The sequence below is a fragment of the Myodes glareolus genome, chromosome 2 (assembly GCF_982192425.1).
Source record: "Myodes glareolus chromosome 2, mMyoGla1.1, whole genome shotgun sequence".
Classification (NCBI taxonomy): Eukaryota; Metazoa; Chordata; class Mammalia; order Rodentia; family Cricetidae; genus Myodes; species Myodes glareolus.
In genome coordinates, this window is record NC_142027.1 from 90,964,577 (window position 1) to 91,015,321 (window position 50,745).

Below are 50,745 nucleotides of genomic sequence, written 5' to 3' on the forward strand. Positions count from 1 at the left end.
ATTTTCTGCTTATCAAGTGGACCATATTGAGGTACTCAGGCATGGAGTAATATGAGGTCAAGCTCTGACCTCAAGATATGTCATGGCAACAACTTGCATTAGAATACATTTTCAACAGAACTTATAACCTGGTTCAAGTACTCTAGATTTTGTGGTCATTTTCTTGGGTCCTAGACTCATTTCTCACAATGTAAAATAATATTTGGAATGTTCCATAATTCTAGCGTTGAGTGCCTTTTTAGTGATAACATTTTTGACAACTCTATTTTTTAAAAAATACTACAAAGAAAGTGGGAAAAAAGAACACATATGGTATGGTCATTGTAAAATAAGACATCCCAGGTACTGTGGATGCTATAAGGATAGTCATGAATGAAAATTTACCATAGACATATCAGCTGAATCAATCCTAGATAAGCATGCTTATCAAAGTGAGTTCACTATACTGAATCACATATATGTGTGCATGAGTTTGTGTGTAATTGTTATCAATGCACTTTATATAATAGATGATTCAGGGAATGAGCTTAGATAACCACCAATGTATAAAAAAGATAATATGCATAAATAATGCAAGAGAATGCATCAATGAATAAAATCATAGAAAAATTAGATGATTTTCAAGAAAATTGTTGCAACTATGTATCATTAAGTCAAAGAAATAGACACCTATCCAAAATACAAATAACAGACATCTTCTCTCATAAATGGAACCTCAAAAAATATGAAAGAAGGATGAAAAATTTTCCAGTACTTTGAGGGCAAATGTTTTAGATGGGGGGAGTAAAACAACAAAACAAGGAGTGTATATGAACATATTACATATTTTATATAAGTAAAATGTACAAAATAATAAGATTAATTTTGTACTTACACTATCCTACCTCCAATTCTACTATATATCACAATCTCTGTTCTCTTTCAAGCATATGTCCTTTATTCATGCATTGCTAATTTTATACGTAAATTTGTATACACATTTATTCTAAGTACAAAGAGATCAGTCAATGGAATGCTACTATTCTATATGTTTTCAGGGATGTCCATTAGTTACTGGACAATCAATTTATGTTTCTCTCTGGAGTAAGTCACCTCTCCTCTCCCACTCCCTGATTTCCTAAATGACTAGAATTCTTTGCTTTATGTTTTTGCCTTGTAGATTTCCTTGTCCAGTTTTTCATGCCCATTGATAGCTTCCATCTACCTCACATTTATTTGAACCACAATTATACAAAGCTTAAAGTAATCTATGTAGTGTGCCATCTCTGTTCTACCAGCTCATCCATGGAAGTGTTCACAATTATGATACTCTACTATTAGAAAAGAGATTATCAGAAAAAAGGCAATAAAAATTGGACAAAATGTTTAACTGTTGTGTTGCAAGGACACAAATTAAAAGACTTGAATTTTAAAACAAACTAATATTTATTTAAGAATCACAAAAAATCACATAAAAATAATGTTTATGTAGCGTATAATCTCATTATATAAGCAACCATGTGCCAAGAAATTAAATGTGCAAAAAATCTGAACTAGTTTGACATTGGCTGTTTTTGTCACACATTATCTTAACATATAGTCAAGAAATGTTATTGCTCAATTTACTCCTACTAGAAATATTTACCTATTCATAGCAATTAATTCTTGAATTGCATGTTTACAATGATGTATAAATTCTGTTTACAACAAATGTTTGATGACAATAAAGTTCAAATCTGAATACGATGTTTCTAAATTCATAAGAACTGTATAGCTGTCTAAGTATTGACTAAGATTTAAAAGTTAGTTGAAGGATGTGAGTGTGAAATAAGTTGGCTAATGCATGAAGAGCCATACAATGAATTAATGTGAGGTATACTAAGAAATTTCATGAAATGTACCCATTACATGCATTTTGCTGTGGTTTCTAAGACTTAAATTTGTTTTAAAGGACTTGCCACATTCTTTACATTTGGAAGGCTTGTCACCAGTATGGAGTCTGTGATGAGTTTGAAGAGTTGAGACCTGGGTAAAGGACTTTCCACATTCTTGACATCTATAAGGTTTTTCACCAGTATGGGTTCTGTGATGAGTCTGAAGATTTGAGGCCCAGGTAAAGGACTTGCCACATTCTTGACATCTGTAGGGTTTCTCGCCAGTATGGAGTCTGTGATGAGTGTGAAGAGCTGAAGCCTGGGTAAAGGATTTGCCACATTCTTGACACCTGTAAGGTTTCTCACCAGTATGGATTCTGTGATGAATATGAAGAATTGAGACCTGAGTAAAAGATTTGCCACATTCTCGACACCTGTAAGGTTTCTCACCAGTGTGAATTCTGTGATGAATATGAAGATTTGAGGCACAGGTAAAGGACTTTCCACATTCTTGACATCTGTAAGGTTTCTCACCAGTATGGAGTCTGTGATGAGTCTGAAGAGCTGAGGCCTGGGTAAAGGACTTGCCACATTCTTGACACCTGTAAGGTTTCTCACCAGTATGGATTCTGTGATGTCTATGAAGAATTGAGACCTGGGTAAAGGATTTGCCACATTCTTGACACCTGTAAGGTTTCTCACCATTGTGAATTCTGTGATGATTATGAAGATGTGAGACCTGGGTAAAGGACTTTCCACATTCTTGACATCTGTAAGGTTTCTCACCAGTATGGGTTCTGTGATGAGTCTGAAGAGGTGAGGCCTGGGTAAAGGACTTACCACATTCTTGACACCTGTAAGGTTTCTCACCAGTATGGATTCTGTGATGTCTATGAAGAACTGAGACCTGGGTAAAGGATTTGCCACATTCTTGACACCTGTAAGGTTTCTCACCAGTATGGATTCTCTGGTGAGATTTAAAATTTGCATGACAGATAAATGGCTTGCCACAATCTTTACATTTGCATGTCTTCTCTTTGGAATTAATTCTCTTATGCATAGTGGGGCAGGTATATCTGTTGAAGCACTTTTCACATTCCATATAATTGTTTTGTTTCTCTTCATTTTGATTGTTTATATAATGCTTCCCTTGTTTCTGGTCATGCTGAAACAAAAAGAAGGTGTGTTGCAATCAAAATCATCCTTGCAATTATCATGTATGTATTTGCTCTTAGGAAAATCGGACTTCTTCTATGAACTTATATAATGAGAAAAGACATACTGTGATTTTATCTTTTGGGAATTTGTCCCTTTAAGAAGAGGATTCTGGAAACTATTCTTCTTAGAGTTCCTAGGAAACGCTTTAATAACATCATTGAATATGTAAAGTTTCTCATGACTCAAAATTCTATGGTATATTTTCAGTCTCATTTTATTGAGAAAAACTTCTCATGTTTATCTCATGAATAGCTTGTAACAAAGTGTAATTTTTGTTGAGAAAATTCTAGTGAATATTTAATAGAATACATGTCATTAAATTTTCAGGTTTTTCAATATTATTTGTAGAAAAAAATATTTTTTAAAACTTATTTTTTTTTACTGAAGATACTGCTTCTGAAAATCTGATGAATAGCGATTATTTCAATCATGACATAATCCATTCTCTTTTCTTTCTTCACCAAATATTGAAATCATTTTTAAATGGAAGGTTTTAAAATCACTACTTACAGCTATTCCTGATACCAACTTCTGAATACAATCTTGTCTATTCTCCTTTGAAAATAAGTCTTGTGTTTGATGATAATATAAAACTGGATGAAAGAAAAATATATAATTATCTGAATTAGTATACTTAGGTGAAACTTTTCAGATATATAAGTGACACAATTATATATATGTAGACATTTATGCAAGATGGCATATAATATAAAATAAACATCAAATCATTTATTCTAATGAAACAATCTTTTTAATGTAAATGGACAGAATATCTTTTATAACATACATTAAATACATTTTTAAAAATGAAAGGATTGAGTTTATGTTTTCTTAGAGGTTTCAATCATAGTTTTGAGAATAATAAATGAGATTATTGTGGTTTGAGTGAAATTACCACATATAATCAGATATCTGGATACACAGTCTAATGTTGGTAGATATTTATGAGTAAGATAAAGAGGTATCGATAGACGCCCAGGTCGCCCTGCAGTGCTGGCTACCCCCTCCTGCCTGCCTTCCCAGCTCCCATCCAGGTACGAATTCCTATATTTCTCCCTTCCCCCTGGGACCATAAAATTTCCCAAGCTCAGCTGCCTTGCAAGCTGGGCCTGCATTGTAAGCACATCCCGGAAAGAGGGAGTGCCTGTGCTTCAATAGCCTGCCTGAGGAAAGGTGGGCATTCTGTCAGTGAAGTCCCTGCCCAAGAAGGGAACCTGACCCGGTAACAGAAGTTCCAATAGAGAACATTTGAAGTAAGAGATGGGCAGACGCCAAGGCAGGACCTCATCCAACAATCTGAAAAACAACATGAAAACACCAGATCCCAAGGACCCTACAGTAGAAGGACTTGAACACCTTAACCCAGAAGAAGTGGAAAAAAGTGCCATTATGAAAGCAATAGAGTCCCTTAAACAGGATATGAATAACTCCCTTAAAGAACTGGATGAGAAATATAACAAAAAGTTTGAAGAAATGAGTATAGAATTAGATGAGAAATATAACAAAAAGTTTGAAGAAATAAGTAAATCCATGAATGAGACCCTGAGAAACCAAGAAAAAACAATCAAACAAGTAAAGGAAACAGTCGAAGAATTGAAAACTGAAATGGAGGCAATGAAGAAAACACAAACCAAGAACCGGCTGGATATGGAAAACCTAGGTAAACGAACGGAGACTACAGAATCAAGCATAACCAATAGAATACAAGAGATAGAAGAACGAATCTCAGATTCTGAAGATACCATAGAGAAAATAAATGTTCTGGTCAAAGAAAACGGCAAATCCAACAAATTCTCTACACAAATCATTCAGGAAATCAGGGACACAATAAAAAAAAAACCAAATCTAAGAATAATAGGGATTGAAGAAGGAGAAGAACTGCAGATCAAAGGCCCAGAAAATACATTCAACAAAATTATAGAAGAAAACTTTCCCAACCTAAAGAACGATATTCCTATGAAGGTTCAAGAAGCATACAGAACACCGAATAGACTGGATCAGAAAAAAACATCCCCTCGCCATATAATAATCAAAACACAAAACATACATATTAAAGAAAAAATTTGAAGAGCTGCAAAGGAAAAAGGTCAAGTAACTTATAAAGGTAAACCTATCAGGCTTACACCGGATTTCTCTATGGAAACCATGAAAGCCAGAAGATCCTGGATAGAGGTACTGCAGAAACTAAGAGACCATGGATGCAAACCCAGACTACTATACCCAGCCAAGCTATTGTTCACTATCAACGGAGAAAACAAAATATTCCAGGATAAAAACAAATTTAAGCAATACGTAATTACTAATCCAGCCTTACAGAGAATATTAGAAGGAAAATCACTACCAAAGGAATCCAAAATTCCCAACACGGCCTACAATAACTCGAACATCCAGCGACCATTCACAAGCACAAATCAAAGAAGAAAAACACATACACTCTACTACCTAAAAAAAAAAAATGACCGGAGTCAACAACCACTGGTCATTAATATCACTTAATATCAATGGACTCAATTCACCAATAAAGAGGCACAGACTTAGAGATTGGATACGAAAACAGGATCCAACATTCTGCTGTTTACAAGAAACACACCTCAACCACAAAGACGGACACCTACTCAGAGTAAAGGGTTGGGAAAAGGTTTTCCAAGCAAATGGACCTAAGAAACAAGCAGGTGTGGCCATTCTAATATCCAACAAAATCGACTTCAAACTAAAATCAATCAGAAGAAATGGAGATGGACATTTCATACTCATAACTGGAACAATTCATCATGAGAAAGTCTCAATCCTGAATATCTATGCTCCTAATATAAAGGCACCCACATATGTAAAAGAAACTCTTCTAGAACTCAAGGCAGTCATCAAACCACACACACTAATAGTAGGAGACTTCAACATTCCTCTCTCACCAATGGACAGGTCAATCAGACAGAAACCAAACAGAGAATTGAGAGATTTATTGGAGGTATTGAATCAAATGGACTTAACAGACATCTATAGAACACTCCACCCAAATAGGAAAGAATATACATTTTTCTCTGCAGCTCATGGAACCTTCTCAAAAGTTGACCACATACTCGGTAACAAAGAAAACTTCCACAGATACAAAAAAATATTAGTAACTACCTGTGTCTTGTCAGATCACCATGGACTAAAATTAGAATTCAACAACAATGCTTCCCCCAGGAAGCCAACAAACTCATGGAAGTTGAACAGTCAACTACTGAATCACCCCTGGGTCAAGGAAGAAATGAAAAAAGAAATTAAACTCTTCCTTGAATTTAATGAAAACAAAGACACAACATACTCAAACCTATGGGAAACTATGAAAGCAGTGCTAAGAGGAAAGTTCATAGCACTAAGTGCCCAATTAAAGAAAGCGGAGAAAGCACACATTGGAGACTTAACAGCACACTTGAAAGATCTAGAAAAAAAAGGAAGCTGATTCACCCAGGAGGTCTAGAAGACTGGAAATAATCAAACTGAGGGCTGAAATCAACAAAATAGAAACACAGAAAACAATCAAAAGAATCAATGAATCAAAAAGCTGGTTCTTGGAGAAAATCAACAAGATTGATAAACCCCTATCCAAATTAATCAAACGGCAGAGAAAGAACATGCAAATTAATAAGATCAGAAATGAAAAGGGGGACATAAACACAGACACAGAGGAAATTCAGAGAATCATTAGATCTTACTACAAAAGTTTATATGCCACAAAGTTGGAAAATGTAAAAGAAATGGACATTTTTTTAGGTAAGTACCATAAACCAAAGTTGAACCAAGAACAGGTGAACAATCTAAATAGACCTATTAGTCGCGAAGAATTAGAAGCTGTTATCAAAAATCTCCCTACCAAAAAAAGCCCAGGACCAGATGGTTTCAATGCAGAATTCTACCAGAACTTCCAGGAAGAGCTAATACCTATACTCCTTAACGTATTCCACAATATAGAAACAGAAGAGTCATTGCCTAACTCCTTTTATGAAGCTACAGTTACCCTAATACCAGAACCACACAAAGACAGAACCAAGAAAGAGAATTACAGGCCAATCTCACTCATGAACATCGACACAAAAATTCTCAATAAAACACTGGCAAACCGAATCCAAGAACACATTAGAAAAATTATCCATTATAATCAAGTCTGCTTCATTCCAGAGATGCAAGGCTGGTTCAACATATGCAAATCTATCAATGTAATCCATCATATAAATAAACTGAAAGAAGAAAACCATATGATCATCTCACTAGAGGCTGAAAAAGCATTTGACAAAATTCAACACCCATTTATGATAAAGGTGTTGGAGAGACTGGGGATACAAGGATCATACCTAAATATAATAAAAGCAATATACAGCAAGCCGACAGCTAACATCAAACTGAATGGAGAGAAACTCAAAGCCTTTCCACTAAAATCAGGAACGCGACAAGGCTGTCCACTCTCTCCATACCTCTTCAATATACTGCTTGAAGTTCTAGCAATAGCAATAAGACAACATAAGGAGATCAAGGGGATTCGTATTGGAAAGGATGAAGTTAAACTTTCGTTATTTGCTGACGATATGATAGTTTACATAAGTGACCCCAAAAACTCTACCAAAGAACTCCTACAGCTGATAAACACCTTTAGTAACGTGGCAGGATACAAGATCAACTCCAAAAAATCAGTGGCCCTCCTATACACAAAGGATAAAGAAGCAGAGAGGAAAATCAGAGAAACATCACCTTTCATGATAGCCACAAATAGCACAAAATATTTTGGGGTTACTCTAACCAAGGAAGTGAAAGACCTATTTGACAAAAACTTTAAGTCTTTGAAGAAAGAAGTTGAGGAGGATACCAGAAAATGAAAAGATCTTCCTTGCTCTTGGATTGGGAGAATCAACATAGTAAAAATGGCAATTCTACCAAAAGCAATCTATAGATTCAATGCAATCCCCATCAAAATCCCATCAAACTTCTTCACAGACCTTGAGAGAACAATAATCAAGTTAATATGGAAAAACAAAAAACCCAGGATAGCCAAAACAATCTTATACAATAAAAGAACTTCTGGAGGCATTACCATCCCTGACTTCAAACTCTATTATAGAGCTACAGTATTGAAAACAGCTTGGTATTGGCATAAGAACAGAGAAGTCGACCTATGGAATCGAATAGAAGACCCAGATATTAACCCACAAACTTATGAACACCTAATTTTCGACAAGGCAGCTAAAGGTATACAATGGAAGAAGGAAAGCATCTTTAACAAATGGTGCTGGCATAACTGGATGTCAACCTGTAGAAGAATGAAAGTAGATCCATATCTATCACCATGCACAAAAATCAAGTCCAAATGGATTAAAGACATCAACATTAATCCGTCCACTTTGAACTTGATAGAATAGAAAGTGGGAATTAGTCTACAAGATATAGGCACAGGAGGCCTCTTCCTAAGTAGGACCCCAGTAGCACAGACAATAAGAGAAACAATGAAAAAATGGGATCTACTGAAACTGAGAAGCTTCTGTAAAGCAAAGGACACTGTCAGTAGGACAAAAAGGCTGCCTTCTGACTGGGAGAAGATCTTCACCAACCCCTCATCAGACAATGGTCTGATCTCCAAAATATACAAAGAACTCAAGAAACTAGACACTAAAACTCTAATTAACCCAATTAAAAAATGGGGTACTGAACTTAACAGAGAATTCACAACAGATGAACTTCGAATGGCCAGAAGACACTTAAGGTCATGCTCAACCTCCTTAGCGATCAGGGAAATGCAAATCAAAACCATTTTGAGATACCATCTTACACCTGTCAGAATAGCTAAAGTCAAAAACACCAACGATAGCCTATGCTGGAGAGGATGTGGGGTGAGGGGAACACTCATCCATTGTTGGTGGGAATGCAAACTCGTGCAGCCACTGTGGAAATCAGTGTGGCGGTTTCTCAGGAAACTGGGAGTCAACCTCCCTCAGGACCCAGCAATTCCACTCTTGGGAATATACCCTAGAGATTGCCTAACATACTACAAAAGCATTTGTTCTACTATGTTCATAGCAGCACTATTTGTAATAGCCAGAACCTGGAAACAGCCTAGGTGCCCCTCAGTAGAAGAATGGTTAAAAAAGGTGTGGAACATATATACAGTAGAGTTTTACTCAGCGGTAAAAAACAATGACATCTTGAATTTTGCATGCAAATGGATGGAAATAGAAAACGCTTTACTGAGTGAGGTAATCCAGACCCAAAAAGAGGAACACGGTATGTATTCACTCATAAGTGGATTCTAACCATAATTAAAGGTCTTTGAGCCTATTATTCGTGATCCTAGAGAAGCTAAATAAGAAGGTGAACCTGATGAAGATTAGTTAGCTATCCGCCAGGAGGTAGGAAATAGACAAGAGTCCCAGGTAACCTCGGGTGCATGGGGGGGTGGGAGGGTTGTTGGAAGGGGAGAGGGTTAGAGAGAAGGGAGTTGGGGAGGAATGGGGAAAGCTCGGTGGCCTGGGATGGCGGGGGGAGGGAGGAAGGATGAATATGGGATCAGGGAAGAATATATTTCAACTAAGGGAGTCATTTTAGGGTTTACAGTAGTCTTGATTATTTATGGGATCCCAGGTCCAAAGAGAGATCCCCCAGATTGTTCTCTGGACAGAGGAGAGTGTGCCTGAACCGGCCGTGGCCCGTAACCATACTGATGTATATTTTGCTTATCACCATAGATCCTTCATCTGGCGAAGGTCGGCGATACAGACGGAGACCCACATTGGAGCACCGGACTGAGCCTCCCAAGGTCCAAATGCGGAGCAGAAGGAGGAAGAACATGAAAAAGGAAATCAGGACTGCGAGGGATGCTATCACCCACTGATACAAGGCGACTGATCTAATGAGAGTTTACCAAGGCCAGTTGGACTGGGACTGAACGAGGACGTGATCTAACCAGAATCTTGGAATTTGGCCGGATTCTCTGAATGTGGCTGGCCCGAAGTCTTTCTGAAAAGCCATTGACTATGATACTGGGACTTGTTTCCTCTGCATATACTGGATTTTGGGGATCCAGTCTGTTTGGATACTCACCTTCCTGGACCTGGAGGGAGGGGGAAAGAACTTGAACTTCCCACAGGGCAGGAAACCTTGACTGCCCTAAGGGACGAAGAGGGAGGAGGAGAGGGAGTGGGGGGAGTGGGAGGGTGTTGGGAAGAGGGGCGGAAATGGAAACTTTTATAATTTAATAAAATTTACTTTAAAAAAATAAAAAAAATAAAATAAAATTATGTGGGGAAACTGTCATTTCGGTAAAGTTTCTTAAAACTTACGTGATGAACACCAAGACTAGAGAGATGGCTAGGCAGTTGGAAGTACTAACCCAATTCAGTTCTCAGCACCGTGAAAGGTAGCTTACACCTGCTCATAACTCCAGTTCCAGGGAGATTCAGTACTTCTAGCCTCCTGGGGCAGCCACACAGACAGAATGCATAACACATAATTTTTTAAAAATGTAACTGAAAGAGTAATGCATACCTTTATTATCCAGGAAGATATTTATCAAATATCTAGGCTAGTTTTTTGGACTACTTTGAAAAAGTATAAAAACAGCTTGGTTTATTTCTTTAATTAAAGAGTATAAACTTAGCAATAAAGTTCAAAATCACACAAAAATGTGTGCATTTTCTCTAGCATCGCAGTTTTACCTTGAGAAAATTGTCCTAGGTGACACAGTGTGTTCGTGGACATCCTCGTAGCAATAACATACCCAAAGTTTTTAATAGTTGAAGATTTAGTCATATCCATAGGAAAGAGGTCTATAAAAATCATTTTATTTATTCCCAAATTTTATTAAACTAATAGTTGTATGTGTTGTTCCCAGTAAAAGAAGAGAGTGCACACGAAGGGGTTTAGGACAGCCTGATCATAACACGACCAACAGCAGCACGTTAGTCAAGTGTGGTGCAGGTGCTTGGAAACTCTGTACAGCCTTAAACATACATTTTAAAAGAGCATTTGGTGATTCAGATGGAAGTGGTTCAGTCAGCAAAGACGCAAGTTCAGACCCCCAGAACCCATGTAAAATTTAAGAGACTATCCGTGGAAGGGGATGACTGGAATCCCAGCGCCACCAAGAGTGGTAACCGGAGCCCGGCTGAATCACGAAATTTCAGGTTTGATAAGAGGCCATGTCTCAAAAGAATAAGGGCAGGAAGCGTGTGAGGGGAAAACACCCAACCCTGACCTACACACACACACACACACACACACACACACACACACATGCATGCCTGCACACATGCCCATACCCATTCTAACAAATACTACACCACAATATATTTGTTTTAAAACATATTAAAATTATATATATTGGTTGATTCCAAATTTTAACTGGAGAAATAATACATGATATTTTTAAATGAAGTGTATGTGTATGTATGTTTATGGGAAAAAGACTTGACTATAAGCCAGATCTTTACAGTGTTGTTATTGTTTTCTGTTCGTTTGGTAATCATCTTTCTGTATCGTTTATTTTTCTACACAGAAAATAAAGTATTACTTTGTGATCAGGAAAAAAAAAGATAAAGAGGTATCAACTTACTGGAATACCTATATCCCTGAACACTGGTTTTGAGAATTTTAAAGTCTACTAATGTCGATAGTGAGCTATCTATGTTCTCGTGTGGTTCTACTTGAGACATGTCACTTCTGCTCTAGCCCCTTGCCAACTGCTTTCTCTGATTCATCATCAAGGATCTTTCTTCTATATGTTGCCTTTATCTTGGAGTTTGGTCACAACAATAGATAAGCAGTTAATACAAAGACTATAACCCAAGTACAATAAAATTGTACTTATAAAATTGTATTATCTTAGTGGATATCACTCATCTCCATAATCCCTTGAAATGAACAAATTGAGTAATATTAAGAAAAAGACACAATATTAATTAAGAAAGAAGAAAAGGCAAAACCAGAAAGATTTATTACTAACTGGTCCACAGATAATCATGTATATCATATGGAAGGAATTCATAAAATTTCAGACATCAAGGAAATTCACTAGGATTGATATTATTATCAGAGATACATATTCTCTTATTCTTATACAGAAAATAGATGCCTTCATAAAATATATTCTGACTATGACTTTTTATCCCTCAAATGCCCTGAGTTTATCCCCATCTTTACTCATATCTGAATTTATCCACTTTCTGTCACTTCTTAGAAAACAAATAGTCATCTAAAGAATTACAATAAAATAATCAGAATAAAAGAAACCAGATAGGGTAAGAGAAGAAAAGTAGAGAAAGAAGAAGCATAGTAAGCATATGTAGAGAGAAAGACACACTTTTGTACCCACAAAATTGTGTAAAACAAAGCATAGCAAAACTCTAGAAGGTAGAATGTACATAAAGATACCATAAGGTAATTAATAAAAATAAATTCCCAAATTAAATATTGTGGAGGAAAAAGAGTGTAAAAATTCTATTGAGTTGTATTTTTGATATCCTTCAAGTACTGGTTATGGGGAATTCCTGTAAGTGTGACTTTTTTTGGCTAACATTTTTTAATTATTATTTTATTACTTTAAACAATACGAATTCAAATTACCACACTCTCTCTTCCTTCCACTCCCTCTCCACACCATCTTACCCCTCCCTCTTCCAATCCTAAGACAGGACAAGGCACCTTGACTTGAGGCAAGTCCAAGCCCTCCCTACTACATCTAGGTTGAACAAGGTATACATCCAAAGAGAATAAGATCCCCAAAAGCCAGTACATGCAGTAGAGACAAATTCCAGTGCCACTGTCAATGCCCGCTCAGTCTGTCCCAACTGTCAACCATATTCAGAGGGTTTGATCCCATGCTGTTCACTCCCAGGCCAGTTGGAGTTGGTGAGCTCCCATTAGCTCAGGCAAACTGTCTCAGTGGGTGAACCACTCATGATCTTGACCTCCTTGTTCATATTCTCACTGCTTCCACTATTCACCTGGACCTGGGAGCTCAGTCCAGTGTTTAGACGTGGTTTTCTGCCTCTGTTTCCATCTTTTGTTGGACAAAGGTTATATGGTGATATTTAAGAAAATCATCAGTCTGACTACACTGAAAGGCTAGTTCAAACATTCTCTCCTCTATTGCTTAGGGTCTTAGCTGGGGCCATCCTTGTAGATTCCTGGGCATTTTTCTAGACCCAGGTTTCTTGCAAACCACATAAAAGCTCCCTCAATCAAGATGTCTCTTTTCTTTTCTTTTTTTTGGTTTTCTTTTTTATTAATTTATAAAAGTTTCCACTTCCGCCCTCCTCCCAATACCCTCCCACTCCCCCCACTCCCTCTCCTCCTCCCTCTCCAGTCCTAAGAGCAGTCAGGGTTTCCTGCCCTGTGGAAAGTTCAAGTTCCTCCCCCCTCCCTCCAGGTCTAGGAAGGTGAGTATCCAAACAGACTAGGATCCCAAAAAGCCAGTACATGCAGAGGAAACAAGTCCCAGTGCCATTATCAATGGCTTCTCAGACAGTCCCCATGCCAGCCACATTAAGAAAAACCGGCCACATTCAGAGAATCCGGTTTGATCACGTGCTAGTTCAGTCCCAGTCCAGCTGGCCTTGGTGAACTCTCATTAGATCAGTCCCCTTGTATCATTGGGTGAACGCACTCCTCATGGTCCTGCCTTCCTTGTTCATGTTCTCCATCCATTTGCATGCAAAATTCAAGATGTCATTTTTTTTCCTGCTGTGTAGTACTCTAATATGTAAATGTACTACATTTTTTTCCTTTCTTTAGTTGAGGGGTATCTAGTTTGTTTCCAGGTTTTGGCTATTCCAAATAATGCTGTTATGAACATGGTTGAACAAACACTTTTGTAGTATGATTGAGCATCTTTTGGGTATATTCCCAAGAGTGGTATTGCTGGATTCTGTGGTAGGTTGATTCCCAGTTTTCTGAGAAACGGCCATACTGATTTCCATAGTGGTTTGCACAAGTTTGCATTCTCACCAGCAATGGAGGAGTGTTCTCCCTACTCCACATCCTCTCCAGCATAAGCTATCAGGTGTGTTTTTGATCTTAGTCATTCGGACAGGTGAAAGATGGTATCTCAGAGTTGTTTTGATTTGCATTTCCCTGATAGCTAAGGAAGTTAACCTTTCCTTAAAGTATCTTTTGGCCATTTGAAAAATATTGCATAGAACAAAACAAAAAGCTTAACTCTAGAAGGCATAATGTACATATATATACCATAAGATCACATATAAAAATAAATAAATTCCAAAGCTAAACGTTATGGAGAAAAAGAATATACAAAAATTCCATTGAGTTGTGTTGGTGATATTCTTCAAGATCTGGTTATGGGGAATTCCTGTGTGACTTTTATCCCTACTGAGACTCTCTTGAAGAAGACGTTTTTCATTGGGGACTTGTAGTCTGTTGGACATAGTTTAGGTCAAAGGTTTTTTGGCATCTAATAAGATGAACTTCTGGAATTTGACGTTAGTTTGTACAAATGGTAGATTACACTTATTGGTTTTGAATGGTTAATCTATCCCTAAATGTCTTGACATGAAGCCTATGGTAGTCTATCTTTTTGATATGTTCTTAAATACAGGTTGCAAATATTTTATTGATGACCTTTGTATATATGTTCTTAATGAAATTGGCATATATTTCACTTACATATTGGGTGTATATGTGGTTTAGGTATCAAGGTAACTGTCCACATGAAAAGAATTCACAGTGTTCTGCTGTTTTATTTTGTAGAATAATCTGAGGAGCATTCATGTTAATTCAAATACATTCTTAAAAGATAGAAAGTACCACCTACTACAGTTATTCTGCTTGGATATAGTACTAAAATTATTTTTGATATCCTATTGATTTATTCACAGACTGTTGCGTCTCTAAGCCTTCATTCTAAAATTGTCTGTCTAATTTGACAACTAAAAGGTGACTCACAGCTGGACATGGTACAAACAACAAGAAAATATTCAGTTTTTACTAGTATGTTTATATCAAACGTATTTCATGAACTGTTCAGTGGTCATTCACGACAGAGTGATAAAACACAATAAGGCAGGAAGTCATGAATGACTATAAGAAAATAGTGCTTTCTGTGAACAACATGACAGTTGCCCTTATAAAGTCAAGAAATTAGGACAGAATGTATCAGACCTGAGCAATCCCAAGCCAGATGAAAATCCTTGGGAGACAGTAAGAAAGGACCTGAAGAACCATGCCTTCCTGAGAAGCTACTATTATCTTAAAGATACTTGGATAAAGGGAATAATGTTGATTTTAAGAATGTGCAGCTCCTCATTATTCAACCATATTGTAGACCATGCTCAACACCCAGAATTTTATGGGAGTTTCAGATTGAACTCTGTGAATGTAAAAACAGAAGAGGAAAAAAAAAACAAAGATGTCTGGAGGAAGTGGAACTTTGGAAGAGTAAAGAGTTGAAGTTGCTCAAATGATACTGCAAGGTATTCTTAAATCACTAATAAAAGTATTAAAAGTAAAATATTGTGGATATTTCTCCAAACATATTCCATTACTAATATAAAACACAAAGGAAAACAAGTGCATATACAACATTTATGTGGAAATTAACATAAGTTTTGATAGTCAAAGATTAGTAGGTGATATTAAATTAGACCAATAACATTTATGACTCTAAACAAGTCTTAATTACTAAGAATATTTTGCAGAAATAGAAAAAGTTACCTTTTAATTTCTGTAGTATCTCACATAAAGAATGAACTCTACAATCCTCCAAAATGAATACAGCTATAAGATTTATATTTCCTGATTTTATGTGAGACTACACAACAGTGAAAGCCATGTAATTCTGTCATGAGAGCAGAGAAACTGACATGAAAAGGTACAGAGCAATACTCCTTCAAACACTGTGAAACTTTTTAATGCTAATTTTCATTTTAATATTGTTCATTTCAAAACCTGATAGAGTTCAAAGATATGTCAACAAATCATTTTACTTCTGCTTTATATCATAATTTAAGTTAATAATTCAAAGTGACATTTTAGGTCATTTTACTTATAAAGTAATTTGGAATAATCATTCAATGTGAATTTTTACATAATTTTATGTAGAAATATTTGTGCATCTGTTACAGGGAGAGGGAGCCTTTTGTTCTGGCCATCTGCTAGCTTACACCCAAAATAATTACACAGAAACTGTATTAATTAAAACACGGCTTGGCCATTAGCTCTAGCCCCCTATTGGCTAACTCTCACATTTTGATTTAACCCATTTTTAATTAATCTGTGTTCACTATGAGGTCATCGTGGCTTACAGGGAAAGATTTAGCATGTGTGACCTGGTGTCTCCATGGTGGCTCTCTCATTCTGACTCTGCTTTTCTCCTCCCAGAATTCAGTTCTGTCTTCTCTGCCTACCTAAGTTATGACCTATCAGGCCAAGCAGTTTCTTTATTGATTAACCAATGAAAACAATACATAAACAAAAGGCCCTCCTACACCATGCATCCCACTCCAGGTCAGAATTTCTCCATGCCCGAGGTTCCCCACGTGTGCCAATGCTTCATTCTGGCTTACCTTGTTCATTGCCTTCTGTCTCTCCTATGTTCATATTCCAGGGCTCTTTGTTTTGTTCAAGAAAGCTGATCAGATCTGGTTTTGACACCGAAAGACCTGCATGTTGGAAGAGGCTTATGACCACAACTTGGGATAACAGTAATAAAACACATGGATTTCTCATAAACCACCATACTGATTATATAAGATGGCCTATAATTTAAAATTCCAAATATGATTTTCTTATTGCTATCTCCAAATATTTTAACACACTGAAAAACATTTTTGTTAATATTTTATACCTTGAATTTCTTTGTAAATTACTACTGGATCAAATGCAAACACATTATGAATCATTAAGATGCAAATCAATATATAATCTGTGATGTGTCTAAAGAATAAAATGTATTATGAAAGTTTGAATGATGAATGTCTTCTCCAGGAGTCAGGAATATATTGACAAGATAAAGTTACACAGAATATTGTGTTCCACATGAACTGCAAGATTTTTATTAAATTGGAAAATGAAAATGAGGCAGACAATTCAGGCATAGATGTAAAGCATTCTTGTAGGAAACAGTTATGATGAAGGAATCAGAAAAAAATAAGTCTCACCCACAGAGACCATGTTACTGTAGTTCTCCAACATGACTTCCCTGTACAAAGCCCTCTGTGAAAAGTCGAGGCAGTCCCACTCATCTGGAGAGAAATCAATTGCCACATCCTGGAATGTCAAGATTCCCTGTCATGAAAGAAAAGAGGTTATCAAGTGCTCATGTATATATTTCTTTACTTAGACTAAGGATACAAGAGTTCACCACAAAACTTGATGTGTTCTTGCTTAGCATTATTCAAAAAGACATACTCCAAAATACAGTCCATACTAAAAATCCATGTGCTGGAAATATTAAACCAAGTAGGACAAGTTAAGCTGCAGATTTATGGGCTAAAATAGGGTATATGAATGGGAGCCCGATTATCTTCATGTGAAGTTCGAGACTTCACTCATGCCCTTAACTATCTATCCTCATGGCAAATTTTTCTTTAGAAATCACAGGCTGAAGAAACATGAGCTGTAAAGTTGCAGCCATGTGGCCATACACTGCTGTCAAATAAAAATATGTCAAACATAAGATGTGTAGCAAAGGCAGGATTTCCATATCCAAGAAAGAAGCAGAAATTCTTACTGGATATGATTCTAATGACATCAGTGGGAAGATCATGGAAGGGCTGACACCTGTAGGTGGTGACCTAAAAAGAGACGAATTTCTGAGTCCTGAATCAGTGCTGGGAACACCGAGGGAAGATTTATAAAGGACAAGTGAAGGATGTAGATTGTGGAGCTGATGCATGGCTTGGATCAGCTGACATCCAAAACTGACTCTCCACTACAGGGTCCCATCACTGCTTCAAGAACATAAGATGAGTATGAACTAAGTACCATAAGGTACTCTGCAAAATTTCCAAAGAATCAATAAAAACACCAACAAAAATGTGACTAAGCCTTTATCATAAATGGGTGTTGAATTTTGTCAAATGTTTTTTCAGCATCCAATGAAATGATCATATGGTTTTTTTTCTTTCAGTTTATTTATATGATGGATTACATTGATAGATTTGCGTATGTTGAACCAGTCCTGCATCTCTGGGATGAAGCCTACTTGATCATAATGGATAATTTTTCTAATGTGTTCTTGGATTCGGTTTGCCAGTATTTTATTGAGAATTTTTGCGTCGATGTTCATGAGTGAGATTGGCCTGTAATTCTCTTTCTTGGTTCTGTCTTTGTGTGGTTTTGGTATCAGGGTAATGTAGCTTCATAAAAGGAGTTTGGCAATGACTCTTCTGTTTCTATATTGTGGAATACATTAAGGAGTATAGGTATTAGCTCTTCCTGGAAGTTCTGGTAGAATTCTGCATTGAAACCATCTGGTCCTGGGCTTTTTTTGGTAGGGAATTTTTGATAACAGCTTCTAATTCTTCACGACTAACAGGTCTATTTAGATTGTTCACCTGTTCTTGGTTCAACTTTGGTATATGGTACTTATCTAAATAAAATGTCCATTTCTTTTACATTTTCCAACTTTGTGGCATATAAACTTTTGTAGTAAGATCTCATGATTCTCTGAATTTCCTCTGTGTCTGTGGTTATGTCCCCCTTTTCGTGTCTGATACTTTCACAATAGCCACAAATAGCATAAAATATCTTGGGGTTACTCTAACCAAGGAAGTGAAAAACCTATTTGACAAGAACGTTAAGTCTTTGAAGAAAGAAATTGAGGAGGATACCAGAAAATGGAAAGATCTTCCTTGCTCTTGGATTGGGAGAATCAACATAGTAAAAATGGCAATTCTACCAAAAGCAATCTATAGATTCAATGCAATCCCCATCAAAATCCCATCAAACTTCTTCACAGACCTTGAGAGAACAATAATCAAGTTTATATGGCAAAAAATAAAACACAGGATAGCCAAAACAATCTTATACAATAAAGGAACTTCTGGAGGCATTACCATCCCTGACTTCAAACTCTTTTACAGAGCTACAGTATTGAAAACAGCTTGGTATTGGCATAAGAACAGAGAAGTCGACCTATGGAATCGAATAGAAGACCCAGATATTAACCCACAAACCTATGAACACCTAATTTTCAACAAGGGAGCTAAAGGTATACAAGGGAAGAAGGAAAGCATCTTTAATAAATGGTGCTGGCATAACTGGATGTCAACCTGTAGAAGAATGAAAGTAGATCCATATATATCACCATGCACAAAACTCAAGTCCAAATGGATTAAAGACATCAACATTAATCTGACTACTTTGAACCTGATAGAAGAGAAAGTGGGAAGTAGTCTACAAGATATAGGCACAGAGACTACTTCCTAAGTAGGACGCCAGTAGCACAGACAATAAGAGAAACAATGAATAAATGGGACCTCCTGAAACTGAGAAGTTTCTGTAAAGTAAAGGACACTGTCAGTAAGACAAAAAGGCTTCCTTCTGACTGGGAGAAGATCTTCACCAACCCCTCATCAGAAAAAGGTCTGATCTCCAAAATATACAAAGAACTCAAGAAACTAGACACTAAAACTCTAAATAAACCAATTAAAAAATGGGGTACTGAACTAAACAGAGAATTCACAACAGATGAACTTCGAATGGCCAGAGACACTTAAGGTCATGCTCAACATCCTTAGCGCTCAGGGAAATGCAAATCAAAACTACTTTGAGATGCCATCTTACACCTGTCAGAATAGCTAAACTCAAAAACACCAATGATAGCCTATGCTGGAGAGGATGTGGAGTGAGGGGAACACTCATCCATTGTTGGTGGGAATGCAAACTTGTGAAGCCACTTTGGAAATCAGTGTGGTGGTTTCACAGGAAACTGGGAGTCAACCTCCCTCAGGACCCAGCAATTCCACTCTTGGGAATATACCCAAGAGATGCCCTCTCATACTACAAAAGTATTTGTTCAACTATGTTCATAGCTGCACTATTTGTAATAGCCAGAACCTGGAAACAACCTAGGTGCCCCTCAATAGAAGAACGGTTAAAAAGGGTGTGGAACATATACACATTAGAGTTTTACACAGTGGTAAAAAACAATGACATCTTGAATTTTGCATGCAAATGGATGGACATAGAAAACGCTTTACTGAGTGAGGTAACCCAGACCCAAAAAGAGGAATATGGTATGTATTCACTCATAAGTGGATTCTAGCCATAATTAAAGGTCCTTGAGTCTATTATTCGTGATCCTAGAGAAGCTAAATAAGAAGGTGAACCTGAAGAAAATCATGTAGTTATCCTCCTGGAGATTGGAAATAGACAAGAGTCCCAGGTAACCTCGGGTGCATGGGGGGATGGCAGGGATGTTGGAAGGGGAGAGGGTTAGAGAGAAGGGAGTAGGGGAAGAATGGGGAAAGTTCGGGGGATTGGGATGGGGGGGAGGGAGGAAGGATGGATATGGGATCAGGGAAGAATATATCTCAACCAAAGGAGTCATTTTAGGGTTTACAAGAGACTTGATTATACATGGGATCCCAGGTCCAGGGAGAGATCCCCAGATTGTTCTCTGGACAGAGGAGAGGGTGCCTGAACCGGCCTTGGCCTATAACCATACTGATGAATATTTTGCTTATCACCATAGAACCTTCATCTGGCAATGGATAGAGATAGAGACAGGACCCACATTGGAACACTGGACTTAACTCCCTAGGTCCAAACGAGAAGCAGAAGGAAAGAGAATGTGAGCAAAGAAGACAAGACCAGAGGGAACCTTCATCTGACGATGGATGGTGATACAGACGGAGACCCACATTGGAGCACTGGACTGAGCCCCTTCAGGTCCAATTGAGGAGCAGAAGGAGGAAGAACATGAAAAAGGAAATCAGGACCACGAGAGGTGCGATCACCCACTGATACAAGGGGACTGATCTAATGAGAGTTCACCAAGGCCAGTTGGACTGGGACTGAACGAGCATGTGATCCAACCAGATTCTTTGAATGTGGACGGATTCTCTGAATGTGGCTGGCCAGAAGACTTTCTGAAAAGCCATTGACAATGACACTGGGACTTGTTTCCTCTGCATATACCGGATTTTTGGGATCCAGTCTGTTTGGATACTCACCTTCCTGGACCTGGAGGGAGTTAGGAGGAACTTGAACTTCCCACAGAGCAGGAAACCCTGACTGCTCTTAGGGATGGAGAGGGAGAAGGAGGGTTAGTGGGGGGATTGGGAGGATGTTTGGAGGAGGGGCAGAAATGGAAACTTTTATAATTTAATAAATTTCAGACAGTTGAAAAAAAAATGTGACTAAACAACTCCGTGAACAACATTCCCCAAATCTGGTATTCTAGATTAGAGATAACATTACAAACAGCACTTTGTCCTTCATCAATTCTTTTCTACATGAATTATCATGGGGAAGAAAGGACAAAAAGGACAAACCACCAAGAACATGCCTTCATGGACAGTATAATTATATTATTTATCATACATTTTCCTGTTGTCTTTTTCCTATTCTAAATCTTTAACATATTCATTATCACTTAACTACATCTTAAATATTTTTTATGATTTTTACTGTTTCATTGTTTAATTGTGCTTTATGATTTTTTCTGTATGTTTCTGTAGTATACTGTTTTCTTCCATTGTTCTAGTCACATCCTGGGCAGATGTGCTGCTGACTTGAAGACACCACAAATGCATTGCCAGACTACTAAAATGAGAAAAGTTTTAAATCACCATTGGCAAACAAGATAATTCACGAAAAAAAAAACAGATTTAAACAATACCTATCCACAAATCCAGCACTACACAAAGTACAAGAAGGAAAACTCTGACCAAACAAAGCTATCTGCATTCATACAAATACATGCAACAGATAGCCTCATACCAACAAAACCCAAAGAAGGGAAGCACACACTTTCATCAAAAGCCAACAGGAATTAACAAACACTGGTTATTAATATCTCTTAATATCAATGAAATCAATTCACCCATGGAAAAACACAGGCTAAGAGAATGATTATGAAAGCATGATCCAGCCTTCGGCTGTATAAAAGAAACATAACTTCAACCATAAAGACACATATTAACTTAGAGTAAATGGTTGGGAAAAGATTTTCCAATCAAATGGACCTAAGGAACAAGTGAGTGTAGCTATTTTAATATCTAACAAAATAGACTTCAAACTAAAATCAATCAAAAGAGATGGAGAAAAACACCTTATACTCATAACAGAACCAATTCATCGAGGTGAATTCTCAATCCTGAACATCTATGTCCCAAATACAAGAACACCTGATGTAGGTGGGTCTTCTGTATTTCTGTTTCTTTCATTGGTTAATTAATAAAGAAACTGCTTGGCCTGATCTGTCAGAATATAGGTGGGTAAAGTAGACAGAACAGAATGCTGGGAGAAAGAAAGAAGAATCAGGCAGTCGCCATGCTTCTCCTGCCCAAGATAGATGTGGGTTAGAATCCTCCTGGTAAGCCAGGTGGTGCACAGATTATTAGAAGTGGGTTAATTAAGATGTGAGAGTTAGCTAATAAGGGGCTGAAGACAATGGGCCAGGCAGTGTTTATAAGAATACAGTTTCTGTGTAATTATTTGGGGTAAAGCTAGCCGTGAACCGGGCGGTGGGAATGCAGCTCGCTGCTCCATTTGTTACAGAATGGCGCCCAGCGTGGTAACAAACTCCATGTAAAACCTGAGAGAGCTTAATTTTAAACACAGAATAAACAGAGTTTAACTCAGCTTTTTGCTGTCCGCTAGGGCGTGCTTTAGAGAAATTTCCCTGACTCTGCAGCCACAACAGGAAAAAAGCTGCAGTCTTAAAATGCAGCTTCCTGGGCTGTGCTGCCAGTGCAAACTCCAGCTTTAAAACATTTCAATGGCTTTTATTGGACTGTATGTTTGTGTTCCTGCTCGGGATCAGAAAGAAAGTACTCGGAGACTGTGCCAATGGCTCAATGCTCCCCTCCTGGGCAGACTGTGGGATCAGGCTTAGGCAGGCAGGAGAGCATGGGCGATTCTGGCCGCCATATAGAGAGGTTTCCAGGCTACACAGTGCTCTGCATGGCAGATTTGACTGTAACTCCGATGAAAACAGTTTATGTGTTGCACGCTCATTCTACGGTTGGACTGCTGAGCGCAGCTCCTGCCTGGAACTGCACGTGGCTCAGGGACACCAAATGGCTCTGAGGCAGGAGCAGCTCCACCATGCTGAACTGTGCTGATCTCAGGCAGGAACTATCATAATTACCATAATAACAGCGCCATTAACGTTTAGACTGGGAAGGACACGGACAGTACTGTATTACCTCTACATGGTGCAACTTAATTTTTAAAGAAGTGCTTAGCATTTTAAGAACTGCTCCTGGATAGTAAAGAATTACAGATTCACAATAGGACAGATTCAGACATAAAAGACCTCTAATTGGGTCACAGTGTTGGATGAGGGTACGTAGGCTTGGGAGAGAGAAGAAAAAGAATATAGAGAATAAAGTTAATGCCTTAAAAGAAAAAGGGGTAAAGTCTTTAAAGAGATAAAGTAAAGATAGTTATAGAGTAAAATAAATAAAGAAAAATAAGCCACGTAAAAATGGAAAATTCACAGAGGGTCTGGATTATGTATTTTATTGTGTTTTCTCTAAAATTTTTGACAGTGAAGGAGCTAAGTACAAAAAAACATTTCATTAAATGGGCTGCTAAGCTGAACTTGCATCTATGTTCTAAAGGTATCTTGACTTCAGGATTTGGGTCTAAGAATATGATGCTTTGGAAAAGAGGTTCTTCTTTTGATTTCACAGAGGATGAGACCCTGTGGATTGCTTCTATCCCAATATGGTATGATAGACCATGCCCTCCTGAAAGGTTGCTGTGAACATCCTCAAAAAATTACTTCACTCAGCTGCCGACTGAGATGAATCTGGCACACAGGTTACACCATGAAAGATCTGATTAACAGTGCCCCTATTCAGCATGAAGCAGTTTGGAGAGAAATAACTGTGCCCATAATCCCAAATATTGTTTATAAATGTTCTTTTACATTTAAAGTGGGATATGATATAAATATGAATAAGTTGCATTGGTATGATTTTAAGGTCAATTTTGTTATATGTATATGCCTTTCTGATATTGATTAAGGTATTGTGATTGTGTAGTTCATTTAAAAATGTAACATATAGTTGAAAATATAGGTTGTTAATGGATAATCATCAATAATAGTCAAGCTTTTAGTCATGTTAGTTAGATTTTCTAGATATATAGAGATATATTTCAGTTAGATATATAGAGATATATTTCAGTTAGATAGGTATTCTTCATATCTTTCAAAAACTACAGAATATGACATTTTAAATGTTTTAATAACTTATGGTTTTTCATAACAAGGAGACACATCTGCTCCTGACAGCACCAGCTACTTCAAGAGGAAGATGGGCATTGAAGAGGCTCCTTATGGAGTTGATTAGCCTTTTGAGCAAGAAACTGCTCTTGCCTGGACTGATGCATAAACTGGACATAAAGAACCTGCAGAGAGAGGACTGCTGAACTTTCCTAAATGTGAGATGATCCTTCGGGGTTCCTGATTCATGAAAGAGTCTGTGAGACATTCTGCAGGACACAGGAGATAGTGACTGAACTTTCTTTGAATTTTCCTGCTTCATGGAAATGTCTGCTGGATACTATAGGTCTGTATGCTGAAGATGGATGCCTCAACAGTACAAAAGAACTTTGGCTGACTGTACAGGCAGCGAGATGTCTCTGTCATTTCTAGAATTTGGAAGTTGCTTCCTTCTTATTTACTTAGATAGTATTATATCCTTCGGAGTCTTTGATAGAATTAAAGAAAGGATAGTTAAAGTTTTCCTTAGTTATAACAAAAGATAAAATAGATATAGATATTGTAACTATAATTCTTGATTTATAACTGTTTTGGTATATGTAATTTTACTATGCTAAAATGAAAGACTTTCTTTTTGTTTAAACAGAAAAGGGGGAAATGATGTAGGTGGGTCTTCTGTATTTCGGTTTTTTTTCATTGGTTAATTAATAAAGAAACTGCTTGGCCTGATCGGTCAGAAAATAGGTGGGTGGAGTAGACAGAACAGAATGCTGGGAGAAAGAAAGCAGAGTCAGGCAGTTGCCATGCTTCTCCTGCCCAAGATAGATGTGGGTTAGAATCCTCCCAGTAAGCCATCACCTCATGGTGGTACACAGATTATTAGAAATGGGTTAATTAATATGTGTTAATTAATATGAATTAGCTAATGAGGGGATGAAGACAATGGGCCAGGCAATGTTTAAAAGAGTACAGTTTCTGTGTAATTATTTCGGGTCAAGCTAGCCGTGAGCCAGGCGGTGGGAATGCAGCCCACCGCTCCATTTGCTACAAACACCCACATATGTAAAAGAAACATTACTTAAGATTAAATTGTAAATCAAACCCAGTACACTATTTGTGTGGGACTTAAACACCCCATTCTCCCCAATAGACAGGTAAAGCAGACAAAACTTAAAAGAGAAATAAGAAGACTAACAGATTAATGAATCAAATGTAATTTAAAGACATGTACAGATTATTCCACCCAAGCACAAAAGAATATACGTTCTTCTCAACACCTCACAGAACCTTCTATAAAACTGACCGCATACTTGGTAGCAAAGCCAATCTCAACAGATTTTAAAAAAATGGAGTAACCCCCTGGATCTTATTGACCACTGTGGTTTACCATTAGTGTTCAACAGTAACACTAATTTCTGAAAATCCACTAACACATGGAAAATAAACAGTGCTCTACTGAACCACCCCTGGGTCTCAGGATGCTATAAACAAAGAAATCAAAGTCTTCCTAGAATTCAACAAAAATGCAGGCATAGTGTACCAAAACCTATGAAACACTATGAGAGCAGTGCTAAAAGGATAGTCCATAAAATTAAGTGCCCACATGAAGAATATGAAGGAAGCTCACACTAGTGACCTAACAGCACACCTGAAAACTCTAGAACAAAAAGAAGCAGACTCATGCAGGAGGAGTAGAAGACAGGAAATAATCAAAATGAGGACTGAAACCAACAAAATAGAAACAAAGAAAACAATACAAAGAATCAATGAAACAAAGAGCTGGTTCTTTGAGAAAAATCAACAATATAGATAACCCTTATCCAAACTAATCAAAATAGAATATTCAAATTAAGAACATAAGAAATTAAAAGGGAGATATAATAACAGAGAGTTAAGAAATCTAGAGAATCATTAGATCATACTACAAAAGCCTGTACTCCACAAAATTGGAAAATGTAAAAGAAATGGACAAATTTTTAGATAGATACCATATACCAAAATTAAATCAAGACCAGTTTGACAATTTTAAATAGATGTATAAACTGTAAGGAAATAGAAGCTGTTATCACAAGCCTCTTAACCAAAAAAGTCCAGAGTTGAATGATTTCTGTGCAGAATTATACAAGAATTTCAAAGAAGAGCTAATACCTATACTCCTCAAAGTGTTCAACATAATAGAAACAGAAGAAACATTGTCAAATTCTTTTTCTGAGGCTCCAGTTATCCTGATTCCAAAACCACACAAAGATGCAATCAAGAAAGAGAATTACAGACCAATCCCACCCATGAACATTGATCCAAATATATTCAATAAATTACTGCACACACCATTAATTCCAGCACTCAGGAGGGAGAGGTGGATGGAACGCTCTGTGTTCGAAGCCAGCCTGCTCTACAAGAGCTAGTTCCAGGACAGGCTCCAAAGCAACAGAGAGACCCTGTCTCGAAAAACCAAAAAAAAAAAAAGACAAAAACAAAACAAAACAAAAACCCAAAATCCACCATGATCAAGTCAGTTACATCGCAGGATGCAGGGAATGTTCAACGTACAAAAATCTATCAATTCAACCCACCACAAAATAAACTGAAAGATTAAATGATTATCTCATCAGATGCTGAAAAAGCATTTGAAACACCTTTATGATAAAGGTCTTGTAGAGATCAGGGATACAAGGAACGTATCTAACCATAATAAAAGGAATATACAGTAAGATGACAGTCAACATCAAATTAAATGGAGAGAAAGTCAAAGTCAAAGGGATTCCACCAAAATTAGAATCAAGACGAGGCTGTCCTGTCTTTCTATATCTATTCAAAACAGTTCTAAAGGTTCCAGCTAGAGCAATAAGACAACAAAAGGAGATCAAGTGGATATAATTTGGAAGAAGCCAAACTTTGCTATTTGCATATTATATGACAGTATACATACATGACCCCAAAAACTCTACTGTGGAACTTCTACAGATGAATAAATTACCTTCAATATTATTGAAGGATACATGATCAACTAAAAAAAATAGTAGCCCCCTACATACAAATGATAAAGAACCTGAGAAAAAATCAGAGAAATATCACCATTTACAAAAGCCACAAATAATATAAAATATCTTGTGGGTAACACAAACCAAACAAGTGAAAGACCTGTTCAACAAGAACTTTAAATCTTTGAAGAAAGAAAATGAAGAAGACACGAGAAAATGGAAAGATCTCCCATGCTCTTGTATAGGTAGGATCAACATAATAAAAATGGCAATACTACCACAAGCAATCTACTGATTCAATGCAATCCCCATCATTATTCCAAAAGAAATCTTCACAGACCTTGAAAGAACAATAACCAACTTCATATGAAAAAACAAAAACCCTGGATAGCCATAATAATCCTGTACAATAAAGAACTTCTAGAGGCGTCAACGTCCCTGGCATCCATCTCTATTATAGAGTTACAATAATGTAATGGTCTGGTATTGGTATAAGTCAGACTGTTTGACCAATGGAATAGAATTGAAGTTCTGTATATTAATCCACACACCTATAAACACCTAATTTTTAACAAAGAAGTTAAAATTATACAATGGAAAAAAGAAAGCATCTTCAACAAACCATGCTGGCATAACTGGATGTCAACATGTAGAAGAATGAAAATAGATCCATATCTATCCTCAAGCACAAAACTCAAGTACAAATGGTTTATAGACCTCATTATAAATCATACGACACTGAACATGATAGAAGAGAAAGTGGAAAGCAGCTTTTAATGCAAGGGCACAAGAGACCACTTCCTAAATAAAATAACTTCAACAGCACAGACACTGAGAGCAACAATAAATAAATGGGATCTCCTAAAACTGAGAAGCTTCTGTAACTCAAAAATCACAGTCAATAAGACAAAAAGCAGCCTACTAAATGGGAAAATATCTTCAGCAACCCCACATCAGACAGAGGATTGATTTCCAAAATATATACAGAACTCAAGCAATTAGACATCAAAATACTAAATAATCCAATTTGAAAATGGGGGTACAGATCTAAACAGAGAATTTAAATAGAAGAATCTCATATGGCCAAAAGACATGGAAAGTATGGAAATTTCACAGTAAATTGGGATTCAACCTACCTTAGATCCCAGCAATATGGGCATATGTCCAAAGGACGCTCAATCATACTACATGGACATTTGTTAAATTATGTTCATAGAAGCATTATTTGTAATAACTAGAACCTAGAAACAACCTTGGTGTCCCTCAACCAAAGATCGGATAAAGAAAATGTGGGACATTTACACAGTGGAGTACTACTCCGCAGTAAAAGACAGTGGCAGCTTGAAATTTGCATGCAAATGAATAAAACTAGAAAAACAGTCTTGATTGAGGGTAACCCAGATCCAGAAAGATGAGCATAGTATGTATTTACTCAAAAGTGGATTTAGCTATAACCAAATCCTATAGTCTGTGACCCCAGAGAAGCCAAGTACCAAAGAGAATCCTAAGAGAAACATATATAGATGCCCTTGGGAAGGGAAAATAGACTAGATCTCCTGAGAAAATTGGGAGCATGTGGGGAGGGCAGGAGAAGGGAGGCTGGAAGGGGAGGAGGAGGGGAGAAAGGAGTGGTGGAAGGAAACTAGATGTAACTGGATATTTGAGATTGGGAAAAGACAGAGACAGAGAACAAAGAAAGAGATATCTTAATTGTGGGAGCCTTTATGGGGCTAGCAAAAAAAATTGCCACTAAAGAAATTTCCTAGAATCCACTAGGATGGCCCCATCTAAGATCCTAAGCAATAGTGGAAAGGGTGACCGAACTGGTCTTGCCCTGTAGTCTGATTAATGACGATCCCAAATGTCACCAAAGAACCTTTGTCCAGCAACTGATGGAAGCAGAGGCACAGATCCACAGTTGAGCACTGGGCTGATCTCCCAAATTCCAGCTGAAGAGTGAGAAGAGTGAGAATATGAGCAAAGAAGTCAAGACCATGATGGGCTTAACTGCTGAAACAGCTTGACTGAGCTAAAAGAAGCCCATCAACTCTAACCAGATGGGAAAGGAACCAGCAGAGGACCGAGTTAGGCCTTCTGAATGTGGGTTACATTGTATGACTGTCGCTGACTGGGGGCCACTGGCAGTTGGCCAGGGTTTATCCTTACTGCTTGTAATGACTTTTTGGAACCCATTCTCTTAGGAGGGATACCTTGCTCATCCTAGATGTAGCATGAAGGACTTGGTCCTTTCTCAAAGCAATATGCCTTATCCTCTCTGAGGAGTTGATGGGGTTGAGTGCGGGGGGGGGGGGGTGTGAGGGGGGCGGTAACATGAAAGGAATAGGAAGAGGGGAGGGAGGGGCAAATGGGATTGGTACATGAAATGAAAAAAAGATAGTTTTTTAAATAAAAGTTTTAAAAAAGGATGAAGCTAGTGTGCAAGAGTCAAGGATGGTGGAAAATACAAATACCCACACACCCTTCCCAAACACACAGCCCTCTACCTCAGCTGGATTGAAGGAGATATTAACTAGCAGAAATAGAAGCAGCATACATAGGGCATGTACTTATGCACCTGAGTTAATATTAGAAATTAAGTAAGAAGTGGACTCATGAACAGATCCATAACCCAGAAGCTATCTCTGATTTATATTCATTTTCAAATGAAAATTTACTTTTTTCAAGGAATTGTCGCTAGGATAAGAATTTACATTCAAAATTATGCTGCAAAACAAGCCTCAAAAATTCAATAGCAAGCTAGGTGGTGATGGCACACACCTTTAATCACAGGACTCAGGAGTCAGAGGCAGGTGGATCTCTGTGAATTTGAGGCCAGCTACAAGAGCTAGTTCCAGGACTGGCTCCAAAGCTACAGGGAAACCCTGTCTTGAAAAAAAAAACCCAACATCCCAAAAAATTTAACAGCATCTTGGATGTTCCTTGTCTCATTATGTTATGTCAGAACTTTGCATCCTTTCTTTCCCTTATATCTCATCTTATTTACACATTTTCTTATCATATTTTCACACACACACACACACACACACACACACACACACACACTATTACAGATTCCAGTTGAGTGTATTGGAGGATTCTGTTTCTTTTGACTTTTCTTGGGCTATTTGTCTTCTAATTGTTTTTTTCTATTATTCTGTGGTAGTTTTTGTTTTATCTTACTATACAATAGTATATTTTTTGTTATTATTCTCCCTTAGAAACCAGTTTTTTTGTGATGAGAGAAAGAAAGGGGTTGGATCTGGATGGGAAAAAGATGGGGAAGAGTTGGGCATAGTAGAGTTGAGACAAACACAATTAAGAAATTATGTAAGGAAACCTGTTTTCAATAGAAGGATAAGTAAAAAAATCATATAAATAGATCCCTATTTTTCTGAAATATTCATATGTAAACATCCATGTTAACTGGGGGAAATGTGTGGAGATCCCATGCAAGGGAGTTTCCAATGCAAGGAATCAAATGTAAATAATTAGGGAAAAGTTCATTTTCTGCAAAAGATTTGATAGTTTATGTTCATCACTTGGCAATGCTTCAAAATAATTATTTCTGATAACATGAATCCAACATATCCTGGTTAAAGAATCAAACACTATATATGAAATCAGAAATAAAAAAACAACCAAACTAATGATCTCTGAAGTGGTAGACATTGTCTCAGAGAACTGAATACAGGTGAATGAAGTCAATATCAATACATTAAGATAAACTGATGACAGCTTTTCACACACAGAGTCACATCATTTTTGCTGTGATAGTGATTGCCCAAGGAATAGAGCATGGAAACTGTAGTGTGAATACAACAGTATCAATTTTATGCCACGCATAAGCTACATATGTCTGCCACATTCCAGATTCTCAAGTGAATTCCATATATGGAGTTTTGTTTAACACAAGAATACGCCATTCCTGATTCCACTTTCTCATAACTGAAAAAGTTGTGCTAGACTACGCATTTCATGTGAACGAGCATGTATTTTCATAAACCAGTAAACCAAGAGAGCCCCGTGCAGAAGTCATGCCATATATTTGCATTTTCTGTCTTTATATGAGGATGTGACTTGGTCTCTGGAGGAATTGGGCATCAGAAAACTACAATATTCCTCTGTTACAATGGAATCCTTCAGGATAAGCATCATCAGTTCATTGAGGATCTATGTCTTGAAAAAAAATGAGCAGGCAAGAACAAAACAAAACAAAACAGTGGGAATTTGACACAATAGTATATATTTAAAGACTCAATCATAACTGTAATAATTTAGCACAGACAAGCAAATATCAAAAGAAATAAACTCCGTAGGCAAGACTATGAGAAGCAGAGAAATGTGCAACATAAATATTTCAGCTTTGTAGAAGCAATTGAGCATAGCTGCTGTGCAGAGACACACTTACTATAGAACCATCCATCTCTTCTGAGCTTCTGTTCCTCGATTCTCTCTAGAGGATTTGCTTTTAAAAAAAGTATCACTAAATACCATTCACCTGCTACATGCACAGTCACCATCTGCAGAGCCTCAGAAATCAGGGAGTATTTACTCCTGGCTTGGTTAAACGGATACTCAAGAAAACAAGAGCGATTAAAATCCTGAGTTTCTCCCTTGCTGAGTTCAAGTGGTTTGCTCAGGAGTCACGTTATCCAGTGAGATCGTGGGCTGCACTAGTTTGTTGTACTCAACCAAGGCAAAGCATCAGTGGGGAAAGGAAAGCTGAACTCAAATGCAGATTAAAATCTTATAAAGCTTATCATAACCTCTACCTTGCTTTTACTGGCATGGTTCACAAAGATGTCGGGGCTGCTAGTTAGATTAACGAATAGAAGCTGTGGAATGAAGCACAAGGGAAAGCAATTTTATTTCAACATGCAGTTATTTGGGACTTTGAAATTTTGAGAGAACTGCAAGTATTTTTGCCTTCTTTTAATGGAAGCAGTAGAGTTCAAGATGCTTTAACAGTAGACATTGTTCATTAAGCATGTAGCATATTACCACTGTATGTTATGATACATTCTGATGGACTCATATATTCTGATATGAAAAGCATATACTGAGATTTTCATAATTCCCATGAGGACCTACTGTTAGGAACCCTCTTTTTACTTAGACATGAATAACAAAGAACTATGTATGAAGGATGTGGGGATAGGTAAAGAAGGACGCCTAGTAAATAAGAATGGAACCTTTGAAGCTCGGTTTCACTCTACTTACTTATTTCACTGTCACAAGAAGACAGTAGACACCATTAGAACTTGATGTAGCACAGATAGACCATGTTCATGCACAACACAACCACAGAATATGGTTTGAGAAAAAATCTGTTCCTTGTCCCTGATTCTTGCTGTGCTTTGTACAGAGAGTTTTTATTTGTTTGTCTGTCCTCCCTGACCATATAAAAATGCTTTACATTGATGCTGAACTATTTTGCCATACATTTTGATCTTTCTGACAATTTGACAGTCTCTACTGTTTGGATAAGTTAGTTACGTCTCCCAGTGTAATAGGTGTAATGGATTTATTCATCAATTGTTGTCCCCAAAGCTTTACTATCAACTGCTTCTCTCTTACTCAGAAGTAGAGCTGAATGTGTATAAACATGTGGATCTAGATGTTTGACACGGTAATAACTCTCTTCACTGTCTGTGATCTCAAGCCAATCTAACGTGTATGATTAAAAGTAATGAATGGCATTCATCTTTGAGAGATTATTCATGAGAAAAAATTCTGTAAGTATGCTAAACCTTAAAAAAACTTAAATTTATTAAAATACAATAAAAATCCTAAATGATACTTACAAAAACATTTCCTTCCATATTATGTGTTGTCACCATAGTCATTTGAGATATAATAATCATGGATTTGTAGAAAAAATCATTGTTTAATGAATACTCCTAAGGAACAATATTATAAGTTCTATGAGAAAACACATAGGTCAAATCTTTGAATATGAGAATTGTTTTCACAGTTAAATCTCATCTAACTCATGGTTTTGGATACATGACACACCATAACATAAGTTTATTCCAAACAACACTGACACAATTAAGGTCATGGACTCATGATTTTTAGTTCACTTTTGGAGAATGTAAATTATTTTCAGTTTTTAAAGATAGCCAAGTGATTTCAGACATACTGAACATAACTGAAGATGTTTAACTGTTAAATATTAACAATGTATTACTTTCTTTAGTCTATGACTTTTGACTTTTAAAGACATACTAAATTTGCAAACAAGCACATAAAGGAGAAGAAATTCTGTGGGGAAACCCAACAAAATTAAGACTCCACACTTCCTTCTGTAGTGAACAAATTTGGAATGAGAAAAAAAATATGAAGGTGACTATGACAGTGCCCCTCTCTCTACCTTCTTGAGAGACCCTCAGTGCAAATGATGAGAAAATTACAAAATCCCATCAAACTTCTTCACAGACCTTGAGAGAACAATAATCAAGTTTATATGGCAAAACAAAAACCCAGGATAGCCAAAACAATCTTCGACAATAAAAGAACTTCTGGAGGCATTACCATCCCTGACTTCAAACTCTATTACAGAGCAACAGTATTGAAAACAGCTTGGTATTGGCATAACAACAGAGAAGTCGACCTATAGAATCGAACAGAGGACCCGGGTATTAACCCACAAACTTATGAACACCTGATATTCGACAAGGGAGCTAAAGGTATACAATGGAAGAAGGAAAGCATCTTTAACAAATGGTGCCTCATAACTGGATGTCAACCTGTAGAAGAATGAAAATAGATCCATATCTATCATCATGCACAAAAATCAAGTCCAAATGGATTAAAGACATCAACATTAATCCGACCACTTTGAACCTGATAGAAGAGAAAGTGGGAAGTAGTCTACAAGATATAGGCACAGGAGACTACTTCCTAAGCAGAACCCCAGGAGCGCAGACAATAAGAGAAACAATGAATAAATAGGAACTGCAGAATCTGAGAAGCTTCTGGAAAGCAAAGGACACTGTCAGTAAGACTTAAAGGCTACCTTCGAACTGGGAGAAGATCTTCACAAACCCCTCATCAGACAATGGTCTGATCTCCAAAATATACAAAGAACTCAAGAAACTAGACACTAAAACTCTAATTAACCCAATTAAAAAATGGCGTACTGAACTGAACAGAGAATTCCTAACAGAAGAACTTCGAATGGCCAAAAGGCACTTAAGGTCATGCTCAAAATCCTTAGCAATCAGGGAAATGCAAATCAAAACAACTTTGAGATATCATCCTACACCTGTCAGAATAGCCAAACTCAAAAACACCAATGATAGCCTATGCTGGAGAGGATGTGGAATGAGGGGAACTCACTCCATTGTTGGTGGGAATGCAAACTTGTGCAGCCACTGTGGAAATCAGTGTGGTGGTTTCTCAGGAAACTGGGAGTCAACCTCCCTCAGGACCCAGCAATTCCATTCTTGGGAATATACCCAAGAGATGCCCTAACATACTACAAAAGCATTTGTTCAACTATGTTCATAGCAGCACTATTTGTAATAGTCAGAACCTGGAAACAACCTAGGTGCCCCTCAATAGAAGAATGGTTAAAAAAGGTGTGGAACATATACACATTAGAGGTTTACTCAGCGGTAAAAAACAATGACATCTTGAATTTTGCATGCAAATGGATGGAAATAGAAAACGCTTTACTGAGTGAGGTAAGCCAGACCCAAAAAAAGAATATGGTATGTATTCACTCATAAGTGGATTCTAACCATAATTAAAGGTCTTAGAGCCTATTATTCGTGGTCCTAGAGAAGCTAAATAAGAAGGTGAACCTGACAAAAATCATGTAGCTATTCTCCTGGAGATTGGAAATAGACAAGAGTCCCAGGTAACCTCGGGTGCATGGAGGGGTGGGAGGGTTCTTGGAAGGGGAGAGGGTTAGGAGAAGTGAGTAGGGGAGGAATGGGGAAAGCTCGGTGGACTGGGATTTGGGGGAGGGAAGAAGGATGGATATGGGATCAGGGAAGAATATATTTCAACTAAGGGAGTCATTTTAGGGTTTACAGGAGACTTGATTTTAAATGGGATCCCAGGTCCAAGGAGAGATCCCCAGATTATTCTCTGTACAGAGGAGAGGGTGCCTGAACCGGCCTTGGCCTATAACCATACTGATGAATATTTTACTTATCACCATAGAACCTTCATCTGGCGATGGATGGAGATAGAGACAGAGACCCCCATTGGAACACTGGACTTAACTTCCTAGGTCCAAACTAGAAGCAGAAGGAAAGAGAACGTGAGCAAAGAAGGCAAGACCAGAGGGAACCTTCATCCGAAGATGGATGGCCATACAGACGGAGACCCACATTGGAGCACCCGACTGAGACCCCCAAGGTCCAAATGAGGAGCAGAAGGAGGAAGAAAATGAAAAAGGAAATCAGGACTGCGAGGGATGCGATCACCCACTGATACAAGGAGACGATCTAATGAGAGTTTACCAAGGCCAGTTGGACTGGGACTGAACAAGGACGCGATCCAACCAGATTCTCTGAATGTGGCCGAATTCTCTGAATGTGGCTGACCCGGAGTCTTTCTGAAAAGCCATTGACAATGACACTGGGACTTGTTTCCTCTGCATATACTGGATTTTTGGGATCCAGTCTGTTTGGATGCTCACCTTCCTGGACCTGGAGGGAGGGGGGAGGAACTTGAATTTCCCACAGGGCAGGAAACCCTGACTGCTCTTAGGGATGGAGAGGGAGGAGGAGAGAGAGTGGGGGGAGTGGGAGGGTGTGGGAGGTGGGAGGAGAGACGGACATGGAAACTTTTATAATTTAATAACATTACTTTCTAATAAAAATATTTATAAGAAACATTCCCGAAATAGTTGAAAAACATAATTATGATACTCATTTGAAGAAGGTACCACCTCATATAACAAAATAAAGAAAAGAGCTAATGGCAATCCTCTCTAACTTTAAAAGCAATGGCGTTCACTTGTGGGTGGATATGGGAGAATTATTTGTGATCCATTGTCTGCCAGGCTGCAGAGAGCATCTAGACAACAGGATCCAAGTTATATACATCTCCATACTTCCCCATTCCCAGGACCCTTCCCACTCACCTCATTGAGCTCAAGTGAAAGAAAATACAATTTGATAAATATAAAAAATGTGTCTTTATGATAAATGAAGAGGCTTATTCTATAATAATAATATGGAAAAATAATGATAAAGGCCTCTGTGGGATTTACAGTTGAACAGAAGCACTAATATGCTTTCTATTCATATAACATCATACGTCAAATAAAATGACCTAGAAATTCAATCTTAGACATGTACCTAAGTCTAGTACACCAAAGGACTATGATTCCCATAATTGAAATATACTAGTCATGTGACTTTAAAAACTTCATGTGATTCTATTTGAAATTCCCATATCTGGACAACTGGATTCCCTGGCTATTCTGCGTCAGATATTTATTTAAATATTTCAGAGTTCTGTGTAAGTTTACATTTTAAGTTTAAGTTATATTTATGAATGTTTATCTTATTGAATCCACATGCTTTTTTACAGGCAGTTTTCTCCGTAGCTGTTCATATAGCTGTGCTTTCTGAGGCCTCTGTGTGCCTAAATTTTACATTTTAGACTGTAAATGTCTTTTTCTATTTACTGAATCTTGGTTGACCATTTCTCTGTCTGCTGTTGTCTCTATTCTAGTAAGCATCAGTGGGTAAATTGTATTGAATCACTGAAGTAAGGGAGACTTGAACTCTCGCCCTCCTTCAAAGCCCTAACCAGTCACCAAGTTCTGTTTTTTACCATGTTCTCTTTCTACAGAGAACAGGTTCCTTTGACGATGGTAGGATTCACAGAATAGCATTTTATCTATTTTATTGTACCGAGGGAAACTGGTAAAGACCATCAGATACCTTGTTCATTAGTTCATGTGGATGTTAGACCATGTTAGAAAGTGACTTAGTGCATGCAGACAGTCTGTATGTAGGGAGGACATTGTCACAGAGCAAAATCTGAAGTATAATTTAGACTTCGTTTTACTGCCACCTAGTGTCCCATTGGCAGGATGGTCTTAGTTTCTCTTGTCTTTTAAAATTTTTTTTCTTTCTTTTTTTTTTTATTAAATTATAAAAGTTTCCATTTCAGCCCCTCCTCCCAACACCCTCCCACTCCCCCCACTCCCTCTCCTCCTCCCTCTCCATCCCCTAGAGCAGTCAGGGTTTCCTGCCCTGTGGGAAGTTCAAGTTCCTCCCCCCTCCCTCCAGGTCCAGGAAAGGTGAGAGTCCAAACAGACTGGAGCGCCAAAATCCAGTATATGCAGAGGAAGCAAGTCCCAGTGTCATTGTCAATGGCTTTTCAAAAAGGCACCGGGCCAGCCACATTCAGAGAATCTGGTTGGATCATGTCCTCGTTCAGTCCCAGTCCAACAGGCCTTGGTGAACTCTCATTATATCAGTTCCCTTGTATCAGTGGGTGCTCGCATCCCTCGCAGTCCTGATTACTTTTTTTATTTTCTTCATCTTTCTGTTCCTCATTTGGACCGTGGAGTGCTCAGTTCGGTGTTCCAATATGGGTCTCCATCTGTATCGCCATGCAACGTCGGATGAAGGTTTCCTCTGTCCTTGCCTTCTTTGCTCACGTTCTCTTTCCTTCTGCCTCATTATTTGGACCTAGGGAGCTAGGTCCAGTGTTCCAACGTGGTTCTCCGCCTCCATCTCCGTCCATCGCCAGATGAGGGTTCTATGGTGACATGCAAAATATTCATCAGTATGGTTGTGGGCCAAGGCCGGTTCAGGCACCCTCTCCTCTGTCCAGAGAACCATCTGGGGATCTCTCCTTGGACCGGGGATCCCCTTTATAATCAAGTCTCTTGTAAACCCTAAAATGATTCCCTTAGTTGAGGTATATACTTGCCTGATCCCATATCCATCCTTCCTCCCTCCCCCCATCTCAGTCCCCCGATCTTTCCCCAATCCTCCCCTACTCCCTTCTTTCTAACCCTCTCCCTTTCCCACAACCCTCCCACTGCCCCATGCACCCGAGGTTACCTGGGACTCTTGTCTATTTCCTACCTCCTGGCAGATAGCTAAAAGCAATATACAGCAAACCGTCAGCTAACATCAAATTGAATGGAGAGAAACTCAAAGCCTTTCCACTAAAATCAGGAACACGACAAGGCTGTCCACTCTCACCATTCCTCTTCAATATAGTGCTTGAAGTTCTAGCAATAGCAATAAGACAACATAAGGGGATCAAGGGGATTCGAATTGGAAAAGATGAAGTTAAACTTTCGTTATTTGCAGACGATATGATAGTGTACATCAGCGACCCCCAAAAACTCTACCAAAGAACTCCTACAGTTGATAAACACCTTTAGTAATGTGGCAGGATACAAGATCAACTCCAAAAAATCAGTAGCCCTCCTATACACAAAGGATAAAGAAGCAGAGAGGGAAATCAGAGAAACATCACCTTTCATGATAGCCACAAATAGCATAAAATATTTTGGGGTAACTCTAATCAAGGAAGTGAAAGACCTATTTGACAAGAACTTTAAGTCTTTGAAGAAAGACATTGAGGAGGATACCAGAAAATGGAAAGACCTTCCCTGCTCTTGGATAGGGAGAATCAACATAGTAAAAATGGCAATTCTACCAAAAGCAATCTATAGATTCAATGCAATTCCCATCAAAATCCCATCAAACTTCTTTATAGACCTTGAGAGAACAATAATCAAGTTTATATGGCAAAACAAAAAACCCAGGATAGCCAAAACAATCTTATACAATAAAGGAACCTCTGGAGGCATTACCATCCCTGACTTCAAACTGTATTACAGAGCAACAGTATTGAAAACAGCTTGGTATTGGCATAACAACAGAGAAGTCGACCTATGGAATCGAATAGAAGACCCGGTATTAACCCACAAACTTATGAACACCTGATTTTTAACAAGGGAGCTAAAGCTATACAATGGAAGAAAGATAGCATCTTTAACAAATGGTGTCTTTTAAAATTTTAACCTGAGCTTTTCTTACCTTGGATTTTCTTTTCATTTCTGTCTCTATGATCAACTAATTTCCTTGCAGCTTTCTATGTAGTAGCTTTCTGTGAACTTTTCCCTCAATCATTTCCTCAAACATTTACTGTTGCCTGTTTTTTTTAAACCCATGACGTTTAAAGCAAGATGATATTTATGTGAAATCACAAATAATTTCAGGAAAATTAAAAATTACATTAATATAGAATATAATCACATTATAGCAAGAATATACCAAGAAACTTAAATAACAATCAAAATCTGAAAGAATTTGAAGTTGGCTGCTTCTTTAATATATTATCTTGACATATAGTCAAGAATTATTATTGCTTACCTCAGTCCCACTAAAAATATTTATTTATTCATAACAGCTGATGTTTGAATAATTGTGACCATAACAATAATGCATAAACTATTCAGTTTTCAACAAATACATGATGTCCATAAAGTTCAAATCTAGATACAATATTTCTAAATTTATAAGAACTGTCAAGCTAAGTATTGACTAAAGTCTGAAAATTACTTGAAGCTTGTCAGTCTGTGTAATAAGTTCTTCAATATATGAAGATTAGTAGAGAGAAGTAATTTGAGCTATACTAAGATATTTTGTGAAATGTACCCATCACATGTTTTTTTGCTGCCTTCTAAGTACTGACTGTGTGTTAAAGGACTTGCCACATTCCTGACATTTGTAAGTTTTCTAACCACTATGAATTCCGTCATGAGTTTGAAGAGTTTAGACCTTGGTAAAGGACTTGTCAAATTCTTGACATCTATAAGGTTTCTCATCAGTATGAATTCTATGGTGATCTTGAAGATTTTGTGATGGGTAAAGAAGTTGCCACATTCTTGACATCTGTAAGGTTACTCATGAATATGAATTCTGTGATAAGTTTGAAGAGTTGAGACCTTGGTAAAAAAAACCTTGCCACATGCTTGATGTCTGTGAAGTTTCTTAGCAGTATGAAATCTTTGATGAGTTTGAAGAGTTAAGAAATTGGGAAAGGACTTGCCACATACTTGACACTTGTAAGGTTTCTCACCACTATGGATTCTCTGGTGATCTTGAAGATTTCTCTGATAGGAAAAGAACTTGCAATATTATTGACATTTATAAGGTTTTCCACCAGTATGGATTCTGCGATGAGTATGAAGAATTGAGACCTAGGTAAAAGACTTGCCACATGTCTAACATCTATAAGGTTTCTCACCAGTATGGATTCTGTGATGTCTGTGAAGATTTGAGAAATGGGTAAAGGTCTTGCCACATTCTTGACATCTGTAAGGTTTCTCACCAGTATGGATTCTCTGGTGAGCTTTAAGATTTGCATGATGGGTAAATGACTCTCCACAATCTTTGCATTTTTAGCCTTCTCTTTGCAGTTAAGTCTCTTATTCCTATCGAGGCACGTACAGCTTTTAAAGCACTTTCCACACTCCTTATAGGTGTTTTGTCTCTCTTCATTTTAACTGTTTCATAATGTTTTACCTGATTTTGGTCATGCTGGAGAAATAAGAGGTCTGTATTATAATCAAAATCTTAAACTTATCATATATGTATTGGTTCTTGGGAAATAAGCCTTCTTTTATGTTTATAAATACTGAGAAAAGACATACTGTCATTTAGTGTTTTGGGAATTTGTCCCTTCAAGATGAGAATTCTCATAACTATTTGTTTTAGAAGGTCGTTTTTTCATTTCCCAGCAGCCCAGTTTCCCAAAATAATCACACAGAAACTATATTAATTAAATCACTGTTTTTCCTATTACCTCTAGCTTTTTGTTGCTAGCTTTTACACATTAATTTAATCCATTTCTATTAATCTCTGTATTGCCATGTGACTGTGACTTACCAGGTAACATTCCGGTATCTGTCTATGGCAGGACTATATGGCATCTTTAAACTCTGCCTTTGTTTACCAGCATTCAGTTTAATTTCCCTGCTTCTCTCTACTCTTTTGCCCTATCACAGGCCAAGACAGTTTATTTATCAATCAATGGTATTCAGGGCATACAGAAGGGAATTCCACATCACCTCCCTTGTTCTGTTTAAATAAAAAGGAAGGTTTCAACTTTAACATAGTAAAATTACATATAAAAAAACTGTTATTAATCTAGAATTATAGTTCCGATATTTATATCTACTTTATCTGTTACCATATCTATGGAAAACTGTATTTATAATTATGTATTCTTCAACTCCATCAAGGACTCCAGAAGGATATAATATTACCTAAGTAAACAGGAAGTGCATTGTAAGCAACTTCCAACACTATAGAATTGACAGACACCTCTAGCTGCCTGGACAGTCACCCAAAGTTCTTCTGTAACACTGGAGTGTCCATCTTCAGCCTACAGGCTCATAGTATCCAGAAGACTTTTCAATGAAGCAGGGAATTTCAAAGACAGTTCCACCTATACTGGCAGTTTGTCAGTCATTTTTTTTGTGTGTGTCTTGCAGAATGTCTGGCAGACTCTTTCATAAAGCAGGAATATCGAAGGACAATCTCACCTTTAGGCAAATTCATCAGTCATTTCTCTTTGGGTCCTGCATGTCCAGTTCATACAGCACACCATCAAGCAGACCAGGAAAGAGCAGTTTCTTGCCCAATTGTGTATCAAACTCCACGCGGAGGCTCTTTTTCAAAGCAACATATTCTTAGACTCAAATTCTGAAGTCAAGATACCATTTTGTTGATTAATTTTAGCAGCCTCCTAAATATCTCTCTGCAGTCAAAAAATTCAAAGAACACACTGTGGAAACAAGAGTGAAACCCCTTCCCCAACATAGCACATCTCCAGGTTTCCATTGTGAGGTCCACACATTTTTGAAATATACTGGTTGATTTAATTCAGAATTTTATTCCATTATCCAATGCCTCTGTGATTCTCTTGTTCCTTTCTCATTAGTGTTAAGAAAATTCAAGGTCAATAAAGCATTATGCAATCTATTTCTGGGGCCATTTTCCACCCTTTTCTGTTTGTTCAGAAAATTGCCACTTTTTTTCCCTCATGTGGTTACTGAGTCAGGAAAATCTCTCTTAAAGTATCTATGGCCTGCCACCAACAAACAGCAAAAAGCTGTGATAAACTCTATTTTTTTGTCTAGAATTTCCTTTTAAGCCCTCTCAGGTTTTACATGGAGTTAGTTGATCACATTGGAGTGCCAATTGTTTTAGGAAGAGGCTACTTGTTCATCCTGGCTGCCCGGCCAGCTTAGCCCTGAAATAACCACACAGAAATTGTATTAATTAAATCACTATTTGGCTTGTTGGTTCTAACATCTTATTGGTTGACTCTTACAAGTTAATTTAACTCATTTCTATTAATCTGTATATTGCCACATGGCAGTGGCTTACCAGGAAAGATTCTAACTGGCATCTGTCTCAGGCAGAGGATCCATGGCTTCTCCCTTACTCTGCTTTCTTCCTCCCAGCATTCAGTTCTGTTTTTCCTGCCTAACTAAGTTTTGCCCTATCAAAGGGCCAAGGCAGTTTCTTTATTCATTAACCATTGAAAGCAACACATAAACAGAAGGACCTCTTATACCAGACAAGGAGAACCTCAACATTACAGTTTGACCTAAAAGACATTTACAGAACACCTCTTCAAATGACAGCTTAATACCACATTTCCAGTACACATGGGGTACTTTCCAACATACTCCATGTTACAGGCTACTAAACATGTTTAAATCAACATAAAAGACCTGATATGAGGCCATGTATGAATTCTGACTCCAGGGTAATTAAAATATAAGTTCATTACAGAATGCTGTCTGTTTTGGTAACTCCCAGTACACAAAAACTAAGCATTTCATAATTAAAATAATTAATCAGTAGATTAAACAGAAAGTCATATGGAAAGTAGAAGTATTTTGAATCAATGTGAAAATAAAACAAACTTTCTGGAATAAAGTTAAACAATGATTAGAAAATAAGTATATCATTAAATGATTTTATATGAAAGTGAATACATTTGGATTTTGAATACATTTGGATTTTGATTGTATGTTCTACAGTGAGAGCTCACACTGTAGAATGACCCACGTTATCCAGAACTCCCTGTGTATGCTGCACTGTTCTCAAACTCATGGGATCCTGTTTCCCAAGGACTTGGATATAGTAGATTTATAATTTGTGACATAAATTTTTTATATAAATATTAAAAAGTAAGTGAATAGGAAGCCATTAATTGATTTATAAAATTCAATAAATTGAAAATAAGCATGGCAAGAAGCAAGAGAAAGATATGTATCTATATAACACTAATACACCTCTAGACACACTAGCAAATAAATGAAAGATGACTAAAGTTAATTACATAGGGAAGAAGAAAATAGACATTGCAGATCCCACAGGTACTAAGATGAAGTAAGGAAATATGGACAACATTAGGCTCATTAATACAAAATTTGGATGAAATAATAAATTTACTTCCTGCTCTCTGGGGTGATGATATCTATAGGGGATCCGGAAAGAAAATTTTTGGTTAATTGTCAATTCTTGGGAGAGGTAGCTGTATCAATTTTTGTCCAGTCTATGAATAATAGAAAAATGAAGGTCTTGTCCAAAGTCATAGCTAGAGTAGTCTGTGAGGCTAGGCCATCTCAGTTAGCCACCTAAAAATTGTCCTGAACAGTTTGTAGTCCAAAGGCAACTTTTATGTTGTGCTATCAGCAGAATGGCATCATATGAACCAGGTGGAATCATTGTTGTGGGGGTCTCCACTTCTTTTGGAAACTTCAAAGATTACTGTAGGAAAATTTTTTGTTCATTGTGGAAAACTTAAGCATTATCAATATCAAAAGAGAAAGTTTGAATTTCATATATATATATATATATATATATAATATATATATATGCAAAGAAAGATACCATAGAAATGAAAATATCTGAGGTGAAGCAAAAATTTTAAAAGCAGAGTTTTGATAACCTTAATCTCTCATTTTTATCATCCTTCTGTCCCACATCAGGTGGCACCTGATACAAGACATAAACTCTAAATTTTTCTCTTAACAACATGCTTGGATTTAGAGAAGAGCCACCAGTCAACTTCAAATCCAGGCTTTGATTTCTAAGTAAGTCATGACTACCATGTCTTCTTCTCTTAGAAAAAGAGAGATATGTATGTTTGGGGGGAGGCCACATTTTTGTTTGGTCGCCCAGTCACAAAATAACCACTCAGAAAACCATATTATTTGTAATACTTTTTGGCCAATAGATTAGGAGTGTTTCTGGCTAAACTCACATAATAAACTAACCAATCTCTATTATTCTGTATGTCACCATGTGGCTGTGGCTTACCAGGTAAAGTTCCTAGTGTCTGTCTCAGGTAGCAGATCCATGGCTTCTCTCTGACTCTGTCCCTCTTTGTCTTAGCATTCAGCCTAGCTTTCTCTGCCTACCTAAACTCTGCCTTGCTATAGGTCCAAAGCAGTTTCATTATTAATTAATGGTAATAACAACACACAGAGGGTACTCCCAAATCACCTCTACTTTTCTGTTTAAATAAAAAGGAAGGTTTTAACTTTAGCATAGTAGAATCACATATAAGAAAACAGGTAACAAGCAAGAATTACAGTCACAATATTTATATCTACTTTATTTTTGTCATAACTAAGGAAAATTATAATCACAACTGTCTATCTATTCTTCAACTTCATCAAAGACTCCAGAAGGATATAATGTTACCTAAGTAAACAGGAAGTATATTGTAAGCAACTTCCAAATGTTTAGAATTGGCAGAGACATTTCACTGCCTGGACAGTCACCCAAAGTTATTTTGTAGAGTTTGGGCATCCATCTTCAGCCTACAGGCCCATAGTATTCAGCAGACTTTTCCACAAAGCAGGAAACTTTAAAGACAGTTCTGCCTATATTGGCAGTTTGTCAGTCACTTTCTTAAGTGTCCTGCAGAAAGTCTAGCAGGCTCTTCCATGTAGCACGAACCATGAAGGACCATCTCACCTTTAGGCAAGTTTAACAGTCATTTTTCTACATGTCCAATTTATCAAGAAGTTCAGGCAAGAGCAGTTTCTTGTCTAAATGGCTAACCAACTCCATAAGGAGACTCTTCGATGCCCATATTCCTCTTGAAGTAGCTTGTGCTGCCAGTATCAAACATGTCTCATTGTGATGCAAAGTCTTAAGCATTTAAAACATTTTAAATGCCATATTCTCTAGTCTTTGAAAGGTTTAAAGAATACATATCTATCTGAAATACTAACATGACTACAAACTTGACTATTATACATGAGTATCTATAAACTTGTATTTCTTAATTATAGATTACATTTTTAAATTAGCTACACAAACACAATACCTTAATAACAAAATTGACTTTATATTTGTAGCAATAAACACGATGCAAACCAATGCAAATATCTATAGCATATCCCCCTTTAAATATAACAAGACATTTATAGACAATATTTGGGAATATGGACGTAGTTTCTCCAAACTTCTTCCATCTATTTGTTGGATGTAACTGACTTGATCATGGTGGATTTTGAGTTTTTGTTTTGTTTCGGTTTTGTCTCTTTTTTTTTTTTTTTTTTTGGTTTTCCAGACAGGGTCTCTCTGTTGCTTTGGAGCCTGTCCTGGAACTAGCTCTTGTAGAGCAGGCTGGCTTCGAACGCAGAGCGTTCCATCCACCTCTCCCTCCTGAGTGCTGGAATTAATGGTGTGTGCAGTAATTTATTGAGTATATTTGGATCAATGTTAATGGGCGGGATTGGTCTATAATTCTCTTTCTTGATTGCATCTTTGTGTGGTTTTGGAATCAGGATAACTGGAGCCTCAGAAAAAGAATTTGACAATGTTTCTTCTGTTTCTATTATGTTGAACACTTTGAGGAGTATAGGTATTAGCTCTTCTTTGAAATTCTTGTATAATTCTGCACAGAAATCATTCAACTCTGGACTTTTTTGGTTAAGAGGCTTGTGATAACAGCTTCTATTTCCTTGCAGTTTATACATCTATTTAAAATTGTCAAACTGGTCTTGATTTAATTTTGGTATATGGTATCTATCTAAAAATTTGTCCATTTCTTTTACATTTTTCAATTTTGTGGAGTACAGGCTTTTGTAGTATGATCTAATGATTCTCTAGATTTCTTAACTCTGTGTTATTATATCTCCCCTTTAATTTCTTATGTTCTTAATTTGAATATTCTATTTTGATTAGTTTGGATAAGGGTTATCTATATTGTTGATTTTTCTCAAAGAACCAACTCTTTGTTTCATTGATTCTTTGTATTGTTTTCTTTGTTTCTATTTTGTTGGTTTCAGTCCTCATTTTGATTATTTCCTGTCTTCTACTCCTCCTGCATGAGTCTGCTTCTTTTTGTTCTAGAGTTTTCAGGTGTGCTGTTAGGTCACTAGTGTGAGCTTCCTTCATATTCTTCATGTGGGCACTTAATTTTATGGACTATCCTTTTAGCACTGCTTTCATAGTGTTTCATAGGTTTTGGTACACTATGCCTGCATTTTTGTTGAATTCTAGGAAGACTTTGATTTCTTTGTTTATAGCATCCTGAGACCCAGGGGTGGTTCAGTAGAGCACTGTTTATTTTCCATGTGCTAGTGGATTTTCAGAAATTAGTGTTACTATTGAACACTAATGGTAAACCACAGTGGTCAATAAGATCCAGGGGGTTAGTCCATTTTTTTTAAAATCTGTTGAGATTGGCTTTGCTACCAAGTATGCGGTCAGTTTTATAGAAGGTTCTGTGAGGTGTTGAGAAGAACGTATATTCTTTTGTGCTTGGGTGGAATAATCTGTACATGTCTTTAAATTACATTTGATTCATTAATCTGTTAGTCTTCTTATTTCTCTTTTAAGTTTTGTCTGCTTTACCTGTCTATTGGGGAGAATGGGGTGTTTAAGTCCCACACAAATAGTGTACTGGGTTTGATTTACAATTTAATCTTAAGTAATGTTTCTTTTACATATGTGGGTGTTTGTAGCAAATGGAGCGGAAGGCTGCATTCCCACCGCCTGGCTCACGGCTAGCTTGACCCGAAATAATTACACAGAAACTGTACTCTTTTAAACATTGCCTAGCCCATTGTCTTCATCCCCTCATTAGCTAACTCATATTAATTAACACATATTAATTAACCCATTTCTAATAATCTGTGTACCACCATGAGGTGATGGCTTACTGGGAGGATTCTAACCCACATCTATCTTGGGCAGGAGAAGCATGGCAACTGCCTGACTCTGCTTTCTTTCTCCCAGCATTCTGTTCTGTCTACTCCACCCACCTATTTTCTGACCGATCAGGCCAAGCAGTTTCTTTATTAATTAACCAATGAAAAAAAAAACAGAAATACAGAAGACCCACCTACATCATTTCCCCCTTTTCTGTTTAAACAAAAAGAAAGTCTTTCATTTTAGCATAGTAAAATTACATATACCAAAACAGTTATAAATCAAGAATTATAGTTACAATATCTATATCTATTTTATCTTTTGTTATAACTAAGGAAAACTTTAACTATCCTTTCTTTAATTCTATCAAAGACTCCGAAGGATATAATACTATCTAAGTAAATAAGAAGGAAGCAACTTCCAAATTCTAGAAATGACAGAGACATCTCGCTGCCTGTACAGTCAGCCAAAGTTCTTTTGTACTGTTGAGGCATCCATCTTCAGCCTACAGACCTATAGTATCCAGCAGACATTTCCATGAAGCAGGAAAATTCAAAGAAAGTTCAGTCACTATCTCCTGTGTCCTGCAGAATGTCTCACAGACTCTTTCATGAATCAGGAACCCCGAAGGATCATCTCACATTTAGGAAAGTTCAGCAGTCCTCTCTCTGCAGGTTCTTTATGTCCAGTTTATGCATCAGTCCAGGCAAGAGCAGTTTCTTGCTCAAAAGGCTAATCAACTCCATAAGGAGCCTCTTCAATGCCCATCTTCCTCTTGAAGTAGCTGGTGCTGTCAGGAGCAGATGTGTCTCCTTGTTATGAAAAAACATAAGTTATTAAAACATTTAAAATGTCATATTCTGTAGTTTTTGAAAGATATGAAGAATACCTATCTAACTGAAATATATCTCTATATATCTAACTGAAATATATCTCTATATATCTAGAAAATCTAACTAACATGACTAAAAGCTTGACTATTATTGATGATTATCCATTAACAACCTATATTTTCAACTATACGTTACATTTTTAAATGAACTACACAATCACAATACCTTAATCAATATCAGAAAGGCATATACATATAACAAAATTGACCTTAAAATCATACCAATGCAACTTATTCATATTTATATCATATCCCACTTTAAATGTAAAAGAACATTTATAAACAATATTTGGGATTATGGGCACAGTTATTTCTCTCCAAACTGCTTCATGCTGAATAGGGGCACTGTTAATCAGATCTTTCATGGTGTAACCTGTGTGCCAGATTCATCTCAGTTGGCAGCTGAGTGAAGTAATTTTTCGAGGGTGTTCACAGCAACCTTTCAGGAGGGCATGGTCTATCATACCATATTGGGATAGAAGCAATCCACAGGGTCTCATCCTCTGTGAAATCAAAAGAAGAACCTCTTTTCCAAAGCATCATATTCTTAGACCCAAATCCTGAAGTCAAGATACCTTTAGAACATAGATGCAAGTTCAGCTTAGCAGCCCATTTAATGAAATGTTTTTTTGTACTTAGCTCCTTCACTGTCAAAAATTTTAAAGAAAACACAATAAAATACATAATCCAGACCCTCTGTGAATTTTCCATTTTTACGTGGCTTATTTTTCTTTATTTATTTTACTCTATAACTATCTTTACTTTATCTCTTTAAAGACTTTACCCCTTTTTCTTTTAAGGCATTAACTTTATTCTCTATATTCTTTTTCTTCTCTCTCCCAAGCCTATGTACCCTCATCCAACACTGTGACCCAATTAGAGGTCTTTTATGTCTGAATCTGTCCTATTGTGAATCTGTAATTCTTTACTATCCAGGAGCAGTTCTTAAAATGCTAAGCACTTCTTTAAAAATTAAGTTGCACCATGTAGAGGTAATACAGTACTGTCCGTGTCCTTCCCAGTCTAAACGTTAATGGCGCTGTTATTATGGTAATTATGATAGTTCCTGCCTGAGATCAGCACAGTTCAGCATGGCGGAGCTGCTCCTGCCTCAGAGCCATTTGGTGTCCCTGAGCCACGTGCAGTTCCAGGCAGGAGCTGCGCTCAGCAGTCCAACCGTAGAATGAGCGTGCAACACATAAACTGTTTTCATCGGAGTTACAGTCAAATCTGCCATGAAGGGCACTGTGTAGCCTGGAAACCTCTCTATATGGAGGCCAGCATCGCCCATGCTCTCCTGCCTGCCTAAGCCTGATCCCACAGTCGGCCCAGGAGGGGAGCATTGAGCCATTGGCACAGTCTCCGAGTACTTTCTTTCTGATCCCGAGCAGGAACACAAACATACAGTCCAATAAAAGCCATTTGAAATGCTTTAAAGCTGGAGTTTGCACTGGCAGCACAGCCCAGGAAGCTGCATTTTAAGACTGCAGCTTTTTTCCTGTTGTGGCTGCAGAGTCAGGGAAATTTCTCTAAAGCACGCCCTAGCGGACAGCAAAAAGCTGAGTTAAACTCTGTTTATTCTGTGTTTAAAATTAAGCTCTCTCAGGTTTTACATGGAGTTTGTTACCACGCTGGGCGCCATTCTGTAACAAATGGAGCAGCGAGCTGCATTCCCACCGCCCGGTTCACGGCTAGCTTTACCCCAAATAATTACACAGAAACTGTATTCTTATAAACACTGCCTGGCCCATTGTCTTCAGCCCCTTATTAGCTAACTCTCACATCTTAATTAACCCACTTCTAATAATCTGTGCACCACCTGGCTTACCAGGAGGATTCTAACCCACATCTATCTTGGGCAGGAGAAGCATGGCGACTGCCTGATTCTGCTTTCTTTCTCCCAGCATTCTGTTCTGTCTACTTCACCCACCTATATTCTGACAGATCAGGCCAAGCAGTTTCTTTATTAATTAACCAATGAAAGAAACAGAAATACAGAAGACCCACCTACATCAGGTGTTCTTGTATTTGGGACATAGATGCTCAGGATTGAGAATTCACCTCGATGAATTGGTTCTGTTATGAGTATAAGGTGTTTTTCTCCATCTCTTTTGATTGATTTTAGTTTGAAGTCTATTTTGTTAGATATTAAAATAGCTACACTCACTTGTTCCTTAGGTCCATTTGATTGGAAAATCTTTTCCCAACCATTTACTCTAAGTTAATATGA

General features: G+C 37.4%; 1 protein-coding gene across 1 annotated transcript; it reads right to left on the reverse strand.

Moving 5' to 3' along the window:
* Positions 1-1,732: 1,732 nt before the first annotated feature.
* On the reverse strand, positions 1,733-49,806 carry LOC148123059 (uncharacterized). The gene is made up of 5 exons (XM_087897963.1): positions 49,693-49,806; positions 17,210-17,336; positions 16,616-16,711; positions 3,582-3,664; positions 1,733-3,018 (listed from the first exon to the last, which is right to left on the reverse strand). Exons 1-5 carry the CDS (start codon positions 49,804-49,806, stop codon positions 1,858-1,860), a joined length of 1,581 nt encoding a protein of 526 aa, XP_087754089.1. The 3' UTR covers positions 1,733-1,857.
* Between the last annotated feature and the right edge of the window lie 939 nt (positions 49,807-50,745).

Bases quoted from the DNA above. Each gene is read 5' to 3' on its own strand.
- LOC148123059 (XM_087897963.1), bottom strand. From the start codon at position 49,806: ATGGGCGATGCTGGCCTCCATATAGAGAGGTTTCCAGGCTACACAGTG. The intron at 16,712-17,209 runs GTGAGACTTATT...TCCAACATGCAG, and splicing joins CAGTAACATGGTCTCTGTGG to GTCTTTCGGTGTCAAAACCA. The intron at 3,665-16,615 runs GTAAGCCAGAAT...TCTTTCATCCAG, and splicing joins GACAGAAGGCAATGAACAAG to TTTTATATTATCATCAAACA.